General features: G+C 45.9%; 1 protein-coding gene across 2 annotated transcripts; it reads left to right on the forward strand.

The window, feature by feature from the left end:
* Positions 1–7,080: 7,080 nt before the first annotated feature.
* On the forward strand, positions 7,081–33,985 carry DCTD (dCMP deaminase). 2 transcript variants are annotated; one of them, XM_070598965.1, is made up of 6 exons: positions 7,081–7,228; positions 8,879–8,993; positions 9,397–9,532; positions 29,450–29,566; positions 31,187–31,283; positions 32,592–33,985. In XM_070598965.1, the coding sequence occupies exons 2-6, from the start codon at positions 8,886–8,888 to the stop codon at positions 32,668–32,670; spliced, it is 537 nt and encodes a 178-aa protein (XP_070455066.1). In that variant the 5' UTR covers positions 7,081–7,228; positions 8,879–8,885; the 3' UTR covers positions 32,671–33,985. The 2 variants fall into 2 exon arrangements, with proteins under 2 accessions (XP_070455066.1, XP_008542635.2); XM_008544413.2 differs by having other exon boundaries at positions 7,194–7,478.
* Positions 33,986–71,371: the final 37,386 nt, after the last annotated feature.

Consider the following 71,371-nt stretch of genomic DNA (forward strand, 5'->3'; position numbering starts at 1 on the left):
AAGCTTTGATGTTTTCTGGCCTATTTCTTACTGTGCTCTTAAAAATGTTTAGCTTCTGCTGAGCCAAATGTGTACCTCTAAAGGCAGATGCAGTGAAAAACTCTTCAAGCATCTCGGTTACTGCTGCAGTATCTGTACATACAGCAGGAGGATGAGATCTTGTAGTGTGCATTGTGAATGAAAAATACCAACCGTCAGCTGGGCTTCGGTCCATCAGCGCCGGAGTCCAGCTGGGGACATAGAAGGAGAATCAGGTTTCCTGACCACTGCTTACGAGCATTTCCCAGAGCCGTTCCACTCTGGTCTCATTGTTTGCATCAAACAGAAACCAAAGGCATCAGTTCTAGTCCTGATCCCTAACGCGATGGAGGCATTTGTAAGAGTAGGTTTGAAGTGGATTTCTCTGATGTTTAAAAAAATCCTAAATAATTTCTCCCTCTTTTAAATGACACTTGACTTTCAAGTAAAGAATATTTCTGCATATGAAATGTCAGTTCTGTCTAATAATAACCTTGTTTAATGTGTCCCCAAAATCACTAATAGAAATTGCCACCATTTTTATCAAATGAAGTTCTTTCCTCAAGCCGGGTGCCTGGCTCGTAGAATCTGGGTGGAAAACAGTTAGAGACCGTTACAAACAAACGGATTGCTTCATAATGAAATTACACTCTAAAATGTGAACTTACTATCTCGCCTTTTGCCAACACACACCACCGGGGATGTGACACGAGAATGGCAAGGGAGGGAATACGTTATTAACAAAGACTGCCAAGAAATAGACTCCTCTGGGTTTCACAGGGAGCCTTGATATGAAATTACAAAGGAGTGGAAGGCAAAGATAAGGAGTTGACATGGAACTGTGTGCATCATTGTGGAGAGATGGTTGGTTTTCAGCAGCCAGACTTACTTTTTAGCTATCAGTCTCTAAGCCAGATCCAGGGACCTTCTTCTCCAATCCTAGAGGGGGTACGCCTTGCATGCTTTTATTTATTTAATTCATGTGATGCTTTTTGTGCGTATGAAAAGAGACTAGAACTCTATCTAAAAGGTAATGTTTATCCCAGGGACTTTAACTAGGATTGAATTAAGTAGTACAAAGCAGAAAGATCACGTACGCCTGTGTATGTGTGTATGTTCATTTGCCTGAAACTCCATGGTTCTCGGGGGCTATGGTTATGTAAGGGACAGATTAACATTTAGCATTTAGTGAATGCAAAGACATGGCACTCACTCTTCCTTGTCAGGGCTTAACCACAGCTCTGGAAACAAATTCAGATTTCTCCAGATGGGATCTTTTCCCTGTGTTGCGTAGAACTACCATTAGGGCAACTTCTAAGTCCAGGTTGAGACGGGAATAATTCTGTATGTCCGTGCAGGCTTTCATCCTTTGCATCTTGGCTATCTGGCATTTCTTTCAAAAAAGGAACTAGGAGCAAGACCTGATGGCCTAGTGGTTAAAGTCTGGCACTCTCACTGCTTCCACCATCCCGTCATGGAACCACACAACCTATCTCTCAGGGGCCATGCTGTGGTAGCGGCTCACGTAGAAGAACTAGAACGACTTACAACTAGGAGATACAACCATGCACTGGGGCTTTGGGGGAAAAAAAAGAGGAAGATTGACAACAGATGTTAGCTCAGGGCGAATCTTTCCCTGCAAACAAAAAAAAAGAACATTAAAAAAAAGAAACTGGGTTATAAACAGAATATTGTACTAAATAGAAGTAATAATGAAGGGGGTAGGGGTACCAGAAAGGGCTTTTTTTTAGGTAGAAGATACGTGCAACAAATCACAGTCTACTTTGGGACAGCTCTTTTATTGTCTTACACGGCTACTTACCCATCGAATGTTAGTTAACCTGTTATGTAGACAGAGCTTCTCTCTGGCAAAGAATCCGAAAAAGCAGATTTTTTAAAATGCTTTTTTAATGCTCCTTGAAGGCTTAGCAGAGTGCCTTCCATACAGGCTCTCAATAAACTGCTGTGATTTGATTCATAGACTCTAAGAATGGAGATGAGCAGTGTGGCATGGAAGGAATCTTACCAGATCAGCTGTGTGAACAAGAGCAAGCCAAGTAATCTTTCTGGGCCACTATTTGCTCACCCGTAAAACGAAGGGGTGGACTCGGTGATTGCTAAGGTCAGCTCTGTAAATTCTATGCTTTTAAAAAACACTCGGATCCTGAAAGTAGAACATCTTCTTGGGTTTCCGGACAAAAGAGCCCAGGGTGTATTTGTGCTTGACCTCCTACCACATCCTGACTTCCTACTCTAATGAACCCGGGTGTATTCTTCAGCGAAATGGCTCAGCTCCGGGAGCCCTTGGTGTGATTCTAACACTGTGTAGCTATTGATTTTTTCTTGCAGGATAGTGGTTACTGTAACCACCAAACTATTAAATCTCTCTCATTCTCAGAAGGATGATTTCACGAGCGTCATTCTACTCCCATTGGTTGATATGTAACTGAATCCAGGGCTAATTTGAAGATAGCATTACTGTCAAAGTATCTCGAAATGCTTCGTGGCTGACAGCTCTCTACCTTTCATCATCTCTGGGTTGTCTATCAAACACTGAGCAGACAGAGATTGGTCAACAATGGGACCTTCGGATGACTCTGACCTTGTTGCTGCCATGTTGTTCTCCATCACTCCCTGCATCAAAGCTTAGAATTTCTTCCTGTGAACAGCATCAAAAGTTATTCTAATAGGTTAGGCTTCCTTCCTTATTTCGTTTGTTCATGCCTGTAGAAGATGACTTTTCACCTCATGGCATTGATGTCATTGTCATGGCAGGATCACAGTTGATACACTTAACACACACATACATAGTGAACTGCAATACTAAAATATTAATTTGATTCTTGCTTTCTCATTTTAGAGTTCACCCCCAGTGAGCTCTCCAGTTAGCTGAGGGAAGGCACAGCATGTCAGGCAAGTTATGATAGCCATTAAACACCAAATACAATTTAACAGGGGTTTTCATTTGCAATGATTCTTGGGCACTTGACTTGTTACATCAGTTAAATACACACCATGAAGTGAGTAGTGACTTTGATGTCAACAAAGAATTCTATTTCCAGAACCATAATGCCTTGTTGACTACCTTTCAGTAGATTCCATGGTGACTCCAGAGAAGAGGGAAAATTTATTGAGATCGTTAATATTTCTATAAAACCAGCAATCTGACAAATTCTCTTTTGGCAGGTACTTTTGCAGAACGAGCATAAGTGACTGTTCCACATGAAGCATTATCTTTTCTTGTACAACACAAAGCTTACAGGCTGCTTGACAAATTTGAATTTTAAAAAGTAAGAGTGATTGGCACCTGGTAACTTACACAGAAATATAAAGTGGCACAAGAAAATTGCCCATTTCTTTTAGATTTACATTTTATGTATTTTGTTCTTTTCTGAAGTGATGAGACATGTAATTTCCATCCACTTCAACGGGTTATGTATGAAAGAGGCGACAAGTTCAGCTCTGTAGAGGAAAAGGAAGTTGTGGGAGAATCGACACCACAAAAAAGCACACCGCCTTCCCCGCTGCCTTCCATTCTGGTTCTAGAGATGGTTATTTGCCAGGCAAGACTCAAAGCCTAAGACTGAGATGCTACACCTCTTGAAAACAACTCTGCTTAAGCCCTTGGTTCCTGACCCATTGGCCCCAAGACCTCACTGAACAAATGTCTTTCCAAGTTCTTTAAACCCCAGGAGACGAAGGAAGCCAATAGAGAGGTAAAACTAGAGTTTAGAGACAAAGACTTTTTAGGCATTGGAGGCTCCAAAAAATTTGGCATAAAGCTATTATTGTCCATTAATTCACTCTTTAGCTGACAAACATTTATTGATATACGATAGCAAAGCACCCAGCTCTGTGCAGATGCCAAGTTAACATTTCCTCATTGACCTTCATGAAGATTTGGAAGATGTGGAATGATAAAGAAACTTGAGGGCATCAACTCATAACACAAATCCTATTTAGGAATCTTGAATTTTTTGCACGGGAATATTCTGTCATATCAGTTTGAAGTCTGTATGTGTTTCATCGAACACAAACAACTGACCTCATGCTCTAACTCACATATAAAAATTTATATATAGACAAGACCACGTACTTAATTTTTTTTCTAGAATTTTCATTGACTTTTCTTCTGGTTTCGTAGAATTCCATCCATCTACTTACTTAAGGTTTAAATAGTTTGGACCACTGCATGGAAATATAAACAATTATTCCTTCGAAAAACAGTAAAAATGGTACTTTGCTTCTAAATGCTCTTGTTGAGCTATGAAAAGAAGGTTTTGGTGCTGACGGCCACTGGATTAAGAACAAAGATATTCCAGTGGGTGACTTATCTTATACTAACATTTACTTTGTTAACAGAGCCAGCAATGAGGATAATGTATTCAGCATTTGAGAGAAGGGGGAGTAAACCCTGTGAGAGCAAAAACTGGTTATATTTCTCACTGTTGGTAATCAAAGCACCTACCACATAGAGAATTAATAAAAATGATTGAATGGATGAACGTTGATTTTACAGATGAGGAAACAAAGATTCCCAGAATGTACGTAACTTCTGAAGGTCACTTGGGTAGTAAAAGTGGAATTAGAGTTCAAAGTCTGGTTTGACTCGAAGCCTTGTGCCTTTTCTCCCACAACAAACTCGATGCACATATTAGCCACTGTCCAGACTCCGTGCCTCTGTTCTAGGTTGGAAGTCACATCGTTTCCTGGGCAAGCAGAGGCAGTGGGAGAAGGGTAAGGAGTATTTTGGTAGAGCAGACATCCAGGAACGCCATCAATCCACATGTGGGGTAGCCCCAGAAGCATCTTACCTTGACTTCTGTCCTTTCAGTCCGGATCCCCCACATTCGAGGTACTAAAGTATATTCCAGGTCAGACATATAAATGGAGGAGCCAGACCAAAGCCTGTGACAACAGTCCTTACAAACACCTGATTGAGTTCATCCTTTGTGAAGCTCCCTCTCCTTGCTCTTCAGATGGCTGAAAACGTAGCCAGCCTCTGTGTCTGTGGGATCTGGAGAAAGATCCTCAATTATAAACCAAAATACAAGGTATTAACAAGAGAGATTTAACACCTACTGTCACACTTGGAGTTAGAAGGTGTTAATGAGCAAGGTAAACCAAGGAATGCATTTTTTTCCTCCTTGGCTGCCCGGGTTTGCTGTTGGTGCAGAATCATTGAAACCTCAAGTTGTGAAACTACGAATCAGGAGGGTTTCCTGGATTATGAATGATGTCATCTTATAAGATGAGAGACTTTCAGTGAAATGCAGGAACATTCAGGGTAATGTGTTTGCAGCGAGTAGCATCCTGAATTTATTGCAGTGAGGACTGTGTGCGTTGACCAAAATGGAGAATGATGAGAAGTAGCTAAATTATGTATGACAGTCTTTACAGAGCAGAGGAAGGAAGAAAGCTTAATGATGTTGTGGTTGAAGGACCAGCGGCAATTGGTGATGTATAGGTTGGAGGTTGGTAAGAAGAGAAATGGATCTATGAAGACTCAAGGACTATAGATGAGTGTCACAAAGACCAAGCAGTGGATCTGGGAGGGGGAAGGGAAACAGGAGCTCAGCATATAATAAATTTTAGTGGCAACAAGACAGCCAAGTAAAGTTAACTTGACATTAAAAATCATCATCTTAATCTATGTAGTGCTTTCAAGCCTGAGTCTTATCAAGGAAAAAAAAATCTATAGTTAATGATGAAGTATTTTTCCCCTTTGCTTTCCCGGCATCCACCAAATGCAGTACATAATTTAATTATTGAATCTACAGGCAGGACCATAGAGATGAAGAATGATGTGTCTGCTGTAGTGAGAAATTAGATAGAACCAACTGTTTATTCTCATCATTCTTCCTCCGTTAGGCTAAATTAATATAGTTAACAAGCTTTTGTTTGGATTAGAGGCTCAGATCTGGGATGTGCCGATCAGAACTCATGATTGTTACAGTAGCTATTATTTATGGAGTGCTGACAGTATCCTCAAGCCCATGTGTAAAACAGAAAGAGGTTCTTTTGTCATTCTCTGGGCTGGAACCAATGTTCCATCAGACTTAGGAGCTAGATGTCTGAATAGAATAATGCAGTTCAAGAAAATCAGATTTGTTCCTTGGGGCATATGACTTCAGAAAATCACTGATGGTCTTTCCTATCAGAAAATCACTGATGGTCTTTCCTAGTGGCCTGTGCCATGTTTTCCTGATCTTTTAAACAATGGTAACATAATAGGCACACTTTTATAGCCGGCAGACGTTATGGGGAAATACCAAGAGGGGTGGGCACACAATGGTGGGGGTTAGGAAGGGGCAGCAGGCTTTAGCACACATCTAAGACCCTTCCACACAATTCGAGTAGAAACTGTAAGGCAGCCATGCAAAGCGCAAATGCAAATACAGCTTCGAGGCATCTGTGCTTCGAGGCACAGCCGACCCAGTTCGCTGCTCCAAACCCCTCCTGTACGAAACTGTGAAACTGCAAGGGGTCATTATTCCCCAGGGAATATTGCGACACAGCGACACAGCTGGAGCATTCCAGAGGCCAAACCCAGGTCTCCTTACTGCATTCCCCTTTCAGTTACACGGCACTAGACTCTTTCAGATCGTCTTTTATTCACGTTTAATATGTATTTACAGCGAGAGCTTGCAGTGGTTGAGGGCAGATCCAGGTGGGGAAAAAAACAAACATCATCAAGAACCCAAATGACCCAGCCTCAGATTTAGAGATCTGAAAAATGCAACGGTTATGAGGTCAGAGCCCTGGCAGCGGCCGCGCGCAGTCCCTCCAGGCGCCCAACCTGGGGACCACGAACGCGAGCGGCGGCGCGGGGAGCCGGGGACCCAGGGCGGCGGGGCCACCGCCAACAGCACACAGTCAGGGGCAAACCCCAAACCGCCCACCACAGCAAAGGGGACAGCCAGCCCCGGCAGGAGTCTTTGGTGCGCTGGCCCTGAAGGTCGCCGGCCCGATCGCGGGCTGAGCGAGCTCCCTGCGCGACCGGAACAAGGAACCGGAGGCGACCTCGCCCGGGAACCCCCGCCGGGAGCGCGCCCTCCCGCCCCCTTCCCAGCGCGCGCCGCCGCCGCCGCCCGGGACGCGCCACCTTCCGGCCCCCGGCGGCCCCGCCTCCTCTCCCGACTTCCTTCCCCTGGGCGCGGCGGGGACGGCGGCGGCGGCGGCGGCGGCGGGGACGAGCGCCGGCCTGCAGGTCGGGGACCGGGCCCGAGGATGGGCGGGGACGGCCGTGCGAGGTCGCCGCCCGCGTGCCACGTGGCGCGGCCCGAGCGCTGGGCGCGGCGGTGCGGGGCGCCCGGCTCGCGGCCCGGGACTTGGGAGCGGCGAGCCCCGAGGATGCTCCCCTCCCGGTTAAAGCTGCTGCTGGGCAGACTGTGCGGGGCCGGGAGTGCTCGGGAAACTCGGCGGCGGACCCCGCGGCCTCCAGGAGGCTTCCTCCCCCGGTAAAGCCGAGGGAGGTGGTTCTGGGCGTCTGAAAAGAGCAGTCACTTCGGAGGCCCACGTGTGGGGTGGGGATGCGCGGTTTCCTCCCGGGATCGGAATCGACGGGTGTGGGCGGCGCCTGGGTTCTCTCCGGGTCGGTGACTAGATGCATCTCCCTGGACTAGTCCCTTTTCTGTTTCTGCAGCTGGGTTTGGGGGCTCCAGTGCCCGTTAAACCAAACCTACGGTGGAGTCATAAGTTCCTTTACCTCCTCGCCTTCCCCTCCCCACCTTCTGTGGAGTAGCCACTTATCTGGCGCCCTGAGCGATTATGAATGCTGACCCTTAAGCTCGGTGGTAAACAGTCCCATCCCACATCGCTTCGTCTTCAGAGAGCTAACAGCCTCTCAGAATTTGGGCAACAGAATCAGTGGGGAGTCGCGGTTCGCAGTGCGGACTCGGTCACCACATCCCAGCCCTCGGCCCTGCAGCCCTGCAGCCCTGTACAATAGCTTCAGCTTCAGGTTTAGAGCCTGAAGCCGGCGTTTTGGGAAATCCTCACTTCCTTTGCCCAGTTACCTACGTCTTCTCAGGACTTCTCGGTGATCTCCGCCCTGTTCTTGTGTAGTCTTCCTTCTTTGCCCTTTGTCCGCTTCTTGAGAGGACCCCCTGAGTGGAAGCTTCAGGCCGCATCATGGGCTCTCCCTGTTGTAGAGACAGCTTGCATCTACCAGAGAGTGAAGCCCATGTTACTCAGACCTCATCTGAGCAATAGCACTTGACACTTTTCATACTTTGTCCTCATTTGATTCAGTGCTCAGAGTTCGTAACTTCCATCCCTCTGGGGAAGCTAAGGGGAAATCAGTTATTTGGTTGATGTCAGAGCTGGGACAGCTCCAAGTGGAATCCCACTGGCATGGATAATCTGTGTGGTTTAGCGGGAGTTACCTAAGTTTTCCGTCTCTAAGGTGGGATGTGACTGCCTACCTCAGGCAGAGCATGTAGGTCACCTGCAGCAGTGTCTGAAATGTTTTAGGGGATCCGTAAGTGTTCTCTTTCCCCCTCCCGCTTGTGCTGGCCCCATTTTATCAGGGTGAGAGGTCAAGGACTGAGAACAAATTGTATGGCAGGCATTTGTGGTAACTTTAAAAAAATCCTATGAGAAAGCAGTACGTAGATATAGTATTTGGGAATGTGAAGCTATACATGCCGAATCCAGACTTCAGAAATAGGAACTGAATTTTTAAATGTTTTTCTTAAGGCCAGAGCCTGGCTAGGGGCCATGTTCTATGATTTCGGATTGATAGATGTTCCTGGAATTGTCTGAGTTTGAGATCCATGGTTTCATGTGGTTGGGTTGAATTGGAAAGCAGATTTACCAAAATGCTTGTCTCAACTGCTGTTGGTTCTTTTCCTTCTAGACCCAACATGAGTGAAGTGTCCTGGAGAAAACGTGATGACTATTTGCAGTGGCCTGAGTATTTCATGGCGGTGGCCTTCCTATCGGCACAGAGAAGCAAAGATCCAAATTCGCAGGTAAGTGAGTTTTATGGGAGTGTTTAGACACTCACAGACACAGAGATACCTGCAAATGAGCCAGTTACAAAGGGAGAGACTCAGTGTATACCCGTCCACTTACATAGGCTACTCAATCTGCTGTGTTTTGTGCGCCTTCGTACATGCTTTCATTTTCCTGTGTGAGAGAGTCAATTGTCACAAGCCATTGTTCACCACCTCTTGTACCCGCTCAGGGGCCACGGGTGCACTTTCTTCGGCTTGTGGGAGCTGCCACAGAAAGAGGGGAGGGAGACAGCTCTTCGCACTTGCAGAAGCCGCACGCCTGTTTAGGCGGTCTGCAGGCCTCTCATTTCATTTCCTGCCCCCTCACTGGCAGACCAGCCACTTGCAGTCACCAGGCCTTGGGCGTATTTCCCTGTAGGTTGGAGCCTGCATCGTGAATGCAGAAAACAAGATTGTCGGGATTGGGTACAATGGAATGCCAAATGGGTGCAGCGATGACCTGTTGCCTTGGAGGAGGACAGCGGAGAATAAGCTGGATACTAAATACCCTTACGGTAGGGCGTGTTTTCTGTTCCTTTCTGCTTTAGTGGCATAGCCTCTGTGAGTGCTTGAATAAGATAGTTGGTCAGAAAGTGTCATCTCCCTTTTCAGTCATCAACAGCTGAAAAGAAAAAAAAAATCCTATTCAACGACCCCAGTTTCCACCCCCATCCCTTAAGTTCCAAGGAGAGCCAATGGATGGAAACATGGTGGTGGTCACGCTGCCTGGCCCTGAGGTCCTGGGCTCTGTGGCCTGCAGTGGGGCTGATGTGTTTCACTGGTGGCCTGCCAGGCTGTCCAATGCCAGAGAGTTGATGGCAGGCTTCCTGCAAAGGGCCACAGCCCTGGCGGAGGTAGCTGAGGAATGTGCATGGTGACTCTGCAGCTTGTTTCTTGGCTGCATGGAAGCGGAACCGGCTAAGCAAGTACTGGCCAGGGCTTTCTCTGATGAGAAGCAGGGTTCCTTCAGCCCCTCCTCCCACTGAGGGAATCTGGCTTAAGCTCGTCTCTGGGAAGCAGGGGACACTGTGAGCTGGACATCGGGAGGATGATGCGGTAGGCTCATTCTGTTCCAGGGGCCTCTGCAGTCCCAGCGTGGACCCAGGTCAGACCACAAACCAGAAGTGTGGAACTGAAAGTCCTGGCCATCTCCGGTTTTCATCTTTAAATTAGGGGAGGGTGCTTATAATTTCTTGCCTATCTGAGCCCCAATGAGAATCACTTCAGAGATCAAATGGGAGGGACAAGCCACAGCTTCCCTTTTTCTTTTATTCCCTGGAGAACACGCAGCTGATGCCATAAAAGAGGCAAATTGGGCTGCCTATGCTGGTTGCTGATTTTTCATAAAGTTGGGACCTGTATTTACATCTGGAAATGAACAGACCGGCTCTGCTGGAAGTAAAGTAGATTAAGGCCGTCCAAATGGGAAAGGCTGTGCCTTCAGGAAACCGGGTTCAAGGCGGGATGTAAGACCTTTCTGCTTGTTGCCTCTTCCCTGGTGGGTTTTCCTTATGAAGACTTCCAAGTCTGCATTTAGCCTAATTTATATATTTTTACTAATGTTCCTGGACCTTAATCACGTTAAATAAGCCCCATAAATTTCTTTTTCAACTGCTTCAGGCCATCTGCTCCATTTTTGAAAGAAAAAAAAAAACGGTGCCTGGAGGTGGAGAAGGAATTGAGGAAGGAGAGCGGGAGACTTCAAAGCACTCGGGGTTTTCAGAGAATAAAACACAGTTTAGTGATTAAGGGGGTTTAGTAGGCAGATTAGTCCCTCTGACCTCACCCCTCGGAGGAGGAGGAAGAGCGGGATGCTGGTTGGCAGAGGGCAGAACCGACTGCTCAGCCTCAGCTGTGCAGCTGCGTGGAGCAAGTGAAACGAAACTTGTGCTAACGTGTTTTGGAAACTTTTTGTCATCCTGATTTTGACTCTTAAGCTTTCAGTGGTACGAAAGGAGGGAAATGATGAGTTGTTTGTAGGTGCATGCGACAGAAATTTTTCACAGTCCAGTTCACTGTCCCATCTCAGAATCGCAGAAGTGAGCAGGTTGGTTGGTGATGGTCTGTGTTGAAGTGTCTGACTGCCACCATGCTTATTTCACTGCGTCAAGACAGCAAAATATTGGTCCTTGGGGGAAACTCCGTGTGGAGCGTTTCTTAGGAGGGGTGGGTCTGTCCCACTGAGGCTGGTTGCAGAAAGATGCCAGTGGTTGGACCGGCGTAGACGGGTCCTCATTGGTCCCTGAGCTGCTCTCCCCACGGGATCTGTGCCTTCTTCCATCATTGTGAGCCGCAGGCAGATTAGTGGCAGTGACCTAGAAGCCAAAGGCTTGGCAGCAATTTGCAATCCCCCGGCTTCCCAGTGTTCTGGAAGCTCTCAAGGAGCTGGTTTTGTTTGTTCTGAGACCCTGCCTTTTGTCCAAGTTGGAGAGAGTAGCTTTCAGAGCTCCTTTCCAGAAAGAATAAAAACAAAAAAAAACCCCACGCAGGCGTTCGTCCAACTTCACTGATTGTTTCTTATTGAATGCTTGCTGAGTTTCAGGGCGCTGGTTGTCTGTCTGTGTTATTTTTCACTATCCATATGATACCTCTAGGTTTTCAAAGCTCTTTGCCCTGACTTATCAATTATTCATTTTACATGTAGCTATGTTAGAATGTAGACAATTTTCTTTCACGCGAGTTAACTTGTAATTTGATGTACCATAAAAGTCGCAGAAGGTATTAAATGGTTTTTAAAAGGCAGTTAGTATTACTACCGTCATAATACACATAAAGATGGGCTTTACGTCCGAATAACAGTGACTGGCTATAAACCGTACACTCCACCTTGTCTTTTCAAGGGATTTCGGGCTACAGAGAAATAAATATTTGGGTAGTCTTGGATGGAAGAGAAATGTTTAGTGATAATTGACTAAAATGCAGATTCTTTTTTTACTTCTGTTTTAAGACTTAAATGAATTTTAAAAAATAAGTGATAATGTCTTGAATTGGGTAGACTTAACCCTTTCTTTCCTCGCTGACATCAGTCGTGACATGAGACGTGACATGGCTGAGCTGCTTTCCCAGGCAGGATAGATTATGTATTAATCCCTGCAAAGGAGCTTTAGAGATTATCTAGAATTCTAGACCAATAATTTTCTAATTCTTTTGAGTATAGAGGGACCCTCTTAAACGTCACAAAAAACTTCCAGAACTCCTATAGAATGCTAGTTGAACTATTACTGTCTTTTTTTTTAAATTGAGGTATAATTGACATGTGACATGTTAGTTTTCGGTATACAACATAATGATTTGATATTTATATATATTATGAAATGATCGCCACAATAATTCCAGTTGACATCCGTTGTCGTACATAGTTACAAAAATACTTTTTTCTTTCTTTCTTTTTTTTTTTTTGTGGTTAGAATTTTTTTTTAATTTATTTTTTTATTAAGGTTATAAAAGTTAACATCTTTGTGAAATTACAGTTGTACATTATTATTAGTCATGTTGTAGTTACACCACTTCTCCCCTAGTGCCCTCCCCCCACCCACCTTTCCCCTGGCAACCACCAATCAGTTCTCTTTGTCCATACGTTAACTACCACCTATAAGTGGAGTCATACCAAGTTCGTCTTTCTCTGTCTGGCTTATTTCGCTCAACATAATACCCTCAAGGTCTATCCATGTTGTTGTGAATGGGATGACTTTGTCCTTTTTTATAGCTGAGTAATATTCCATTGTACATATATACCATATCTTCTTTATCCAATCATCAGTTGCTGGGCACTTAGTTTGGTTCCATGACTTGGCTATTGTGAATAATGCTGCAATGAAGATAGGGGTGCATAGAGCTTCTGAAATTGCTGATTTCAGCTTCTTAGGATAGATACCCAGTAGTGGGATGACTGGGTCATAAGGTATTTCTATTCTTAACTTTTTGAGGAATCTCCATACTGTTTTCCATAGTGGCTGCACCAGTTTGCATTCCCACCAACAGTGTATGAGGGTTCCCTTTTCTCCACAGCCTCTCCAACATTTGTCACTCTTGGTTTTGGATATTTTTGCCATTCTAACAGGTGTAAGGTGATATCTTAGTGTAGTTTTGATTTGCATTTCCCTGATGATTAGTGATGATGAGCACCTTTTCATGTGTCTATTGGCCATCCGTATATCTTCTTTGGAGAAATGTCTGTTCATGTCCCCTGCCCATTTTGTAATTGGGTTATTTGATTCAAAAATACTTTTTTCTTGTGATGAGAACTTTCCAGATCTTCTCTCTTAGCAACTTTCAAATATGCAATACAGTATTAATTAACTATAGTCAGGATACTGTAGATTACATCCCCATGACTTATTCATTTATAACTGGAAGTTTTACCTTTTGACCACCTTCACCCATTTCACCCACCTGCCACCTTCTGCCCCACCTCTGGCAACCATCAGTCTGTTGTCTGTATCTGTGAGCTTTGCATTAATCTAAACTTTATTAAACGGCATTCGTGTGTGCTTGGAAAGAGTGTACGCATGTGCTAGAGATGATATCTGCCCGGTCTGTGGCCCATGCTTGGACCCCTTGTAGAACTTCAGTGGTGCCTTGGGGTTCCCCACAGGGTCTAAGCCTACCTATTTCTTTCATAGATGAGGAAATGAAGGCCCGGAAATGGTAAGTAACTTGTATAACGCCACTTAGGCAGGGTGACGTCCCCTAATTCCAAGGTCAGTGCTCTTTGCTACCCCACTCTCTCTCTGGTGTAGGACACAGGAATTCAGCTTTTCTGAAATGTTTCTTAGATCGTAGCTCAGTGGCCCATCCTCTTCTCACTTTGCACTTGTGCACACGAAGGCTTAGAGGAAGTGACTCCCAGGTGGCTCGGCGTTGGTGCCTGCACTTGGCATTGGGCACAAAGCCATTTGCACATGGTTCCCTTTAACATTTCTCCGAAGGGGAGCCTGGGAATTGTGTAAGTTTGAGTTTACCAATAACATATACAGTTTAATTCTCCTTATTAAGTCTGTGAGTTTGGAAGTCATTAGTCCTGATTGACACTTTGTGCAAAGGAGGGAAACACAGAATACTTGTAACATAATAGGAAGCTGGAGCGTTTTCCGGGCTGTGTCTCTGGAGAGGCATCTTTAAAGGGTGTTTTTGTTCTTTCAGCCTTAGGATCAAAACTTCATGAAACTATTTGATTATAATGTAGTATTAATATGGAAAATGAGAATTCACCCTGCCAAAGAAACTGCTTTTTATCTCATCCTTTTCCTGAAAAATCTAAAAGAGAGTGTAATGTCAGTAACATTAAGTGGCAGGAAGAAGTCAGCATTATTATAGTGACACTTTTCACAGGAATGACAATTAAAAAACCAGGAAGCGGCAGATTTATCTAATTTACCATATAACAAAGCTTTGGAAGATTTTTATTTTTATGAGGGGGTGGTTGCTAAACCTCGGATGAAGTATTCAGCTGACATTTTTGGCTCCTTTCTTTCCGTGAAATTCATTAGAGTGAAGCACATTTAATCAAAATACCAATTTTATAAAATGGAGGTACAATACGCGTGGTAATTCAGATATCACTCTTTCCTTGGGTTTTTGTAACCAATTTTGATGGCTTGGTTTACAGATCAGAGAGTTGGAGTAGAATCAACTTAGTCATCCTTGAGAGCCATTGTTAAACTTCACATTTTAATGGTGCTCCCCAAGTTCATCAAACTTGCATGAGTTTTCCCGCCATGCTGTTTCCTGTTGGCCAAGGGATTTGTGGGTAAGCGTGCCTCTTTGCTTGGCCTCCTCTTCCATCCCCATCAGTCAAGAAGCCAGGATGACTTGGCCTGTTGCATCATACCTGCTCATCGTGGAAGGGACCATAGTCTTGATGTCCCAAGAATGAGTGGCAGCCAAACTCTAGATGCCTGGGGCAGAAATGGAGACGTGGGGCTCTTTCCAGAGTCGGTTCATATTTCTGCAGGAAAACTCTAAAAAGGATATAACGCTGAAGGGGAAATGCTGGACTTGATTAAGGCGAGAGTTCCGTGTGGCAACTTTAAATAGTTTTGCCAGTGTGTGGCACTGCCTCTTTAAATTTTATATTTAAATGTAATCTTTACTTTTCAGATTTAGCATATCGTTAAGCATGCATTGATGTCATTTTAGTGATTACTGAGCCATTTACCTTACCCCCTTGAACACTGACATTTTCCTGACTGCCATGCCTGTGATATATTTCTTTGGCATCCAAAAGGTTAGTCTTGAGAAGCTAATTTATCAAGAAGTTAGGAGACTGATCCTTCTTAAGCTGTGACTCCCACACAACTTGTAAGAGCTTCTTAGTAATTAAGATCAAATTTGTTCCTTCAGCCAGTTGAAATTGAATGCCCTCTGGTTTTGCTAGGCAGATCTGTGGATCTGATGATTTGCTGTTTCTCTTCCTGCAGAATTCTAATTTCACGTACAGCTTCCTGCCATCCCTCCCCTGCCTGGCCGTCTGGTAGTTGTGGCCTGACAGTGGGTCTCATTAAGGACTTTTGTACAAAAGAACTAATATAATCAGTGGAAAACCTTTGCACAAGTTTGCAGGAAAGAAATTAAGATAGATTGTTTTTATGAATCAAGGGGCAAACTCAGGTTCATTGTGTGGTGTTTTAAATAAATAAGGAGACCCAGTAGCTTATGTATGAAGCTCCCTTGAAAATTAACCAGCTTGATATAAGTGAGTTTCACTTTCAGGTATAATTGTTTATAAACAGTCTTCAGAAAAGAATAAATCATGATTTTTTTGGTTAACTTATTTGATTATTACTATATATATCTTAATGTATAGATTTTGCCTTAATTATTTTTGAAGAGCTAGAGATTACTATTTCACTATGAATATCTACAAAGGATGTATGATAACAAATAACTTCATGTTCTGAAGAGCAAATCTAGAAAAAGCTAAAATGCTCATCTATGGGATCACATCTATGCATGAAAATACACATTTTGTGTATTTTATAAAAAGTCAGTTTGCCTCATGGAAGTTTGTAATAAAGTTATAAAATAATTCAAGGTTAATGATTCCCAGGTTGATGACTAGACATGGGCTGAAATTTTTTTTTTTTTGTATTCTTCTCAAAAGAAAAGATTTATTGAGAAATTAATAGCCTCAATAACATTTCAGGGCCTCATTCAACCTACTTTAGATTGTGGTAAGTGTGTAAGCACATTAATTATCTGAATGCGAATGGACATTCCTAATGAGAAGTGTAACTTCTTTCATTCTTTAAGGTTGATGAGTCTTTGCTCGGACACTGGGTTACCATGCAGGGTGGTTACAGGGAGCAGCTGAAAATGAGGGACCTCATGGTCTTTGTTCTATTGATCTATTCTGTGTCATTTATGCTGATTTTGACTGATCTTCTCTGAAATTGGCCTGAATGACTAAGGTTTCATTTTATTTTATTTTGAGGAAGATTAGCCATGAGCTAACATCTGCCACCAATCCTTCTCTTTTTGCTGAGGAAGATTGGCCATGAGCTAACATCCCTGCCCATCTTCCTCTATTTCATATGTGGGACACCTGCCATAGCATGGCTTGATAAGCAGTGCATAGGTCCACACCTGGGATCCGAACTGGCAAACCCCAGGCCGCCAAAGCAGAGCATGCAAACTTAACTGCTATGCCACCAGGCTGGCCACTAAGGTTTTATTTTTTTTATTTTTTCTTCTGCTCCCAAAGCTCCCTGGTGCGTAGTTGTATATTCTAGTTGCAGGTCCTTCTAGTTCTGCTATGTGGGATGCTGCCTCAGCATGGCTTGATGAGTGGTGCTAGGTCCGTGCCCAGGATCCTGACTGGTGAAACCCTGGGCCATGGAAGCTGAGCACATGAACTTAACCGCTCAGCCACGGGGTCGGCCCGTAAGGTTTTATTTTATTTTGAGTTTCTTTTGTCAAGAATAGCTCTTTCATAAGCTTTGTTAATACTGTTATTAAAGTAGAATTTGTGTATATTGTTTGCTTCCAGAAATATTCAATAAACCTGGTTCCTAGAGATTTTGCATATATATATATTGCTTTTTACTTTTACTTCTTAGGACTTTTGTTTTATGCTTGGGTGGGACTGTACATTCCTTTAATATGCATATTGGCTAAGAAAAACCCCACAGTGCTTAAAACAACAATGATCAGATTCAAGTGACAGAATCCTGGACTGGCCAGCCACAGCCTGGTTCCAGGTGTGGGGTGTTTATACCAGTGATTGTAGGGTTGTTTGATATCTGACTTGACATTTATTTCTCCGTGTCTTTATGAAATAAATGATCACTGAGGACTCCTCCAGTTCTGTAATTCTAAGGAAAAATTAAACATTGTGGCTTTGATGGCCTTAGATTAGGGTGCTGATTCTAAAAGCATCCTGGGTGAAAGCTACAGAGCTGTCAAAAGCTGTTGGTGGCCGTGACACAGAGAGAATACGCATCTGTGCGTGTGGACAAATCAATCGAGAGAAACGGGCTTCATTCCCGCCCTCCTTCCAGCCCTTCAGATCTGCTCCAGTTCTAAGGTGAATGTGAACTGGATAGAGACGGTACGCACAAACAGGGGCAGTTGAAGAGTGCAAGTTAACCCACCAGTATGGGGATCAGAAGACATTGGATGACAAGAGATTGGAGGACAGCAATGAAGAAAAAGCTCCATGTCTAAGTACAAGAAAATATCTCAATAGGGGAGGCACACTTAGAACTCTTCAGAGACAAGAGGTTATTCTAAGACCAAATAGAAAGAAAGGACTTTAGACATCTTTTGGTGAAGTTCTCAATGTGACAATGTCCATTGAAGCGTGGATCCTTGCCTGGCATCGGGAAATCCCGTGATAAATGGAGAATATTGGGAAAACGAGGGAGTTAGGCTGTGAGAATGGCCCATGTTCCCTCTGCTCGCATTGTCGGGAGGGTAGGGACTAGCCAATTAGTGGAGGTATAAATTTTATCTCTGTGCTTCTTTCAAATGATAGATGCCATAGTAAATTTAAAATATTGAATATGATAACTGAGCATGAATTTTTTAATTCTGCAATTAAAAGACTTTGTTCAAAATGCCATTAATTTTGAGTTTAGGTGAAAAAGGGAAGCAGAATTCCTCATTGTCGTTTTCCCTTCTGCAAAGTGAGTTATAATTTTTTAGGAATTGGAATAAATACTAGTGAGTCATCTCTTCCTTTATCAGTTTGAGTTGTCTGTTGGTGATGGTGGAGTTCTCGAGTCATCTTACTTCCTTTTTAAAAATTACAACTAATTTTATAAAACATCACGTTTTTCAGAGTACGTTCACACGGAGTTGTTCATTTACTCAGCAAATACTTACAGGACGTCTATAATACGTGTTCTCTGCCAGGCAGTCTGCAGTGCTAAATAAAATATACATGGTCTCTATTTTCAAGGAGTTTGCAGACTAATAGTGTAGGAGGCAGACATCAGTGAAATAAACATATCATTGAATGTTCCTTTCTGAGGAAGTGACTTTGAAGCTGAGATCTGAAGGATTAGATGGGTCCCCACAGGTGGAGATGGGGTAGTCGGTGTCTGGGGGTGGGAAGAGCATCCCACTCGCTAGGGTGAAGGCCCTCAGGCTGGAAGGCACTTGGAGCATTGTGTGCAAAGGAAAGGATTTGGCCCAAGCTTAGTGGTGAAGGCTGGAGTAGTAAGGCGAGGTGGAGGGCCTCTGGGTAGGGAGTTTGGATTTAAAAGATTACATTGGTGTGTGGATTGGATTGTTCAGTTGCAAGAGTGGAAACAGGATACCAGCCATGAGGTAACTGCAGTAGACCGGGCTGAGGGGGCCGTAGAGGAGACGGGAGTGCGGGGGGTGGAGAGGACTGGGTGAATAGAGGGTACATTTTGGAGGCAGCATCAAGAGGCTGGGTGATATGAGGTGAGGGAGGGAGATCGACTCCTCCCAAACAGGTCCAGCCTGAGCACCCAGGTTTGGGGGAAGCTCGAGGACCATTTGGACCCCTGAAGTTGAATTGTCTGTAAGAGCTCCAGTGAAGGTGTCAGGTTGGGTATATGAGTGGGGGGAGAGGTCTAGGTTGGAGATGTCGCTATCGGCATGTTTGGCTTTTGGGTGACATCAGTGCCCTCAGAAGGGGTGAGGTGATGTAGGGAGAGTGTGCAAAGGCTGGACCCCGGCCTGATCCCCGAGAACTGCAACGTGTAGAGGTTGAGTGGAGGCCAAAAGGCCTGCAAAGAAGGCGCATGACATCAGGGAACACACACAGCGGGGTTTGAAGGAGGAGGGCGTGGTCAGCCACATCAAAGGCTGCTGGGAGATCTAAGAAGATTGAACAAGCTCCATGGGGTTTGGCAACATGGCGGTTGTTGTTGACGGTGGAGCCAGTTGAAGGAAGAACAGAAGGTGAGGAAGTGGGGACAGTATATAGATATGGTTTGGAGATGTTTGTGAAGAGAGCAGAACGATAGGGTGGTGGCTTGGAGGGGAGATGGGGCCAAGAGAAAGGCTTATATTGTTTGTACGAGGGGAGAATCTGTTTTTGCAGCAGACATTTGTTTGCTGATGCAAATAATCCAGTAGAGGGAGAGACTGATGAACCAGAAAGGGGGAAGAGGCGAGGTCTGTGAGGATGTGAGAGGGGATGGCCTCCCAAGCACATTGATTAGGAGCAAGAGGAGGGACTCTGAGTGGGGGTGCAGGGCGGGCGGGTGACAGCTGGCACAAAGGTTTGTGGAGTTGCAGGTGGGGATGTGTACAACTGCAGCATCTCAGTAAAGCATGAGGCAAGGTTGTCAGCTGAAAGAGGGTGGCGAGGAGCGTGAGCAGGCTTCGACACTGGGGAGGAAGGAAGAACAGATCGAGTGGCATGGGAATGGCCAACTGGAGAAATGGCTAGGAATCTAGGGCAGTGTCAGGGGCTCGTGGCTCATCTCAGAATCCTGCTTTGGGTCAGTTGAGCCCCGTTTTCTGTACACTGAAACAGGATCAGTGAGTTGCCTGGAGCGTGCCTGGTAGAGCCGGAATTAATTAGAACACACATCCGACTCCTGTTTCAGTGCTCAGTGCTCAGTCCCAGTTTACCCTTTAAAATCAGCTATTGACGCAAGAGGGAAGCTTTGAAGTTTTATAGTGTCTTATTTGCATGACAAAGCTGTCAAACCGTGATTCATGTTCTGTTTCTATTTGTGTTTTTTTGGTGCCTTTTAGGCATCAAACATGTATTTCACATGAACAGTAGGAATAGAGCTGGCCATGGCTCACCCATCGATGAAATGCAGGATTTCCACATCCTCCTCCTTCTGACCTGATTGTGTGCCCTGAGCACACAGGGAAGCAGTGTAATTAGAGTTCTGGGGGCTTTATTATCAATAATGGAAACACCACAGTCAGAAATCTCTTTAGCCCTAAGCACTACCATTGGGGCTAAGTGGCTCCCCTGGGTGCGCGAGCTGCTGCCAGCAGCCTTAGCAAGAGGCAGCCAGGAAGGGGGCAGGGGACAGGGACCAGACTAGCAGAGAGAGAGAAAGAAGTGTCTGTTCTCCCAGTCCAGCTGAGCTGCACCTCCCAGGACTGCCTGGTCTCGGGTGGACGACCCCCGCAGGAGAGGTTAGGGAGCACAGTCATTTATCAGGGCCGTCTGTGCTGGCCTCGTCACAGATTTTAGTCTTTGAGACGGTTCTGGGAGGTAGGGATTTTTCTCTCCATTTCGCAGGCCAGGAGGCTGAGGCTTCATAGGTGTGGAAGGTCATAGAACCAGCAGGTGGGGGAGGCAGGAACAGGGAAAGGCAGAGCTGTGGGATGGCTCCAAGAAGCAGGTGCATCCGACAAGCCCAAAGGCATTGTCCCAGGAGTGGAGATGGGAAGTGAATGCTGCCTTGCTCCCTGGGGCCTGGGCCCTCGGCAGGTGGGGTGCCCTGGGAATCGGGGCTTCACCCAGAGCCTCGGGGATCTGACTTCCTTTTAAGTGAGCCAGGCTCGTCTCCTTCTTCCAGACCTGGCCGGAATGCCTTTCTGCTGTCTTGTTCTTCTGGAAGAGACTCCTCTCTGGGCGCAGGGTGGTAACAGCACAGGCGCCAGACATTTTCCAGGACAGGGCTGGGTTCCTCCACATTACCACTATGACCTGTTTTTAGTTCACGTGCAAACTTACACTGTAATGACAAACGTCTCTCCGCTGGAATTGGGTGTCCCTCGATACCAGAAGGTGGTGGGGCCCAGTTACTTTGTCTTCGGGATAGAAAGGCCACTAACTGTGCATGGGGTGGGCCGGGGGCAGTGGTGTTTGAATCTCAGCACATGGAGTGGAGTGGTTGGGGTGTGGTCAGGGGAGACAGAAGTGCTGTCATCTGTCCCCTGTCCTGGCTCCCGACTCCCCCAGGTCTTCATCACAGCGAGGACCAGCAAGGGCTGAGGCTGTCTGTTCTCAGAAAACAAGCCCAGTTCTGACTGTTGGTGACAATGGCTTCATTTGCAGAGTTCTTTCTAGTTCACAGTGCTTTTTCCTACCGTTTTCCTCGCGCGCTCTTCATTGTAACCCTGTGAGATAGGGAGAGAGCTATTATTATTCCTGTCTGTAGGGGAGAGAGGCTGGGACGGGAACCTTTGTGTTGGCAGATCCCAGGGTGTAGACCCCCTTTGTTCTGAAAAGCCGTTTGGAATCCAAATACGTTTTTCTCCAGAAATAATATTGCCTGCAGGTCCCGTTCCCCATCTCCCTGCAAACGGTGCGTAACCTCTCGTTTCCTGGTTTTGGGCAACCCTTCCCTTCTCCCGTGGCCCTGCTCCTGCAGTGCTGGTAGCCTGTGCTCGGGGCTCTGGTTGTTTCTGTGTGTGGGGGTCTCCTGCCAGGCAGGGCGTGAGCTCCGAGGGGACTGGACTTCCGCTCCTGCGCCCCATATCACCCTCTGTGAGCCCTCTGCCTGGGCCCGACAGGGTTGGGAGCCAGAACTTCCCTCTGTACATCCATGGGAAACGTCTACAGTTTAGCATCATCTTCTCTCCCCGCTCCAGCCCCAGACAAAGTGATGCTTCTCTGGCCAGGATCACAGCTCTGTGTGAGGAGCCATGAGAGTGCAGTAGGCTTTGGAGGACTCCAGCAATTGTCCTGGAGGAGGACCATGGGCAGGAGCTCTGGGGCAGAGCAGCTGGGAGCAGAGGCTGCGAAGGGCGGGCATGGTTGGCCGGGCCTGTCGGGTGGGGACTGTCTTAGAGAATGATGCACCTGTTTGTTTCTAGGTTGGTTCTCCCTCTCCCCTCCCCCACCTTTATCTCACATCCTTTGACAACTCTCATAATGAGTCGAGTTGCTACTTTATAGATAGATGAGCTAGAGGAGTAAGGTTGTTTGGGGCTAAATTCTAGCAATGTTTGCTTTGGATTTGGGGGAAAGCCATAAGAATGAGCATTTTATAACCTTTGGGGGGTGCTGGGGGTGGCGGTAGGTTGGGGGCGGCTTGGATTTAGAGGCAACTCTGTTGTTAAATTATTGACTTGAAGGACAGGTACTTTGGAGGCTGGCAGTGATATATGAGGCCCTGTCAGGGTATCTTTCAGTAATTAAGAAATAAGTCGTTGAAATTCCGTTTTAGCTCCAGAAGCAGTGAACAGTTCTCTAAAGGGATCTGTTAGGACTGTGTATGTGCCCCACCCCTCAGTGGAAGTGGCCACCAGGCGTCTGTGGGGCATCGAGCACAGGGGAGGGGGTGCCTGGTGCTCCGAGAGAGAGATGTGCCCAGATTGAGTGACTGATACCTATAGGATCCCAGGGGCAAAAAATGCTTAGACCCTAATTTGAAGAAGTAATGACAAAAAGCTTTGTCATCAGAATAGAAGTGGAATAGCTTGTAAAAATTAATGCTGAGTTATTTTTTAAAAAGCACAGATTGGGGGCCAGCTCCATGGCCTAGTGGTTTAAGTTTGGCGCACTCCTCTCTGGCAGCCTGGGTTCGGTTCCCGGGCACGGACCTGTACCGCTTGTCGGCAGCCATGCTGTGGCAGCAACCCATGTACAAAATAGAAGAAGACTGGCACAGACGTTAGCTCAGGGTGAATCTTCCAAGGCAGGGGAGAAAAAAAAGAAAGCACAGGTCAACCTTGGACTCCGGTACCCCCTTTCATGTCAATTATTAATTGCAGGGCAAAGCTTCCCACCTTTTCATTCCAGAAAGCCATGAGCAGACACTTCTTGGCTCTTGAGTCATGAGCAGACGCTTCTTGGCTCTTGAGTCCTGACCCTCTGTCTTGTCAGTGAGCCGAACTGACTGTGTGTGGCCACACAGCCCAAGAACCTTCTCAGTCATCAATCGGGGGTAGAGAAGCGTTGGCAGTGTTGGCAGCCTGGACAGTGTTGGCAGGAGTTGGTGCAGGTCTGGGCTAAGCGGCAACAGGTGGTTTGCATCGGCCCTCTAACTCGACCCTGACAGAGCGGCCACACCAGGCTGCCCACTGTTCGGGTCAGCCTTGGCAGAATCTCGCTCAGGCAGGAGGAAGTCATTTTCTTCAAATAAAATCTTACACTGCTAAAAATGAGGAATTTCAAACAATCTGGGGAGTTCTTTTAACTGGAATAGAAACTTAGTTTTCCTGACTCCACATTTTATCATCATGTCCTCCTGATAGCACGTGAGGATCAGCTGAGGGTAGAGTCACCCTATTTCTGCTAAATTATTTCTGCAGCCATTAGATTTTGTGTAGCGTTATTCAGACCTATTTAAGTAACCTTAATACTACTGCCGTCTAAAATAGACATGGTATTGGTCTTACATCAAATGAGGTGAGAGTCTATAAAATGTTGAATGTCTTAAACCTAACCGAGGATGGAGTATATCCTGTTAATTTGTCAAACTTCTAGAGAACCGCCTACCTGAGACAGTGGGGATTAATCAAGCCCTTGTGAGGGGGAATTTGAAAAATACAGTTTTCTAATTAGACAATCTCTTCTCAGTGGTCCAAGGTTAATGCAGTTCTGAATTCTGACAGTTCGTAATAGAAAGGGAAAAAAAAAAAAACACCCACAGCATATGAATTGTCTTATAATTACCTGAAGCAGAGGTTCTCCTTCTGGCGATCAAGAACTTTATAAGCATTAATCTGGTATTTTCAGCATTTGATTCTTTTCCTTTTAAACAATGTCGAGAATAATTGAAGGGTTTTGTGTTGCTCTTTATGCTTATCAGATATACTTGTAGTATTTGGAGATTTCTTTTGCTTATTGCTTAGCCATAGATGAGTAATTCTAGGTAGATAGTTGGAAAATTTGTCTTTTTTTTTTTGATAAGTTAGCTATCTTGTGAATACTTCCTAGACACGGTGTATCTTTGGAATACGTGGTCTTTATTCCTACTATGACTATAAAAACTCTGCTCATCTCAGTGGTGTAGTGGTTAAGTTCATGCGCTCCGCTTTGGCAGCCCAGGGTTCGCAGGTTCGGATCCCAGGTGCGGACCTAGCACCACTTGTCAAGCCATGCTGTGGTGGCAACCCACACACAATAGAGAAGATTGGCACAGATGTTGTTAGCTCAGCGACAATCTTCCTCAAGCAAAAAGAGGAAGATTGGCAACAGATATTAGCTCAGGGCCAATCTTCCTCACACACACAAGAAACAAAACTGCTCATCTGGATCACTCACAGAACCACCCCTCCTTGGTTGGTTTTAGCACTTGTATGTTTGTAGCTCTTGCTATGGGTATTCCTAGGCAACAGAATAAAAATGCTACCACTAGAAAAAGAGAAATTCATTCTTTAATTTATTGCTGTCACATATCTGTGGAATGTTTATCATAGTGAGAAGAGTTACAGAGAAGCCTCAGACCACCCAAAGAAAAGATATGAGGAACAGATGGGACATTTGGGTTAGAAATGTGGATTTCAGGGTTTTACAAACAGATCCGCTGAGAATGTATGAATTCTTAAAGTCAGTGACTACAGGAGACAAAGAGTAGGATTGAACCTTGGGAAATGCCCAGAAAGGCGATAAAAAGACCCACAGAAAACTAGAAGGAGACCCCAAAGAGTCTGTGATCCTGATGGGGTTTAGAGCGGAGAGTAGTCACTAGTCAAGGGCCGGGAGAGCAGCGAATCCAGAGACAGCGACCAGAGAGAGACTTTGCGTTTAGGGGAGATGAGGCCATCCAGCATGTGTGGCAGCTGGCTCTGAGCAGCTCACCAGAGCAAATTGTGCATCTCTTCCCAACCCCGTGTTGTGTTGGGAGCTTGAAATTGGCCATATGGTGCGTATTTACACCATAGAAATTGGCAGATGCTGCAAATCAGGGCTTTTTTTTTTTTTTTTTTAAATAGTTGGTTGTAAACATTTACTATCATTTTACAGAGGCCAACAGGTTTGCATAGAGTAGTGTTTCTCAAACTTTTTACATAGTGACCCAGCAAACATAGTTTACACCTGAAAGAGTTTTTAGGAACAGTACTTAATCTTGCCATGTGGGAGGCATTCTGAGCTCTTCCCTTCTCTTTTCATCCATTTCATTAAAAAGGAAAAAAATGCTGCTTGTAACTCACTAAACTGATTTCAAGACCCACAGTTTGAAAAGTGTTGTTTTAGAGAAAACTAGAGGTTATATATGCATTACAAAGTCAAGAGATGATTATTTAAAAAAATGAATTCGAGTAGCAGTTCTAGACAGGACAATTTCATCTTGAAAGGAAGAAGAAAAGAGACCAAAAAGCTGAAAAGTTGGCCTCTTCAGAATGGGGAATAAGTATGCATGTGTAAAGGAGAAGAGAAATGGGGGCCAGCTCAGTGGCATCGTGGTTAAGTTCATGCACTCCGCTTTGGCGGCCAGGGGTTCATGTGTCTGAATCCTGGGCGGGGACCTACACACCACTCATCAAGCCATGCTGTGGTGTTGTCCCACAAACAAAATAAAGGAAGATTGACACAGATGTTAGCTCAGGGCCAATCTTCCTCACAAAAAAAAAAAAAAAAAGGAGAAGAGAAATGGAGTAGAGGGAAGCCAGCGAGTGCTATCAGAGAGTGAGAGCCGGGGCTGAGAGATGGACCTTGTCTTTGGAGATAGAGAAGACTCCTGGTCTGTTGTGGAGAGCCTGTCTTAATGAAGATCAGCCTTTCTAGAGGATGGAGGAACGAAACTGGACACATGAGGAAAAAGCTAAAAATCTTGGTATTTTAAAAATTGCTTTTATTTAGTTCGTTGGAAATGCATTTTCAGAGCCAGTGTTACTCCTGCAGCCAGAAAGAGCACGTATGCATGCGCTTGTCAAGGGCCACACAGCTTTAGGTGGCAAAACTGGGCCTTGAACTGTGGTGCTGATTCTTGTTAGAAAGCTTTCTCCACACTTGCCCACCAGGTGGGGAACACAAGGGGAAGACACTCGGCCTTGTGGTTGGGCTCGCCGGGCCCCGGAGCAAGCCCGTCACCGGCCAGGCCTGCTCGCCCCTGAGTGCTCTTGGTGGCCTGAAGCAGATTCCGCAGGTCCCTGTGATTTGATCAGTGTAGACGGCCAGTCCAGGTGAAGAAGCCCCCAGACTCCGCTCTGAGTGACCGATGTTAAACACAGCGAGTGGACGGTCGTCACGGTAGTCTGCCCAGTTTCCTCTTTGAGGACAGTGTAGGGGTCTAGGCCTGAGGGGAAGCAGAGGGTCAGAGCCACAGAGGCTGGAGATCGTGCGTCTCAGAGACCAGTGCCAGGCCAGAAACGTGAAGCCTTGCGGACTTTGGGATCTGCACAGACAGCGCGTGGGGAGTTACAGGTGGGAGGGCCCGGGCTGAGGTGTCAGGTGCGTCCCTGGGGTGGGGTTTCTCCCCTGAACCCCCTGGGTGCAGGCTCAGGAAGCCAGTCTTAATCAGACCATGTTTGGTGGCCAAGGGGGCTCTGGGCGAGGCTGGAGAAGGTGTTTGTGGTGTCTGAAGTTGAAGGGGTGCAGGGGGAGCAGGAGAGGTCGAGTGAAGATGGAACACTTGAGTTTTGTTTCTGTCGCTGTCTGGTTTTGAATTGGTGGGATCGGGGACCGTGAACTGCTCCTTCTAAATAGTCTCGTGTGCCTGGCACTCGCCCTTCTTACTGCCCAGTACCTCTCATCTTTCTCTAACAAGCTTTGTATTTTTCATCTTGCGATTTTGTACTTAAGAAAAAGGAAGTCTCTTTACAATCCTGTGTGTTATTTCTATAAACCACTCTTTATACGGGGATGTCAGATGCTGCCCAAGAGAATCTGTTTCATATGGTAATTTTCATTAATGAGCCCAGACATGTAAGGTTAAATTTTGCCCCAAACTGCCTTGGATGAATTAGAGGAAGATAGTTACAGTCAATGTGACAATGTTTAGAGATTCGAAAGAGGACAATATAATAGGCGTTCCTAACAGATTCAGAAACTCTGTAGTTCTGAATATTAATACCAACACCAGCAAAAAATATTTATTAGATGGGAAAGCATATTTTTGGTATTTGAATTTGAGAGGACTTTCTGTATGTCCCAACGTCGCCATCAATAATTGGAGTCTGCATTTCCTCCTTTATTCGTTCGATAAATATTTAACACGCATCGTGTTCATGGCATCGCATTAGACTCTGAGGGAGTTACAAAGAACCTAGGAGACTGGCCTCTGCCCTCAAGAGGAAAATAAAAGAAACAATTACATCTAATTGTTTTTAACACCGAGCAGTGTTAATCCCAGCTTGGGAACGTCCTGGTCACCAGGGAAGGTGACTACTTGCCACTAAGCGTGAGTGAGTAAGCAAGAGCCTTTCTCTTCTCTTCCCTCATCCTCCCACCCCCTCGGGGTTTATGGGCCAGTGGCTCAGGTCCCTCTGTGGCCAGTGGGGATTATTCTCTGATGGCTGTGATCTGGTTATAAACGCAGCTTTTTTTAGTCTTCAGATTTTCTTACAATGGCAGACTGTTCATTCCACACACAAGTGAGACCTCCTACGTCATGGTATTCCTAAACTGAAGTGAGCACTCCCAGCGTTTCCTGGGAGGGCCTGAGGTCAACTGTCTGCCTGCAGCATTGCAGAGCTGCTGTGGGACACAGGCGCACATAGACAGCTGCAATTCCCCCTGAAAACTGGAGGCCTGGGCACGAAGCGGGACCAGGGTCTGTATCCTGTCTGAGCTAGAGCATGCACTCAGTAAAGGGTCATTGGCTGAGTACGTCACAGCTAAAACGTGCGAGAGCCATGAGTCCAGGCCTCTTTTCAATTAAGGCCCAACACTCCTGGAAGAAGATGTTAAGTGTGGAAGGTTGGTGGGTGGGAAAGGGTAGGGGAGACCCTTGAAAGCCCCCAGATTTATAATTCCAGGAGTTTTGTATGATTTGGACCACTGCCAGATAGTCATTCATTAATCCGTTCAACAAACATTTATTTTAGCACTTGTGTGCATAGCATGTGTTAAGCCCCCTTGGGATGCCAGAGGATTCTGTAAGGCATAGTTCCCTAAAGCTGTCTGCTCGGTACAATCAGGCGGGAATTTCTTTAAAAGTCCAAAACCCAGGCCACGCCCCAGACCATCACAGTCTCCAGATGTGGTGGTTTGGAAGCTCCCCGGGGGATCCCAACATGCAGACAAGTTTCTGAATCACTGCCACAAGGAGATTATGATGCACTTTTAGAGAATGCCCCCAGAAAATTAAACAGCGATATAAGATGGTGGTGCAGCGACCTCACAAGGCAGGTAGGGAATTCCAAACTCAGAGCTGTGAGGACTACCCGCTTTCTGGAGAGGAGGTGCGCCCTGTGGCTTAGGTGGGGGGACACCTAGCTAAACGGCCTGGGAAGATGGGCGGGCTCTGACAGGTGCAGGAGAGGAGAGAGGATGCTCCCTTTAATCTTGAATTCAGGCGAGTCTGGGGCTGACCTTGGACCCCGTTTGGGGATCGTTGGTGTAGAGTAAGAACTTGACTTTCTCATTGCCATCCACCGGCTGAATATTTTTCTAATAAAAGACAAGCTGCTGATTCCCCGCTGGCGTTTTTCGAGTGGATGCCGGCTGAGAACCATGCGGTGCGGCAGATCCCTCGGGACAGAAATGCTCGGCTTCGCTTCTTGATTCTCTTGCTCTTAAAATTGCTCCCTGCCCTCATAACGGCCACAGCAAATATTCCTGCGTGTGCATATCAACGCACAAATGAGCCATTTTATGTGGGCAGTTCCTTCCCCCAGGGTCTTGTGGAGCCGTGAGCTATGGCTCCGCTCAGGGTGGGTGACGGCACTTGACCTCGGCCCCTCCTGGTGGCTCTGGGTGCTTACAGATCGAGGGCTGCTGCCATGAACGGTTTTGCGGCTAATTGCCAACCTGTCATACGCCGTGGCCCTCATTTGATATTCTCTGTATTTTCCATTTCTAATCAACCTTCTTTTAATTGAGTCTATGATATGTTATTTCAGAGGGGCGAATGGCATGCTTCAACACTGTTAGTAAATTCCTCATGAGCTGCAATCTAAATTTTTCTTTTCTTTCTCTTTCCAACCCACAGTGTGCCATGCCGAGCTCAATGCCATTATGAACAAAAACTCGGCCGACGTGAAGGGCTGTACCATGTACGTCGCCTTGTTCCCGTGCAATGAGTGTGCTAAGCTCATCATCCAGGCAGGTAGGAACCCGCCGCTTCCATTTGTCACATTTGCGTTGCTGCCTGTTGTCAGGAGCTCGTTGCCGTCGCGTTTGATCTTCACGTGCCTTGTTTAGATCTAACTTAATTGCACCATCAACTTTGCAAGATAGTCCCCGTGTTTTGTTTTTGAATGGTGCCAGGTATTCTCTGACTAATTGCATCCTCTGTGATTCTTAGCATGTTTTTAATTTAGTTTGCAACTTCTTAAACTGCAAGCTGCCAAAAAAAACACCACCGGCATTGCATATAATTACTGTCAATTGACTATTCTCTGACATATTGTGCATAGATTAGGGGGGAGGGAGAGAAATGAACTTCTGTCAGAAACAAGGTCAGCTGGGAGTCTGTATATGAAATTTTAATTTGTCTCTAATATATGGTAGATATCTGAGGACCTAAACGTATCTTTGCATATAAATTGTCGTGAGACTCAAACGGTAGTACTCTAAGTTTTTCTTACATGACGGTTCGTATATAAATCTACACCATTGTATTCTGAATATTTCACCTTTTTCAAACTGTCACGTCTAAGATTCAGCTACATTTTAACGCCATAAAACTCCCGGCTTGAGATTTCAAGATTTATCGTGTTAGCCAGATGTGTGGTGTAAAGCAGCTGCCCCTGGATCTCTGAGCAGAAGGGGTCTGGTGGTATTGAATCAAAGGCCTCTGTCAGGGAATGTCGTGGGCTCCCTCACTGCTGGTGCCCAATCCTTCAGGAGTTTTCCTGTGCATAGAGGTGGCAGCAGGCATGTGGGAAGAGCAGTGTGTCCTGCGAGGCCAGCTTCCTGTGGTCCCTTCAGAGGCTGGTGGAGGGGCAGAGTGGGGCGTCGAGGGCCCTCCAGATTCTTGGCTCTCAGGCTAGTACTGCCTGGTGAGGCAGGAGAAGAAAACAGATCTGCTCTCCGTGGAGCTGGCTTGAATTGGTCTGCAGAGCCGTTCTTGGAAGCACGGGGTGGACTGATCTCTGATGGGTTTTTTTGAGGAAGATTAGCCTGAGCTAACATCTGCCGCCAATCTTCCTCTTTTTGCTGAGGAAGACTGGCCCTGAGCTAACATCCACGCCCATCTGCCTCTACTTTATATGTGGGATGCCTGCCACAGCGTGGCTTGATGAGCGGTGCCGTGTCCCGACCCGGGATCTGAACCAGTGAACCCTGATCCACCGAAGCGGAACATGCGAACTTAACTGCTGCGCCACCGGCCAGCCCCCTGATCTCTGATTTTGCCAGCACTCTCCATGCCCCCCATTAGCCTTTTGAGTTAAGAGTCGTTGCCTAGTGAATCAAGAATATTTGATTCCCTGCAGTAAAGAAAATTTGCTAATCGGATCAAGGCTTGACTGCTTGACGTATTTCCACTTTGCATTTGTTAAAAAAAAAAGATCCCTGAAGACTGGAGGGCAGATTAAATAGAACCCCTCCTTGTTGTATTCGAAAGCAGCGGATATGTATTTCCGTAACTGGACACTGTGTGCACGCACACTGGGAAAAGGTGATTAATCATGAACAGTACCAGGGCCCCGTCTGCTTCTGTGTGTCTGTGGCAGTACTCTGTGCTCATGTAGTAATGGGGCTTCTTCTGTTGTTGCCTTTTAAGGTATCAAAGAAGTTATTTTCATGTCTGATAAATACCATGATAGCGATGAGGCAACCGCTGCCAGGCTCTTGTTTGATATGGCTGGGGTTACCTTCAGGTAAGTCGGAAGAACTGGGAAGGGGAAGGCGGTATGAAGGGCTGATGAAGAAACATCCTCGACCTTGTCTGATGTTTCATTTCTCCTTGTGATGCCTGACTTCCACACTTGGAAGCATCTTTTTAAATGTGATGGGCTAACGATCTGAAGATTATTTTAGGGGTAGATTTTTAAGAGCAGTGACAGAAGCATCTGAAGACAGTCTGTCTAATGATTGCACTTTAATGTTAGTAGCTTTCCACGGCTTGGACTAATTATTCTAGTAGCAAGAAATTTTTAAAATTCACACGTTTTATAATGTTAACATTGAACCTTTGTAAATTTTGCAAATGTAACCACTCTGGCATAGATAATTTAGGATGAAAGTAACCTGCCAGGTTGAAACACCAGGAATGCTTTCTACAGCAATGTTTTAAATTGAGATTTGAAGTCACTTAGATTTTTATGATTATCTTTGATAGGCAAAGATTGGGAGGTGTGTTTTCCTTGCAAGTGAGTTCACCCAGCTTTGATTCATGGTGGAAACTTCTTTTGAGACTGAAAGCTTTGAAAGCAGGTCCTTCGTGATATTTGTGGTCAGCAGCGAGGTTCTTATAAGCAGTAACATACCTATCTCCTATTCATCATTAGGCATGTAGGTTGTATGTAATGAATCTCTCAAACTTTTGTACCTTATGAGACTTTAAACCCAAATTACCTACATCATAATAATTAGATATTTACTATTTACTGATTTTTAAAGAATATGTTTAGTCCTCAAATATTTTCTTTTTAACTGTTTTAGAAGGCAGCTTAATAAGTAAAAAAATATATAGTGGGTTTATTGTACTTCTGTGTTTTTAGAAGACAATTTTAAAAATTACTCCTCGCTAAAGCTAGCTGTTTTTTTGCTACGTAATGTACAAGAGGCAAGAGAAAATTTACTCTTCTTTGCTTTAGAGCGATTTCCAAGTTGGCTGCAGAAATTTCCTAGAAAAGAAGATCAGTCTGGTGGGAAAACTAGTAATCGGATGTGGTGTTGTGCAGCTAACTTGTTAGAAACCCTCTGACTCCCCGATAATTCATGAACTCAGCCAGCTGGAGAACGTACGAACAAGCCACCCCACACATCTGTTTTCGTCTTAGTCTTTTCTGGCCCATGTGTCTCTCGGTATGGTGCCCTCTAATTGACTTTTATGGAGATAAAATACAAGTGAATACTGGGAAATTTTTTCCTCCCCCTGGAAAATGTAGGTTAAGCCAAAGTAAACAAATTGCTTTCACTACTCCTTGGATAATATCTTTATATGTTTTGTTTCTTATGTTTAGGAAATTCACACCAAAGTGCAGCAAGATTGTCATTGACTTTGATTCAATTAACAGCAGACCGACTCAGAAGCCTCAGTGAGTTACATCTCATTAAATCTCCAGAAGATTGGGATTATCCTGTGCTAAAAAGCTGCTAAAGCCTTTCGTCTCGCAGTTACACATAACTTTTTAATAGCCCGTGCCGCAGAGCTAGACATCTGAAGAGTATAAAATAGCCTCCGAATCTTCCTGACTGTCTCCCCTGTCACATGGAATCTGCGTCTGTTTAAAACTGTTGATTTAGAGTTTAAAATAAACGAGCCTGCCGATGGCCTGTCGCAGGGGGCTGGAGTGGGGTCCTCCTGCTCCATCCCCTGGTTTGCTGGGATTCTCGTGGCTCTGCAGAAGGGCGCAGATATCTGTTGTCCGCTGCATCTCAGAGCTGCTCTTCACTGTTACATGTGTTGGCAGGACAAATTAATAATTGTTGTCTTCCTAGCGAGAGGAACAGACACACTGATGTGAACATCTGGCCCAAATGAAGCATAGTAGTAGTGCCCTTGGGGGGAAAAAAAAGGACCCACAGGACAATAGCGTGAAACTATTTGCTTTAAAGAGTTGAGGGAAACCCTCACCCGCCCACCCAAAAAACCAGATAGGATGGCTCATCTGTCTGGACAGATGATGAGCATAACTGAATCCCAGATGCTTTCTCTGCTTCTGCTGTCCTGCTGCCCACAGGTGGTTGTCCCTCTGGGGGTGGGGAACCCCTCTTGTTTTTGCTTCTTGTTTTGGGTTTGCTGGTCACACAGAGCTCTTAGATTAGTTTATCTGAATAATGAGTTGTTCCCAGAGGAGACAGCCTGTCTCCCCTTGTCTCCCCCAAGACCATGCCCTGCTGTGGCTGCAACGGGGGTAGTCTGGCTGGGAGGGGCGGGGCATCACCTGCCTCCACCACGTGAAAGTGTGGAAGTGTGTTGCCATGCTCCTCCACACGCCAACACGGTTCATTTCCAAGGCTGCTCCACAACCACAGACTAAATGAATTCCTGTCTATAAATGAAATGAGAGGAAATTCAGCCCACCTCGAGGTGGGTTATTCCAGATCTGTCCATGATGGGAGCTCACTCGTGCTCCTGGCCATGCCTTCATTGACGCATGTCACCTCCCTAATCACTGTGATTTGGGGAATGTGTGGCTGTGCACCTTGCCTTTATTCTCATTGAATTTTTATTAAACATGCTCAGTACCTTTGTTGAGAAAATGGTTTCTTTACCCTAAAGATTATTACCGTTTTAAAGTGCTCTTATATTTTCATGAGTTTTTATTTTGTCTCTGAGGTTTTGTACTCCATATTCTAAGACATTTTGTAATTTGGCTCCTTACCAGTATTATTAAAATCTTATTAAAATCCACCACGCTGAAGCATGTTCATTTTTATAAGGTAATTATATACTGAACTCTCCATTTCTGTCGTTTCTGTGTTGTCTTTGAAGCACGTTACATGTGTTTTAATGCTCAGAGGACAGTGTGAGATCCTGGTGCTGTGTGCTTTCCCCAGGTGGACGGTGGAGCATCTTCATGGACCAGATTGAAGGTGTGAAGAAAGGCTATCTTACCCATCTCTCCTGTGTGCCCTGCTGCTTGTCTCACGTGCGGCCGCCTCATAGGTCCCAGGCCGCCTCCCCCCCATCACACTTCAGGCTCCCATTCTGCCTTCTCCTGCTGCGTTCTCACCTGATTCTCTTTCTAAATCTCTCTTCTTTTCTCTCCTCAATTTTTTTCTCTCTTATCTCTTCCGAACCCTTGCCTTCTATTTGCTCCAAAATGCATAAAAGGTATATAGAAGAAAGAAATCAACAAAGAAACTTAAAGATAGAAAATACAGTAGATTTTTATGTTGCTGCAAATTATGCCTTGTGTGCCCGGTTGGTAAGAAGTGTGTTATTTTTATGTCACATTTCTAAATAGGTCTAGGGCCTACTAAGCCAGTAGTGCATCTAATTTATTTAATTTTGATACTATCTTATATTTGGTCTCATTTTGTTACATTGGGTTTTGGTGAAAATTTTTTATTTCCTTTTCTCTGTTGGGAGGAGATTAACAGGGAAGGATTCTTGTTAAGAAGGAAGTACGTCCATCGACAGTGGTTGGATGGTTTATGTGGGGTGATCCTCTCGATGTGGGTACATAAGGCTTCCGCATATAGACCATGTTGCTGAACGTGACTTCCTGGTGACAGCAGTGTGAGTAATTATGTCTTGGTTTCTGCTGTCGCTGGAGGAGTAGTGAAGTCTTCCTATGCAGAGAATTCTGCAGATGTCAGAGTTCCAGTTAATAGAGGTTTGTGTTGAACTGGTGCCTTTGGGAAAAGCATTCCAGAAGGAATGATTTTTCTGGAAAAGCATTCCAGAAAGGAAGGGGGTTTTCTGGAAAAGCATTCCAGAAGGAAAGAGCCATCTTTTGCCTTGCAGGCATTACTAGATGATTGTGGCAAAGGGAGGCTGTATCTGAGACGATTGTTGCTGCCTGTCATGGCTAATAAATGACAATAAGGAAACCGTCTTTCACTGAACTGTTGTTAGAACAACATTTAAAAAGCAAAATTGTGAGTGAAATAGAAATTCCATTTCCCTGACACATTTTATGCTTTTCTTCTTTTTTAAAAGTCTGCCCTTAAAGCCGCCTGAAGCCCAATAAGACCCGGCAGTGAAAGTGATCTCATATATTAACCATTTTTTCCTCAATTAAAAATGAAGCAAAATAAGGGAACATGCATAAAAAGAAAAATTGAGAAAAGCTCAAATAAAAATTCAAGCTTGGATGAACAACGATCTAAACTTCCTGTGTGCCAGGCATAGTTTTTGATCTTCCAATGTCCAGTCCGTATCCACCTGAAGATTAAAAATATTTGTGTCAAAGAATCGATTGTTGCAGAAGGGCCCGAGAATTCAGGGGAGGTAGGTTTCCTATTGGTGACATTGGTGAGAAGTTTTAATATTTATAGTTAACTTGTTTTTGTTTTTTAAAAAAAGGCTGCTCAAAAAAATGATCATGTCAGCAAGTCATTAACCAGGAGGCCTGCCTAAGGTCAGTGGGAGGACCAGAACTCGGGGGCCAGGGCTCTGCCAACTTACCTGCAACTTACCTGCTGTCAGGTAGGTTTCCTGATGACCAGAGTTGCAGATTACCATTGGCAGAGGCAGGCAAAGCCCAGGACTTTCTGGAGTCAGGATCACATTTAGAGGAAAAGGCTTATGTTTAGAATTGAGGGGTGCCCAGGAATTCTGAAAAGACCTTCAACGAGCCTGATTTTTCCTCCAGAACTGCTGGAGGGTCTAAAGCCATTTCATCATGAATCTATTTGAATCTCCAAATAGTTATTAAGTGTCTGCCGTGCGTCAGGTCTGTGCTCCGATGATTCCCCGTTCAGAGCTAGGGAAGATGTAGATGCCTGGATAACAGAATTGTTAGATGAAGCCCAACTTTGCCAATCTCTACTGAGCTAAGTAACGGTCTCCACCTGCCTGGGCCACGCATGCGCAACCTGCACTTGATTTTCTCTGGGATTGAGCTGTGTCCTTTCAGTATCCTCATCCCTCTGAGTAAGGCCAGTGGGGAGAGGGCGGGCGTCAGGGGTGTCTGCAGGAGCCTGACTCTTAGTGTATTTCCAAGGTCACATATTTTAAAACATTTTAGGGATCCTTCATTAAATTAAATTGAGTTCAGTATTTCCAAAGAAAATTCGGGGAGGCGTTCTGTCTACCACCTGCTCACCACTCAGTGGTAGAATTACTATGTGGAGCCCGCCGGTCTCACAGGCCTGGAGCCTGAAGATGTTGCCCATATTTTTGCGGCCAACTGCAAAATTTTTCTCCAGTCCTGGGCTCCCTCTTGAACCCCAGTCCATATTTTCACTTGCCTGCTGCTATTCTCTTTCTGTTTTTAAACGTATTTTTTTTCTTAGTGTGGTAAAATATATATAACATAAAATGTACCATCTTAACCATTTTTAAGTGTACAGTTCAGTGTATTAAGTAGAATCACATTGTTGTATAACCATTCCCGCCATCCATCTCCAGAACTCTTTTCATCTTGCAAAACTGAAACTCTGTGCCCATTAACCAGTAACTCCGCATTTCCCCTGCCACCTCAGCCCCTAGCAGCCACCATTCTACTTTCCATCTCTGTGAATTTGACTACTTTAGGTATCTCATATAAGTGGAATCATACAGGATTTTCTTTTTGTGACTGGCTTATTTCCCCTAGCATCATGTCTTTAAGGTTTATCCATATTGTAGCATGTGTCACAATTTTGTTCCCTTTGAAGGCTGAATAATATTCCACTGTATACCACATTTTGTTTATCTGTTCATTCATTGATGGCCTCTTGGATCGTTTCCACCTTTTGGCTGCCATTTTCTTTGGAATAGTCAATCCAGCTTTACAACCTGGCATCATCCCCATGGGCCCTGACTGCGTCCCTCCCTAAACCAGTCACTAGAACATCCTGAAGGGTTTCTCACGTTTTTTTTTTTTTTAAACAACCAGCCTTTCTTCGAGGCTCTTAATGTGCTTTCTTTGCCCATTCACAGTTTCTCTGCATCCTTCAAGCCTGAGCTGGGGTCCTGCCTTCTCTGTAAAGTCTCCCCAACCCTTCCTCAACTTGAAATGATCTTTTTCTTCTCTGAAATCCTGCGCCAGCTAGCATCAGCAACAATCTTTTTTGGCAATGAATCGTACACGGTTTTATGATAGCTCTTCTACTGTCTAGAACTGTTATTGAAACATTTCATTTAACTTTTCACATTGATCTCTTCCTGCTCTAATGAGATGGTTAACTCCCCAAGAGCACGTGTGGCTTTGGAGTATCTTCATACCCAGTTGCCTTCCATCCCACCCACAGGTTTCCACAGCACCTTATGTAGCGGTATTTACTACACATGTTTAATATTTCCATTTAAAAATTATGAACCCGATTGCACTTTAATTCAGTGAAGTAGCTGATCAGGAGCCAACTTCCTAAATTGTTTTTTCTGTGCTGATTTCCTCGTGAATGACTTAGGGAAGAAAAGGTCAGATAGAATGTAAGAGAAAGAAATCTGTTAGCATCCTGGGTTAATGGGCACATTTATCTTTGAGAGAGAAGGGAGATTACTATTTAAATGTTTTATTTTTAGCTTGTGTGTTTCAGTTAAAGCATTCTTATATATGGTTTTAAATTAGGAAGTTGGCAACAATATACGCTCTTGGCAGGACACCCGAGATGGTTTCCATTTAAAGCCAGCTGATTAGAGGATGTTTTTGACCTTTTCAGCTCTCAAATCATTGTAGAATGCTTACTGTTGCAGCGCTTCTTTATTTTAACTTTTGTTAATGAAAATTGTTACATTCTTGCTACTGTTAAAAATGCCATTTGGTCCAGGTTTTAAATGGGCATTTTGTTTTGGGATTGCTTCCTCTGCACAGCAGTGCATGGCATGCAGCCTTTTGCATTTGTTCTCCTGCCTTCTCCCCATTTTTCCTGCATAAGCAGGCATCAGTAAAGATGCAACTGTAAGTAACAGATGCCTGACTTTCAGTGGTTTAAACAAATAGCATCTTTTTCTCACATAAGTACAGAGGTAAGCATTTGCTGAAGTTGGTTCAGCTACCCAATGATGTCAGTAAAGATCTAGGCTTTTTTCTTTATTTTCACTTGCCTCTCTTTACCGTTATGACTTCAAGCTTGTTTTGTCAAGCTCCAGGCATCCCCATTAAATGCAAGAAGGAGGTGGGACGTGGAGTGGCCATGAGGCGTCTCCCTTCTTGCTTTCCCTTTTGTCGGGAAAGCAGAAACTTTCCCAGAAGCTCCCAGCAAATATTCTCTTAGGTTTCATTGGCCACAGGTGGATCACATGGCCACCCTTAGCTGCAAGGGAGGCTGTCAGGGTACTTGGCATTTGAAATTCTATAGCACAAGCTGCAAGGGTGAAGGGGGTTAGTAATGACTGTTACTAATGATATTGGCTGCAATATATACCTTGCTCAGGAATTTGTGTAACAGCCTAATTATGTAATTTCTACTCAGCTGCTTTTCACACACTATGTATTAAAGTGTTTGTTGGGTTGAAAAGTGATATCTGCTTCACAGGAATTTTGTGGACCTTTGCATTGACTTTCAAACTGCTGTGTAGAAAATCTTATTTTCTTTGCTGGGCAGAGCTATAAAAGAGAAATATACACACACATACACACTCCATTTAAAAGTAGGAGCCTTTGGCCCCTAAATACTGTATTTCCCAAGAATAGGGATATTTTCTTATATAACCATAGTGTATTTATTGACTTCAGTAAATTTAACATTGTTACAATCCTTTAGTCATATTTCAATTTTGTCAGTTGACCCCATAATTTTCTTTGTAGCATTTTCAGTGCAGGATCCAGTCTAGGGTTTGGTGTGACATTTAGTTATCATGTCTCTTTAGCCTGTTCAATCTGGAACATTTCCACAATAGCACTGCTTCTTAAGAGAGCCCCTTTCTCCTGCTGCCTAATGCTAAGATTCCTTGGAAGCATCAGTTTTCAAACTTTTTGGTCTCAGAGCCCCTTTACACTAAAAAATTATTGGGCACCCCAAAGCACTTTAGTTTATGTGGATTATCACTTGATATCTACCACATTAGAAATTAAAATAGAAATTTAAAAAATATTTTAATTCATTTAAAGTAACAATAATAAACCCTTTACATAGTAACATAACATACGTTTATGAAAAATAACTATTTTCCAGAACAATAAAAAACATTTAGTGAAAAGAGTAGCATTGTCTTTACATTTTTGCAACTCTTTTTAATGTCCGGCTTAATAAAAAACAGTTGGTTCTCATTTCTGCAAGTGCTTTCTGTCTGTTACTGTATGATAATTTGGTTAAAGACTATGAAGAAAATCCAGCTATACACAGATCCGTAGTTGGAGAAGAGAGGAGTATTTTCATAGACTTTTCAGAAAACTGTAAATGTTCTTCTTTGATCCCATACCACAACTTGATAATTGGTAGTTTCTTTAAGATTAGTTGCTATGTGAAATCTGAAACCATATCACTGAACGTGTCCTGTTATCTGACATTAAAACCCATTGGTCTATCTTGTACTTTGAGTTGACGTTTTACTCATGCACAATATTATAACATGCATCGGTCATTTGGAAAACACTGGTTCACTGAGTTATGTAGATCTTCCAAATGTTGACGCATTTCATTACCCAATAGCCCAAAATCGCTTTTGGAAATATCACAACTGATCTCATTAGAAAAATCTTTTAAGTATTGGGAACCTGTTGAGCCCACAGTGCTAGATAACAAGTTTTCCAAAACTGTAATTTTATCTTGAAAGCTTGAGTTTCATCATTTCGTTTTCCTCGCAGTGATAGGCTTACAGTGTTTATTTTCAAGAATGTTTGTTATATGCCCAAATCGGAATAACCATAGTTTGTCACTCATTCTTTCAAGTAAAAATGGTGTTCCAGAAACCAAGAGGCTAGTTCAGCTTGCAACTCAAGCAACTGAGCAAGCACTTGTCTTGAAGACCCTGTTGTGCTTTGGCGCACAGCACAGGGGTCTTATGCATACCTCCCGTCTCATCCCAGGGAATGTCAAAGATTCAAGGGTCAGGATTTAGTACAATAATACTTTTTTCAGGCTTTGTCAAGGACATTCTTAAGTGAAACTGATCTTTTTCTTCTTTCTTTACTTTCTTTCTTCCTTGAGCGTGTGGTGGTGCAGATGCATGATGGTGCCACTGCCTTGATTCGTTTGCCAGCCCTTTACCCACCGCATCAGTGCAAATACAAACACAGTGAAAGGACCAAGAACAACTTTGGTGTATCATGAAAATAGCATTGACCACATGGACCCCCTGAAAGAGTCCGCAGGACCCAGCTTTGAGAACTGCTGCCTTAGACGATAGTGTGGCACCAGCCTGACAGGCACCTGGAACCAGCCATTCACTGTCGGTTTTGCTCCCTTCTACTTATGCATTTCTTGGCCTGGGTGACATTACCTGAGAAAAAAAAAGGATTTTTTTTAAAGAGTTGATCCTTTCCACCTCTCCTGTAACGTTCGCTCATAATATCATAGTGAGTAGGCAAGATATAATTAATATCACGTTAAGAGAAGAAAAAATAGACCAACTCTTGATATATACCAGGCTAGCTTGGTTTGCTGCCATTGAGCAAATGGAACCGTCTGTTAAGATTTTTGCAAATTAGACTATCACAGACTCTCTTCTTACTTGATGCCCCTTGGTTAAAATGTTAATAAGAGACAGCGAATTGAGTCAAGTCACAGCAGTATATTTCAAGAGGATGGAATGTTCCGCCCTAGTCTATCAGCCTCCCAGGCAAGCCGCTAGAAAGGTGTTCTGAGCTCCAATGAAAACTGTCCACACACGGGGCCCTTCTGTCTTCCTGCTTCCTTTTCGTTGAGTGGAGACAATAGTTTTTCCTTCTGCCTCTAGATGAGGAAGTTGGAGGCCGTGGTAGAGGCAGAGATTTTAATTATCTGCAGCAGCCCTAAAAGAGGCAATAAGCAACAGAGCCATCAACGCTTGAACAACACATGTCGAGGCTAATCAGCGTGGCTGGCTAGAGCGGGGACTAATGAGGCCAAGGTCACAGACTTGGCCTCGCAGCCCAGGTAGCCCGGCCACCCTCCAAACTGCCGCCCCTGCCTGGTCAGCTGCCTGGCAGATGCTCATGCCTTCTGGAAGGGGGCCAGGGAGGCATGAGCCAGCCATCGGCATGGGCTCCTTTTGTTTAAAACCAAACAAGATAAAAACAGGTTCTCTAATGTACCACCTCCTGTGATCCCTCTCTAGGAATATCAGACTTAATTATTTAAATTTAATTTGTTAGCCATTGGGTGGTTAATTTTTTATAAAACCTAATGATTTATTAGCATTCTTATAATAAGCAACATTTAATATCTATTAATGAGAGTTCAAATGGACCAGCTATTTAATTTCTTAATAAAATGAATCAGAAGAGGATTACTTAGGAGACACTCCATACTGTGAACATGTTCTCTGCATGCTTTGTGACCCTGATTCTTGCCTGTTATGAGAGGAGTCAGAAATGGAGGGGAGAATGGAGCTGATTTCAGGCTTCCCACCAGCAGCTCTGACTTCTAAGAGGGAAGCGCCAGCTTGGCGAAGGGGCAGAACGGAGTTTTCATTTAGCCCACAAAGATCACAAACTAATGACAAAGTCCCCTGTGTCCCCTCACCTCTCTTTTCCAGTATATCCCCAGGGACGCTGTCTGAGGCAGGCCAGCCCCAGCTCACACCCAGGGCTAGTGGGAGGAAGGCTCAAACTGGCTTAAGAAAATGCCTGACTAAAATGCACAGAGCCAGCCCTGATATGGGTTAGAATCCTGCAGCCCTCCAATGGAGGGGCCTGAGTTCTGATCCCGGGTGCAGAACCACACCACTTGTCTGTCAGCAGCCATGCTCTGGCGGCAGCTCACACAGAAGAACTAGAAGGACCTACAACCATACACAACTATGTACTGGGGCTTGGGGTGGGGGGAGAGGAAGATAAAAGGAGGAAGACTGACAACAGATGTTAGGACGAATCTTCCCCTGCAAATAAATAAATAAACAAACAAATAAATAAATAATGTGTAGATAGATAAATCCAGCCCTTCCCCACCCAAGATGAACGTTTGTCTTCACTGGCACATTTCCATTAAAGCAGCTACTAATATGTTTAAAACGGGAGGAGGCAGGGAGTCAGTTCCGAAATGCAGTTGCAGCTTGTGAAATTCAGAGGAAAGAGGTCCTGAGCAGCACTGTGACACGGGCCTCCCCTGCCCATGGCCCAAACAGGGGTCTTCAGCAAACAGCAGCAGCACCCTGATTTAAAAGCCGCACAGCACGTGCTCACGGAGTATCGGTGCGTGAGTACCGAAAGGATTCCACGTGGGGTGTGCGTCTCCCATCACAAAACCCTCCGCTTAAGTGCCGTCTGCTGGGGTGGAAGTGGAAGGACCAAAGTGCCCACGGGCGCGAAGCCCCCGCAGCGCCGATGGAGACCCCGGCGCGGGGTTTGCATCCTGGAGATGCGTCTCAAAGTCGGGACAGGTCCGAGCCCGTACGTCCAGCCCTCCGGGGAGGGGCAGCCTGCTGCCATGGAGACGCAGTTTGAGTGAAGGATTCGTTGTTTCAGCCCCCGGTGGCGGTGCCAGTGAACTCGGGGCTTCCCAATACTCAGTTCCTTTGGCCCAATTAGGAAGTCAGCTGGAGCCTCGGGCGCAGGCAGCCGTGGTACCTGCTGTCTGATGTTGTGCCAACTTGCTTTAGTGCAATCACTCCGCTGAACCGGGATGATGTTTCAATTTAGACTCCCGCTCAGTCAGGACTTTTCAGAGCCTCATTGTTTGGGAGTGGGCTTCCTGCCTGTTACCGCTCGCTCCTCCTGCCTGTCCTCTTTTGGACACGACCGTGACATTGCTCACCGGCCAAGTGAGTTGTTAGTGTCCCCGGGCTGCAGTTGGCAGGTTTCCACTCTCGCAGGAGCGACGGCGGGTTTGCAGGGGAAGATCCCAGACTCTGGCAGTGCGAGCTTGGCGCCTTGGCGCTTGGAGTTCCAGACTCCTTGTGAGTCTGCGTCCGGGGGGTACCAGCATCACTGGAGGATGTTAGCTCTGGTCTGGCATCCCGGCTTTGTGCATAAGGGGCGTGCAGTGAAGGACTTAGCTGGGCTTCCGCAGCGTTAGAGGTCGAATGGGGATGAGAAAGCAGGCCTCCCAACTCTGAGGCCAGTGCTCTGGCCAGGATCCTGGGCTGAGTAACATGGGGCAAAGGGGACAGGGGCTCAAGCTGGGTCTGGAGCTAAAGCAGGCACGTGACCACCATATTCTGCAGCCTTCCGCCTAAGGCTAGATTTCCAGCCTTCCCTCTACCCTCCCATTCCTGACGCTCTGGCCTTGCTGGCCTCTTTCTTTTTTTTTAAATTTGTTTGTTTGCTGAGGAAGATTGGCCCTGAGCTATGTCTGTTGCTAATCTTCCTCTTTTTGCTTGAGGAAGATTGTTGCTTGGCTAACATCTGTGCCAGTCTCCCTCTGTTTTTGCATGTGGGATGAGGCCACAGCGTGGGGCTTGATGAGCGGTGTGTAGGTCTGTGCCTGGGATCTGAACCTGCAAACCCCTGCCTAGAAGCAGAACGTGCGAACTTAATGCCACCAGGCTGGCCCCTCTGTTTTGTTTCTTGAACATTCCTTCCCAGGTCAAGGCTGCTGCACTTGGTATTTCTCCTTCCTGGGTGGAACCTTCCTCCCTCAGCTCTTCCCATCTGTCACTCAGCTCAAGTCTTACTCCTCAGAGAGGCCCCCACCCCTGACCACCTGCCCTCCCGGGACCCCCATCCCCCAGTTTCTATTGTAGCACCCGATTTCTTTCCATCTTTCATTATATTGTCTGTTTGCGTTTATTGTTTTCTATTTGTCTCCCCACAAGACAGCAGGGGCCAAGTCTCTCTTATTCCCAGTAGACTCCCTCGTGCCTAGAACAGGCCTTGGCTCAGGAGTGGTTCTGAATAAATAGTTGTTAAATGACTAATCGAGTGAAGAGATATACTTGGTCTATGGAAGTCTTGGTCAGAAAAGCTCTCTATGGTTCAGTCAGACCCCCTTTCCTGTCTCTAAGGGCCAAGGGGAAATGTTGCAGATCGAGGAGTGTTGTAAGATTCTGCTTGTCACACACAGTGTGCTTCCTGGAGGGGGCAGCTTGGTGTCTGCCTGGCAGGGGCCACGTTGTACAGCTCCCAGGAGCACCATACTGTGGTTTCCCTGTGAAGGATGCCCCTAAAGTTGTGCCACAGAGTGGTCCTCAGAGGCTTTCTTATCATAGAGTAGGGCTGATGGTGGTCAGGCCAGTTGCAACGGAGGCAGACTATAAAGTTCTGGACGCTGGACTCAGATGCTCTCCTGGGATGGGACAGGTGCCAGGGGGACAGGTCAGCTACAGCTTTGGAGACAGGGCCAGCCCCAGAGTCAGAATCAAGTTGTGAGTGTGGACTCACAGTCGTACAGTGGTGATGGAAGGGAGGGAGGGCCACTGGTTTTCCAAGAGACAGTGCAGTGCACAAGCAAGGGGACCAGCCCGTAGTAAGGGTGACTGGAGCTCAGAGGAGCCAGTGAGGGGCGCCCAGGAGCGAGAGATCTAAGCGGCCAGCAGGGGAGGTGTGTCAGCAGGTGACAGAGCCCCAGCCACCAGGGAACTGCCAGAGCGAAGCAGGTCACCTGTCCTCAGGGGCTGGATTGTCAGGCAGCTAACGTGATCACCAGAATTGGAAATCTAGTCACCAGAACTTGTCTGGGGCTCAGAGCTCCTCAATCCCCCTTTTAATGATCTGTCCTTAAGGGGAGAAGCCTGCCAGTGTGTCATGAAGCTTCTGCTCAGGGGAGGGAAGCCAGAAGGGCATGGACTCAGGACGCAGTCCCAGGAAGGCACGGGGGAGAGCTCATCACAACTGAGAAGCGTGTGGAGAAAAAAATCTGATCATCTAACAAACTAAATACAGTCATTCTTCACTGGAACGTTGACTTGCGTTGCATTGCAGCCTTTGGAGTGGTGTGTCAAGAATGCATATCCCTCCATTTTGGTTTTTTTTTTTTTTTTTTGCAGCTAACAGTTTTTTCACAATGACACAGAAGAAAGGATTCCTAAGTTAGCTCGTTGCTCTGATCTCCTGGTGTGTGGCCTCTCATGCGGTAACCTCAGCAGGAAAATCAGAGTTCACTCTGTCCTCTGAACACCCCCTCTTCCCTTTGGATTTAAGCAAGGACACGTGAGATATCAGAGACCATCAGTAGGAAGTCTCATGAAAATTGGTCCAAAGTGTGATTTTAAATATGACTGATGCCAAGGGTTAGGGGCAGGGAGCGGGGAAGGATGGAGCACAGGGGATTTTTAGGGCAGCGAAACTATTCTGTATGATACTACAATGTGGGTTACGCATCATCATACATTTGTCGAAACCTGTAGAATGTACAACACCAAGAGTGAACCCTAACATAAACTATCGACTTTAGCTCATAACAATGTATCAATATTGGATCATCAGTTGTAACATGTGCCACACTAATGGAAGATGTTAATAATAGAAGAGTGTGTGTGTGTGTGTGTGTGTGTGTGTTGGGGAGGAATGAGGAGATAATGTGGGAAATTTCTGTACTCTCCTCTCCATTTTTCTGTAAACCTAAAACTACTCCAAGAAGTAGTCTATTAATTAAAAAAAAAATTGTGGCTGGTGCCACAATAAACATTTTGAGTGAGAAGCCGCTCAGAAAAGTGCAAAGGGGTCAGAGAGAAAGAGTGCGGACACTTCATTTTCTTTGCAACTTTTCTTTTATAGGAGAGAACACACTGTTAGGGTGGACTCTGCTCAGGTGACAAACCCTTCACATTTTTACATGAAGGCAATAGCAATGAATTATGAGTTTCCCAGCGGGGAGAGGTTTACAGAGATCTGAACAAAGGCACGGAAATCACCAAAGTGAACATCAGGGTCACTTACAAATTCTATCATCTTTTTGTCTTCGGGATCTGTTTATCCCTGGATGTGACACAGCGATAAGTTAGACAGGTCTACCTTTCTAGTATATTTAAAAGAGGATCTTGGAGTCAAGAAAATGTGAAGAAAAATCTGGAAGAGGAAAGGATAGTCCTTGGTAAAATTCAGCAAAAGGACTCGACAGTGAAACAAACTAAGGGTGATAAGTAGTTTTAAGGTTGAGGAAGAAATGGAAAGAAGACAGTTATTCTTGAAGATCTGAAACAGGCCAGAACAGAGACATTTAAGGGATCAGAGCCTTGGGAAGAAAGAAGTCAAGAACAGTGCCGATCAGGATATAAGGAACTTGGTGCTGAGGGCAGGAAATCTTAGGAGAAAAAAGAGTGGTCACTCCCTCCGGGAGGACCCAATGGGCAGATGGACAATCTGATAGCTGCTGTAATGCCTGACACGCCTCCTTTACATAACAGCTGCCCCAGGCCCATGTGCATGGCAGCACGAGTCACAATGGCCACCACATGGAAGCAACCCAAGTGTCCGTTTCATAAAGATGGAAAGTAGACAGTGGTTACCAGGGGCTGAGGGTGAAGGAGAATGAGGAGTTGTTTAACGGATATAGAGTTTCAGTTTTGCAGGATGAGAAAGTTCTGGAGAATATGAATTTACTTAACACTACTGAACACTTAGAAATGATGAAGATGGTAAATTTTATGTGTGTTTGACTACAATAAAAAACAAAACCAAAAACCAAAACAGCTGCGCCACCTGAGAGTGGTCACCGGGGGCCAGGTGGACAGTGAATTTTCTCGTCAGTTTGGGTGAAGTGTTGAACTGCCCCACTTGACTTAAATGCGCCCCCTTGCTCTGTCTCTCTGCAATCATTCAGTCCCTGGTAACTAACGGTTTTTTCTTTGCCCCCAACTCCAGAATTCAAAGAAGCACACATTCAGTGTCCTGCTTTGTGCCTCGGTTCCTCCTGTGCCACTTCTCTGCCTGAGCATCCTGTTTTGTCTCGGGAGCACCTTTCCTGTTTGAGCCAGCTCCCACGGAGTGCAGTGCAGACACCCACTGTGAACACCCACTCAGCTCCCCTGGGCCTTTCACCCACGACTTGCCCAGAGGTCTTGCTCTCACGGTGCAAATATGATTGCAATGTGGCTGTGCACGCAACCCGCGCCTCTCTGGATCCCGTGCTCCAGAGAATTCGAGGCAGAGCAGCGTTTCTATTATCACTTAGTAATTGGAGTTTTGCGGGCCTGGGATTACTGCTAATGGAAAGCAAATGGACTCAGAATCAAGAAATCAGCCCTTGAACAGCCAGCACCACCCAGTAACGCGAAGAGGCTGTTATGCCACTTTATGTGGGTAGTGAGCATCATTTGCAGAAAGATTTGCAAAAACCTTACCAGCCCATAGAAATGATGCCCCGCTAGGCTTTCAAGTGGCCCTGCCCTCCTGGCCCAGAGCAGCTAAGTGGCTGCCCAGGTAGGAAGCCTTACCTAGAGTGTGGGTGGCTGCCCGAGGCCCAGGTGCTCCTCCTTGGCGGCAGAGAGATTTAGTTTTGTCTTTGCTTTCTCTCTGGTACCCAAACCTCAGACAAGCTCTCTGAAGCCAGAGTATTTCTGTATGCTCTTCCTTAGACTTCCTCAGCCTCGTCGCCAACCACGGCCCAGAGAACAGGCGGTGACAGGACTGGGATGGGGCTGCTGTGGGCCAGGAGCCCAGAACAGCGGCTCTTGACTCAAGGAGAGAGAAGTGGCTGTAAAGAGTGACGTTTCTCAGGGTTTGCTGACCCCTGGGCTCCAGGCTAATCTTGCCCTTTCTCCTCAGTGGGGTAGTGTCAGCAATCATACATTTACATGAGGGGCCTTTTCTCCACAGATCACACCACCCCCTTCCTGGTTGCTAAAAGGCCATTTAATATGCAGAAGCTGTGCTAGAACAGCGTTAGGTTGTGACATGAGGAAATGGAAAAAAAAAAAATCTGAGCCCGAACTCTGTCCTTCAGTTGTCCTCCTCTGAGAGTACCGCTGATGGCCAAGGACAGAACGGGTGTGTTGTGCCTCTTGGGCTCAGCAAACAGGAGGAACACGGAGGCCGCTGAGGCTGTTTGCAAAAGACTGTCAAGGCTCACACAAGTTCTCATGTTCAAGTTGGTCCGAGGGCTGGAGGGCCTTGAGTTTTCCCTCCCTCCAGCTGGCCGACTCTGGGATGCTTCCAGACAGCCTCTCGGAGGTGAGAGAGGAAGGAACATTAACTCTGCAACTTAGCCCCTCGGAAAAGTGCGTCCACTCACTGGTGACTACCTCGCTTAGCCATTAAATGTCATGGCAACCCATGCGCACAGGAAAGAGAATCTACATCTGGCAGTAAAAAAAGGTGATGAAATGAAAGAAGTTGTGAAGTGACATTTTTTTCCAGCAGGTTTGTCATATCTCCTGCATGGAGGAAAATTGCTTTCTGTAAATCTTGGTCCAACAGAACAAAACCCCTATTTCTTTCCAGTTGGGGAGACAGCCATTCTCATCGGCATAATGAAGGTATTGTAAGCTGTGACTTTTACAAAGTCTGAGGGAAAGCAATCTGCAATCTTGGCAGATATGATCTTTCCAGGATGCACCGTGCATTTACGGCGGCGAGGGACCGCAATTAATTTATGAACGAGGACAGCGGGATGTGACCCCTTGTGTGTAGTCTGGGTGGAGCTGTCCCTGTCTGAATTTATGTTCTGGTAATTTAAAAAGATTTATATTAAGCTTTTCTTTCATTTTGAGAGTAGATTAAAATTCTAATGGAAACCATTTGTATGCATTTGTTGAACTGAATAGTATTTATGGCTATGGAAAAAAAATGCTGCAAAATTCTGCCGATAATAAAGTCAGTGAAGCAAGCATAAGTGTAAAAACAGGAAGGAAAGACTCAATAGCAACCGTACTGTATATACAAGTATAATGAGGGAGCGAAGCAGAGCAGAACAGGGCTCGGATTAGACCCCCGAATGGGATAGTTTTCCTTATTTAGCGTAAGGTTTTTATAGCCGTTTTAGGACCTCAAACCAAATTTAAATTTTGAAATAGGCCAGATCGGTCCTCGCAGACCCTATGGCCATGTCACCCTTTCTCATCATTCTTGAACTCCCACCAGTGTCCAGACTCACGGGAAGGAAAAGATCTAAGCAGCGTCTCAGAGAAAAGATGCTTATCTCAGGAAAAGAAGACGCGTCCTCCAAGAGTCCAGGGGGCAGTGAGTAAGGCACAAATCTGAGCTCAGGAGTGTCATGCGGGTGGAGGAGAGGCAGCCCTGGCACATTCTGGGCAAGACCAGCGGTGTCATAGTGCTTGGATCTGTTGATGTGCTCTAGGTACCCACATTCATTGCCATGGCCACTTGACTGGTGCGTGGACTGGAGCCACAGCAGTCACTTCCACGGTGAAGGGCGAGGCGGGTATGCCACAGCCCTGTCAGTGGCCCTTCACCTGCCAGGCAAGGAGTTTCAATGACATGATGATCTTCGAACACAGCTATCCAAGAGGACAGCATCCCAGCAAAGGCAGTCAGAGCAGGCTCTCTTGCTGTCACTTTCCCCAAGGGAGAGAAGCAGGAAGCATCCTCGAGCCCCTTACCTTGCTGGAAGGGCAGAGAAATTTGGCATTCTGTCAACATCCACCTCGGAGCTGAGAGTCACCAGGAAACTCACATCTCAGAAACGGCAGCTGCGATAGCCTCTTGGAGTCAGGGAACAAAGTGTGATAGTTAACAGCCCTAAGTGAGGAGGAACGGAGATTTCCTGAGAGCCCACCTTGCTCTCTTCCTGCCTCGTTGTTTTTTCTCCCAGTTGTAAGCATGTTCTTTATCGGAGCTGCGTGGATGTCATAAAATGCCTTATGATGCATTAGAGCAGAATTGTGCATTAGCAAATTTCACAGATGCCGTGGTATTGCTGTCAACAGAAGCCTGCATGGAAAATCAGAAATATCTGAAGAAAGCATTGTCTTCTTTTAAAATTACACCAAGCCGGAAGTGCAGGAGTTCTGGCTTAGGTGTTTTCTGAGGCAAATAACATCCCTATGTGCCCAAAGCACAGGCCTCAGAGTTGGGCCACTTCTACTCTATTTAGTTCACGTCGTGTCTGGGAGGCCAGAAAATGGGTCTCTCCGGGCAGCCATGTGCCCCCGGTATCTAGCACAGTTCCTGGCACACAGTAGGTCCTCGATACCTATCTATTGAGCTAAACAAATATGTTCTAGGCCCCACAGGAGATATAACATGAGTGAGACAAGGTTCCTGACGGTAACAGGGTTGGTAGTGTCTGCACTGAGTGGGCACTCAGTTCAGGTCCTCAGCTTAAGTTTAAGTGACAAGTTTTCAAAATTTACTTTCCAAATAATTGCTCTTCACCCCCAATATTAGAACAGAACTTTCTATAATTGAATGTTATTCCCGTGAACCAATTGCTAGAAGTTTTACACACTTTTGTCCTCATCGGATTCCCAAATTAATCCTAGAAAGCAGGTGACCTTATTATTATTATCACCTCATTCACAGTTGAGAGATCTAATAGCTTGCCTATTGTCATGCAGCTCTAAGCGGGAGAAGTAGGATTGAAGTTCACGTTTGACCCAAGCCCGGCTCTCACTCATTCATTCCTCAGCTTGGCAACAGTTCACTGGACGTCTGTGCCTGTGCTGGGTGGGGTTGGAGGTGTCACAATACATTGTCCCTGCCCTCAAAAAACTCATAAACTGTTAGGGAAAGCCACCTGTAAACAAAGAATTGTCACACAGGGTGCCGAGCATTATGATAGTGGGATCTATGCAAACGCTCATGACCACAGTAACTCAACAGGAGACGTGGTAGATAAAGCAAGGTTTTCCAGAGGGGGGGACTTGAACTAGTTTTGGGAAATTGAATATTTTTGTCAGGACAACACAGGAATGCTCAGGGTGGTAAAGTCTGTGCTCGAATGTCACCTCATTAGTGAGGCTGTCCCTGATTCCCCCATATAAAGAGCAGAGTCACACCCCCTTGTCCACAGCTCTCTCAATCCATTTTATTATTTTTTTCCCACAGCACTCAACACGTACAACATACCTCATGTGGTAGGATGAAGAGTGGTCCCCTAAAACGTCCACGTTCTAATCCTCAGAAACTATGTCTATATGAGCTTTTATGGCAAGATGGACTTTGTAGATATGATGAAGTTAAGGGTCTTGAGATGGGAAGATTATCCTGGATCATCTGGGTGGGCCTGATAGAATCACAAGAGTCCTTATAAGAGGGAGGTGGGAGTTCAAAGAGGACAGAAGAGCTCCACAGCTGGCTTTGAAGGTGGAGGAAGCCACGAGAATATGGGAAGCCATGAGTTGCCACTAGAAGCTGTAAAAGGCAAAGAAATGGATTCTCCCCTGGAGACTCCAGAAGGACCCAGTTCGGCTGACACTACTATTTTAGTCCTATCGGACTTGTTTTGGACTTCTGACCTTCAGAACCCTAAGAGAATAAATTTGTGTTGTTTTAAGCCCCTAAGTTTGCGGTAATTTGTTACAGCAGCAATAGGAAACCAGTGCACCACATACCGACTCGTGGATGTGCTCATTACTTGTCTTCCCCCACTGGACTATGAGCTCCACGAGGCCTTGGTCTATTGTCTTGACCATTGTATCCCCTGGTACAGAGGCTGGCACAGGAATGGCACCCCATTCCTGTTGAATGAACGAAGACACAGAGAGGCGGTGCACGAAGAGGGACTTCTGTGTGGCTGACTGCCCTGGGTATGAACTGAAATGGCTGGTGGGCGTGGCTGCTTCATGAGCTGAAATGGGGAAGTGGTGGAGGGCTGGAGACGTTGGCGGGAGCTGATGCTGGAGCATTTATTCTGCCAGGGAGGAAGACATGTTGATGGGTTTTATGTAGAATGGAGACATGATCGTATTTGCTTATTGCTTTTTAAGTCATTCTTAAAGCAAATTTTCCCTGTTTGTCATTAAAAATTGGGAATATAGAGAAACATGGACAAAAAAATAAAAAACACTCATAATCTCATTTCCTAGAGATAGCCACTGTTAACATTTTGGTTTAGTGCATAGGTGTGTCTTTCTCCCTTCAAAATTGGAATTATACTTTTCACACTACTTTGAAACTGACTTTTTCCCTTTAATGTGAATGTACCCATGTCATTGACTATTCTTCTAAAAACGTGGTATTTAATGACAACATAGTATTCTATCATACAACCTTAACTAAATTTATTTAACCAATTCCCTCTAATTGGAGAGTTCTTTCAATCCCTCAATATTAAATTATTATAAATAATAATAGTAGCATATAGTAGGCAGTCAATATTTGTTGAATGAATAAATGAATGAATGAATGAATCAGAGAATATTCTCATATGTAAATCTTTCTATATCTCTGTTTCTATAGGAAAAAAAAATTCTTGCAAGTGAAAGTGTTGGGTCGAAGGCTGTATTTTTTTTTAATGGGCTTCAATACATATGGCCAAATTGCCTTTCAAAAAGGTTGTAAAAATTATAACCCCACCAGTAATATATGAGTGCATAATTTCACTGCATCAATGGAGGTATTATAATTTTTTAAATCCTTATTTGCATTTTAGAAAAGTTTCCATGGGGACAGGGAGGTAGTAGTTAAGTGGTCTTGTGAAGTTCAGGCAAACTGATGAGAACCTGAACTGTAGCCATGCAGGTTCTATGAGAAAGAGGACAGATCTGAGAGCTATGCAGGACGTAGATCAATAGGACTTGAATGCAAAGACTGAAAGATGTTAGAATGATCCTCAGGTTTCTGCCTTGGGTAGAGTATTGGTTAGGATTCTTTGTTGCAAGTGACAAGAAATATCTCTGACTTAATTAAGCAGGGCTTTATTGTAAGGATGAGCAGCAAGTCACAGAGTCAAAGCTAAGGCACCAGGCACTAGAAGCACTGGGATCCCAGCGCCATTCAGGGATCCAAGAGGCAGAAAGGAATGGACAATCCTTCCTCAAGACCCTTCCCTCAGGGTGTGTTGGTTTTTGTGTCACATTACTTAAGGTTCATCTTCCATGGAGATGGGTTAATCTGGTCTACTTTGGGTCAACTGTCCATCTTGTGGCCAGAAGCAGGGGCTCCACTTCATGAATAGTCCTACCAAGAAGAGAGAGGGGTCGATGCTGTTACCGGCAGACCATTTGAATAAATGCCAGGCACGTAAAAATCCATGACCGAACTACTCATATGGGGGTGCATTCATGACATCGGGAAATATGGAGGTGGAATATTCGAGACAAGTGGAGTGGTCCAGAGCTAACCAGACCATTTCTTCCTATGTTCAACAATTCCTGCTGGTGTTTCAAACTCTCTGTGAACACAGGGATAACTCCTTTTTCAGAAGAGGAGATGGGAAGGAAAGAGATAGAAAGCCCCTTTCTTGACCTTGTTGGGATCCTGGCTCAAATCGCCTTTTTCCCTTTGCCCTCTAGCTGCCAACAAACAGCCTTTACTGAACCCCAGTGTGGCAGGCAGCCATATTTTATGCCCCCTCTATCATGCCACAAAGTTGTTCTGAGAGGCGGCTGCCCACCCAGAGACATTTCTTCCAGCCCCAGCTGCATTGGGATGGAGCCGTATGACTTGCTTTCACCAATGGAAAAACCTGAAACAGAGACTTTTAGAAGAAGATGAGCCTTTTGCACTTTCTTTTCCCCTTTTCCTTCAATAGAAGCAGAGGGGATGTTTGAGCCACAAGATGCAAGGAGGCTGGGACCCTAAATTACCACGAGGAGAAAGCTGCATGCCGGCCAGGAAGCCCCACACTGGATTGTTATGTGAGTGAGAATCAAACTTGGAGTGTGTTACACCACTCAAATGTTGAGATTAGTTTGTTATTGTCACTAATTAGTAACCTCATAAACACCTCTGGATACTCGTTTAATAAAGAGCTGAGCAGAATTAAATGAACAATGGGTGAAAAGGACCCCATAGGATTCCAGAGAAACATAACTCTTAAAAACATGGGAAATAATTCACGCCTAGGTGTGTACCCAGGAGAACCGAAACATACATCCACCCAAAAACTTGTACATGAATGTTCATAGCAGCATTATACATATTAGCCCCAAAGTGGAGACAACCCAAATGTCTATCAACTGATGGATAGATAAATAAAATGTGGTATATCCATATAATATTATTCGGCAATAAAGAGAAATTAAGTATGGATACATGTTATAATATGCATAAATCTTGAAAACAGTATACTAAGTGAAAGAAGTCAGTTACAAAGAACCACATATTGTAGAATTCCACTTATGTGCGATGTTCAAAATAGGCAAATCTATAGAGACAGAAATAGTGGTTGCCTGGGGCACGGAGGTGGGGGTAGGTTGGGAGGAAATGGGGAGTGACTGCTAAGGGGTATAGAGTTCTTTTTGGAGAGATGAAAATGTTCAAAGATTGACGATGGTAGTGTTTGCACAACTCTGTGAATATATTGAAAAGCACTGAATTGTACACTTTAAATAGATGAGTTGTATGGTGTGTGAACTCTATCTCAATAAAGCTATTATTTTTTTAAAAGAGAGAAACATCGGGAATGACAACACAATGAGATCATGATAAAAGGAAGCAACTAAACCTGACAGGTCACCTCCTCCTCTCGTTCTAGCAACCCAGCCTCTCATAAGAACAAGGAAGAGCAAAGTGACAGCTTCCAGAGCAAAGGGGAGACATCTCGCAGCTCTGAGTAGATAAGCTTAGTGCTGGCTTCACACGGAGGGGCAAGATTCCGGACTCCGTAGGATAACAAAGCTTTGTTTCCAAATCAACTGTGAATATGAAGACCGAAGGAGAGCTGACCCAGGGCCCATCGCAAAAGGGTTCAGAGAGACCACAGATCTTTGCTGGCCAAAGTATTAAAAATAAAACAACAAAACCAAAGACCCTTCACAAGAAACTGAAATCACAAGAAACTGAAATGTAGAGGAGAATGACTTGAGTTTGTCAGTATCGCGAGAACTGAAAGGAGATCCGCGTTGGCTCCTGGAAGTGTATAACCAGGTTAGGAACAGTGGAGCTGAGATTAACTCAGATGCCCTTCAGAGGCTCCGAATGGAAAACCATGTTGAAAAGCATAAAGTGCTCTCTGATGTGAGGCATTCTTGGGATGTGTGGAAATTATTTTCATTTGAAGGGAAAGAGAAAAACTAAGAAACAAAAGAAGCCAAAGAGCCTTTCAAATATTTTACCAGGAATTCGTACTTTGAAAGGAAAATAATAAAAGTGGATTCATAATGACTGATTAAAAACATAGCCTTGTTTACTAGGGGAGATCAAAAGCTGGCAAAATTGTGGTGCCTTAATTTGGGGGGAACTTGCTTGCCCCCAGTCAACAAATGTGGGACCTCTTACCCCTTCCACTGTGAAGCATGTGGGAGCTCTGAGCCTCCCCATCCCTCTTGTGCAGGGCTGTGCACCCAGGTTTCTGAAGCCCAGGGTGGACCCCTACTGAAGACAGGCGTGTGGAACAAACTTTCTGCTTTGTGGTGTCAGCAAGTCTTAAGGAGCTCACCAAGGTCTGACTGATTCTAGAAAGGAAACCTGGAAGCTTTCTGGCAGAAGAGAAGGGCATGCAGCATTGACAGGGAATTTTAAGTTTGATGAAAGAAAGAGAAGGAGAAAGACTGGCCTTGCTCCTAATGAGCGTACGATTTTATTAGTTCTGTAGTCTTTTCTCTTGAGATGGCACCTCTTGCTGTCTTTCTTGGGGAAGCATTCCTCTGTTTTATTATGAAGGAAGGAAAGAGTACGAGGCTGGTGGGCTTTTCCATCCTCTGGCAATCTGGCAGGTCAGCATTATTTTATAAATGAGGAGACCGGGACTCGGAAATATTTATTAATTCTCCCTGGGCCTGAATTCAAACCCAGCTCTGACCTCCAAGTTCATTGTTTTTGCATCGCTCCCTGCAGCCTCCCAAGAAAAATAGCTTCCTCTTGTCCTGCTTATCCAAGAAAAATGAGTTTCCCTTGTTTCCTCTGGACGGGGAAATGGTGGGAATAAATTTACTATGTTTTAGTAGGTAATTCATGCTGCTGGCCACTGAGTTATTTTGGTAGGTCCGAGCATTCTGACTTCCAGAGACTTTTATTTATGGCTTATTTTCTGGTGCAAATTAAGAGTAAAGTTGGTGTCCATCCTCTCTGGTGAGCTCAGATGCTGAAACTGGCAAAAGCTGAAGGGGGACTGAGGGATGGGATTCAAACTCACTTTTGCCCTCCTGCGTCCTTGCTGGGATAGGATGCTATGCGGTCCTTGAGATTTTTGTTGGGAACCTGGGCCTTGGGGATTACATTTCTCCAGTGGCTTTTCCAGGACTTTCGTCTGTGTTAAAAGAACATAGGGTGCTGTGAGCTTGGTCACCTGGTGCTTACTCAACACAGGAAAGCCTGCTCGCTCACTAAGCCCGAGAGTGTGACCGGCAAGTCTCTTGAGTGTTTGTTCACTGTCCTCAGCTTCATCTCATGCCCTCTCTCCAGTGTGCCTGCTAATTTTTTTCTCCCCTCAGCCACTGCAACCTGCTGTCACCATAAACACATACAAAGTTTTTTTAGGGTGTGTTTTTAAGGCATGGATTCTTAAACTTTTTTTTTTGCCCCAGCAACCATGTGGCAGTCTATGGACCCCTTTTCAGAACTATATTTTTAAACACGGGAAATAAAACACATGGGATTACAATGGAAACCAATTACATTGATATACAGTTATCAAACTGTCTTCCAAAACTCATTGTGCTAGAGTAAATACACGCTTTTTTATTGAGTTAAATAGCAAGAGCTAGCCCAAGTTTAATAACCACCGTGATTTTAAGGTGGTGATGAGGATAAATAATGTTTCAAGATATTTGTAGCAACTGGCGATGGGATATGAACAGATCTGTGATTTCTACCCAGAACAAACCACAGGAACTGCTGAAACTACCGTGGTTCAGGGCCCACGTTTATAACAAAGGGAAATGCTAAGTTTCAGCTGGAGGGTAGTGAAAATAAAGATGTAATTGTTTTCCTTCCCAAGCTGAGGGTCCCTGGAATTTACAGGCCTCCCGAATTCCTGTATAAAGCGGAAGCCTGGCTTTCTTCCTTCAAGATTTTTTAGAGGAAGAATGAATTTATTATTGTTGTTCTTGTTGTTTTCTTACTTTTCAAAGTTCTTTCAATTTCCCAATTACTTGGTTTCTCTTGCTCATCTTCTCTGCAGTCTCAGAATTCCTGCCTCAGTCTTTTGAACACCTTTCCTCTCCTTTTTAAAGTGACTTTCACTTCCCTCAGTTGTGTAAACTCAGCAGGAAATCCAAAGAAACACCTGGAAAATATGCAAGCGGCAGAAGACGAGAGGGAGGAGGAGCTGATGTGTGTGTTAGGGAACCTCTCTGTAAGAGGGGGTCACGTGGTACCCGGGCACCTCCCGCTAATTCATCCTCGGCTCTGTGGAGTTCCTCATCCTTGCTGACGCCTGGAGACGGGGGTCCTCCCTCCTCTGGAGTCTGGGATCTTCCCTCCTCTGGAGTCTGGGATCCTCCCTCCTCTGGAGTCTGGGGTCCTCCCTCCTCTGGAGTCTGGGGTCTTCCTTCCTCTGGAGTCTGGGGTCGTCCCTCCTCTGGAGACCGGAGTCCTCCCTCCTCTGGAGACTGAGGTCCTCCCTCCTCTGGAGTCTGCAGTCTTCCCTCCTCTGGAGTCTGGGGTCCTCCCTCCTCTGGAGTCTGCAGTCTTCCCTCCTCTGGAGTCTGGGGTCCTCCCTCCTCTGGAGTCTGGGGTCTTCCTTCCTCTGGAGTCTGGGGTCTTCCTTCCTCTGGAGTCTGGGGTCCTCCCTCCCCTGGAGTCTGGGGTCTTCCCTCCTCTGGAGTCTGCAGTCTTCCCTCCTCTGGAGTCTGGGGTCGTCCCTCCTCTGGAGTCTGGGGTCGTCCCTCCTCTGGAGTCTGGGGTCGTCCCTCCTCTGGAGTCTGGGATCCTCCCTCCTCTGGAGACTGAGGTCTTCCCTCCTCTGGAGTCTGGGGTCTTCCCTCCTCTGGAGACCGGGGTCCTCCCTCCTCTGGAGTCTGGGGTCCTCCCTCCTCTGGAGTCTGGGGTCCTCCCTCCTCTGGAGTCTGGGGTCCTCCCTCCTCTGGAGTCTGGGGTCCTCCCTCCTCTGGAGTCTGGGGTCCTCCCTCCTCTGGAGTCTGGGGTCTTCCCTCCTCTGGAGACCGGAGTCCTCCCTTCTCTGGAGTCTGGGATCCTCCCTCCTCTGGAGTCTGGGGTCCTCCTGGCCTCTTGTGCCCCTCACCTGTGAAATCAGCAGTGGCCCCAATGTTTGCCTGTGTAGACCTTTAAATAATTTTGGAACATTATGTATCTCTTCATACATTTTTAGGTAAACCGATCAAATTTTTAATTGTAAGTTTAAATCATTTAAAATGATTTATTTTCCTGCCTATTGTACATTGTCTGCCTGCTTTAAATACATATTTTATTAAAACCTTGGAGCTCTAGATTTTAGCTCATCCTATTCACGTAACCAAATGACAAAGCCACTCTTTGCAGTCACACCAATCAGCTAAATCAGACTTATTGTTCGGCAGAAGAAGTCTGAGTTCCCACAGGGACCATCGCAGTTCTGAATTTGAATCCTGACATGGCCAGGACATGGCCTCAGATGGAAAGAGAGGTGGCTGCAGGCATGTAGAGAGAGAGGTAGAGAGACGGATGGTGGGTGGAAGGGTGAGGCCGGGCCTGAAGGGTGAGGCTGGGCCTGGATTCCCTGCCTTGCCCTCAGGGCGTCCTCAGGAGCAGTGCATTCTGGAATTGTCCCTTCTTGGTGTCCTAGAGGTGTTTACACTTCAGTGTGATTCAGGATGGGTGAGAGAAAGGCCTTATTTTTGTTCACTGAGAAGACAGCTGCGCAAGGGGATGGAGTGGGGGCAAATCCCGCATAATGTTGGCATATTCCCGGACCGATCAATTTTAGGAAGCTGAGAACCTGGAAATGGATTCCCTTAAGGCAGCCCATGTCCCCTAAAAAACCTTTGTGGGCTTCGGTTTCATTGAAGATTCAGTGACATAAAGGAAGGGGCTTAGTCCCGCCTTAATTAAGCTCTTCAGGTCAGTCATGATGCAAGCTCTTTGCCCTTCCCCAATCACCAGATAGTCATTGACAACCGACTATTGGCCAACACCGTGCTGGCTGTTGAGGGAAACCAAGTCACAGTTTCTGCCCTGTAGGCAGAGCCTGGGAAAGGAGACAGGCAAATGCAATAGCAAGGGTGGTGTGGTGGCAGGGACACGGAGCAAGGAGGAGACAAGCTCAGCTTAGGCTGGTGGCCCGGTATGCATGGGGGGCAGGCAGGGCTTCCCGGGGAGATGGTGTCCAGTCTGAGGGCTGAAGGCCAGGCATGGGCAAACCAGAAGAGAGAGGGAGAGGATGGGGCTATGAGAGCAGGGAATGGCTCTGCAGGCAGAGTGACCAGCCTGGACAAAGCCTGGGTGGCTGGAGCATGAACACTGAGTAACATGATGTGCCAGCATCGGCCGGTCCAGACAAAGAGCAGGAAATCCTAAGGCAGACTGAGTCAACTGTCTGCATGGCAGAGAAACAGGCATATCGAGGCCACACAGTAAAATGAGCAGCTAGTCTTGAATTATGATCCAGACATCTTTGCTGGAAGGCCAGAGGCGTGCCCTCTCTCCATGAGAGGTGCTATTTATTCTAGCAGTTTTTGATTTCAAGGCATTTAATTACTGTCAACTAATTACACCTCTAAAGATGCTTGAGTGCAGGTAGAGTTATCTCTGGTTCAGAGAGGAGGAATGTCAGGATCCCACAAAACAACACCGTCTGTCTCAGATGAACTCCAACTCGGGGTGTCAGGGAGCTCGGGATTTCTGCCTGTTGGTGGGGGACAATGGCCATACCTTTTCGCTCCTCTCTCAGGTCCTGCCTGATAGACACACCAGGTGCAGCCACCTTTGTGAAGAGGATGGCCTGGCCGTGGCACAACCCTGCCGCCCCTGAGAGCCGGCAGCCAGCCACCTGCCCATCAGCTGGGCGGCTGCGGCCCAGCACTTTCTTCTTTCCCTGGCTTTTCTTTTCTGAACTTGGCACAGCCAAGCCCGTCCCGGGAGGAAACCGGTCTCCCCAGAGGAGGTTAAGCTTTTTGGCTTTAGTTTTAAATACCACTTGCTTTACTTTTTTTTTCGCTTCACAGAGATAAGTGACAATCCCACAGGTGGGATCAGCTCTTGCCAAAAGGACCAGTGTGCTCAGGCCTTGTGGAGAAGGCAGGCAGAGGGCTGACCAAGGGACGGGTCACAGGATGGGAGGCCGCCTGAGCCGCTGGTCAAGGACGCAGCCTCCCGGGGAAAGCTGGGGGTCAGCGGGAAACGCTGGGGGGACACTTGGAAAGTCGTGTGCTTGCACGCAGGTCTCCAGAGCACGAGCAGCAGCAGTGGCTCTTGCCATTTTGTCTTGTAAAGGCTGTCAGCTGGCGCGCAGCATGCATCTACTTTAGTTTCGGGTTTGCTGGAGCAGCTGCCTCTTGGACGAGGGTAAGACTGAGAACTGCCCAACTCCTGGTGGCTGTGCTCACCCGAGTGTGACAGTTAGAGCCACGCTCGGCCAGAACTCAGTAGTTGGCACAGGGGGCCTGGTGAGGAGGCGTCCTTTTAGCCAGAAAGATGCATTTTTCTCCATTTGGCTCTGCGGTCTCAGGAGCACGCGCACCTGCAGGCTCCTAATGTGGCTGCAGCGACACGCCTGCGGCAGGTATGAACAAGGGGTGGGGAAGAGAGATGGATGGCGGGCTCTCCCTCCTCTTGCGTGCCCTTGGCTAGTCTCTGTGATGTGCTCTCAAATGGCCCTTTACCCGGTGCCTCCCAGGAGACAGGCAGGTCCTGAAATAAAATATGTCAAGCTCCCTTGTATGCCATCCTCTTTGCTAATCTTCAAGGCTTTGACAAAACATCTCGCCACACATAATGCAGAGTAGATATTCCGTAATTCCTTGGATGAGTTAGCAGATTAAAATCAGTGGTGTCGTAGGATCAACATGCTGGCCTTGGACTCAATGTCCCAGAAAATAGGGCCACAAGAATAGGAATTTTCAATATTTTTGATGACGATGATGATTAATGCCATACCTGTGTTCTCTGAAATAAAGGATAACAGAATAGCGGAGTTTGAAAAGGAAGAATTATGTGTATTCATAAGGAAAATTGGGATGGAAAATTTGAAATCACAGCATCCTGGAAAATATACTAGCCCAGTACGATAGACTCCTCAACCTTGAAGGCCCCCAGAGGACACATGCAATTTCTTTGTCTGTCCCAATTTGTCCCTTTGTAGCAAAAAAGTGAGTGGGAATATATATGCGTTTCCTAGGCTGCCATAAGAAAATACAACAGAGCAGCGGCTCAATCAACAGAAATGTATTGTCTCGTGGGTGTCGGCAGGGTTGGTTCCTTCGGAGGGCTGTGGGGAAGAAACTGGTCTGTACTCTCCTCTGGCTTCTGGTGAATTGTGGGCCATCTTTGGTGTTCCTTGGCTTGTAGACACAGCACCCTAGTCTCTGCCTTCATCTTTACATGTCATTCTCCCTGTGTGTCTGTCTGTGTCCAAACTTTCCCCTTTTATGAGGACACCAGTCATATTGCATTAGGGGCCCACCCTTCTCCGCTATGACCTTAGCTTAAATAATTATGTCCGTCATGACTCTATTTCCAAAAAAGGTCACATTCTGAGGTACTGGGGGTGAGGACTTCAAGATATGAATTTGGGGGGGACACAATTCAGCCCCCAACACAGCATTTCCATAGCTTCAAGACGGGAAAAGTGAGAGAAACCCCTAATGGGAAACTGCGTGTGAAGGGCAATGAGGGAAAGGAGGGAGATGGGGAATGAAGGAAGAGAGCAAGGGGCAGCCGTGGTGGCCGGAAAAAGGAGAGCAGAGACAGCAGCATCAGAGAAGGGGGTTTGTTGCAGGCCTGCTCCCCCATGTAGTCATTCATTCATTCATTCATTCATTCCTGAGCCCCTGATGTTTGCCGGACAGTATATTAGATGGGGAGCATGAGGACCGTTTCCTCCATGAGCTTCTAATTTAGCTCATTCATGTGGCTATTTAAGTTAATTGAAATTAAATAAAATCAAAAGTTCAGTTCCTCAGTCTCACTAGCCATACTTCAAGTGTGGTTTGTGGCTACTGTTTTTGTTTTGTTTTTTTCTCTTATTAGTTGTTTTTCTTTTTAATCGAGATAACATTGATTTATAAAATCCAATTTTATACATCATTGTATTTTGATTTCTGTGTAGACTACATCACATTCGCCACCCAAAGACTAATGACCATCCATCACTGTACACATGTGCCCTGTCACCTCTTTCGCCCTCCTCCCTCCCCCTTCCCCTCTGGTAACCACCAATCTAATCTCTGTATCTGTGTGTTTGTTTGTTGTTGTTGTCTTGGTGAGGAATATTTGCTCTGAGCTAACATCTGTGCCAGTCTTCCTCTATTTCCTATGTGGGTCACTGCCACAGCACGCCTGGTGAGTGGTGTGTGTCTGTACCCGGGATCCCAACTCATGAACCCAGGCCACTGAAGTGGAGCACATGGTACTTAACTCTATGCCACTGGGCTGGCCCCTTGTTGTTGTTGTTGTTGTTGTTGTTTTTATTTTCTACTTATGAGTGAGATCATACAGTATTTGACTTTCTCCATCTGACTTATTTCACTTAGCATAATACCCTCAAGGTTGTATTCCATGTTGTTGTAAATGGCACGATTTTATCTTTTTTATGGCTGAGTAGTATTCCATTTTGTACATATACCACATCTTCTGTATCCATTCATCCACTGATGGGCCCTTAGGTTGTTTCCAAGTCTTGGCTATTGTGAGTAACTCTGCAATGAACATGGGGTGCATGTATCTTTATGCTTTCTTGTTTTTGTGTTCTTTGGGTAACCATTTTGGACAGCACAGATATAGGTCATTTCCAGCATCACAGAAAGTTCTACTGGACAGAGGATTTCCCAGGGGGACCTGGGGGACCAGGCCTGGAAGAGGCTCACGTCACTTCTCCAGCCTCCATCTTCAGGGCATGTGGAGAGAGGTAGGAATATGAAGAAGAAATGTGACTGAAAGAAAGATGGAAATGGGTTGAAAAGAGGAAGGGTGTTCTAGGCGGGGCCACAGCTGGCCTCGAGTTCCAGCTGCAGGACGGAGCTCGTAGGGCTTAGAGATCAGCAAGGACACCCACGGAACCTGAGAATGCTGGAGGTGGTGAGTCATGGGCTAAAAGGCTGACGACAGATCAGGTGACCTTGGAGTTGGCCTTTATCTTAGAGCCCATACTGAGAAGCATTTACTCTATCATCATTATTGGTGATGCTCTGGAGATGTCCCCAGAACCTCCAGTTTGGGAAACACTGGCCCAAAGTAGAGCAGAGCAGGGGTAGTGGGCACTGTTGGCTGGTTGCTTCCCTGGGGCTATGAGATCTGCAGTCTAGGGCTCTCCATCAGGCTGGAGGAGACACTGAGGCCCCTTCCTTGCTCCTGCAAATGCTTCCAAATTGGCCAGGTTCCGAAGACAGGAATAGAAGCCAACACCACTTAAGTAAGTTAGACAGACGTTTGATGAATAATAAGGTGTCTTTCAGTAATAACATGGGTAACACGCTTTTAAGGATGGCATACAGCTATTTTGTGCATATCCAGGTGGGAGACGTCACAACAGACAAAACCTCGGGGATTATTGGGTCTCAGAAGCAGAAGTTGATGGTCAACACGGCGCAGGTATTGGCAGAAGGAGCGTCTGTGTGCCCTGGATGAACAGGGGGTGACACGGGATCACCAGGGAGCCATCCGGGGGCCGTGCAGACACAGCGGAGGTCAGGCTCGGTGACAGGACGTCATGCCGTGCTTTGCTCTCTGAATTTTAAGAGCAATAAAGTAAAACTGGAGCAAATCAAAAGCAGAAATGAACAAAGGTTACAAAGGAGTTGGAAGTTGTTTAACTCGTAAAAGAGAAATGTGAGACTTGCATATTACAGAGTCTTCTTCTCATGTATGTGAGAAGCCCTGACAAGGAGACTCCACAGCTCCCACCCCACAAAGGACAGAAGAGGTTGAGACGAGCTTCAGCTTCTACTTGAGGAAGTACGTGAGGGGAAGAACTCTGAAGGTTGTTAACATTTTAATTAATACCCATCTCCTAGGGGCAGTTGAAGCCACAGGCTACCCAGGGGCAGGGGCTAGCCAGCACAATGTGTGGCAATAAATATTTTTCAGTCCATAAATTGTCAGATGTTCCTTGAGATGCTCTCGTAAACCAAAAACTAAAGAGCCAAAATGAGAGGCAGTGAGGCATTTATTTGGGGATCAAAGAATTGCAGTCTGGGGAACACAGACTCAGGGCGAAACCCAAATAGCGTGCTGATTACAGGAGAGGAGCTCAGGGTTTTTATTGGAAAAAGGGAGGATGAGGTGAGAGATATTAAAGAAGAGTTCGTTGGCGCTGGACGAGGGAAGGCTAGGTTTGTACTTCAGAGTTGGCTTGAGATTCAGTCGTCAGGCAAAAGGCTAGACTTGTACTTCACTGACTGGTTAGCAATTCTGTCATCAGTGAAGTCTGCTTTCATCTGTCCTTACAAACAGGATATTCTTGTTCTTACTGACTTCTTGGAATGTTGATGGTTTGGTCCAGTTTGGGAGCTTAAAAAAACAAGATGTACAAGGCAATTCCTCTGAAATGGCTGCTCCGGCTCTGTTTTAATACGGCTCCACTCGTGTCGTCTTTCACACTTTCCGTCTGCATGACCAGCACCTCACACTAGCGCGCCATCACCTCTCCCCTGGGTTGCACAGCACACCTCTCCTCCACACCCTGTGGTTCCTCCCACGTGGAGGAAGCTCAGGCGGTGTCCCTCCTGCCTCCCTCAGCTGCAGCACTGGCCGACTGTAAATTTGGGAAGCATGGACTGCATATGCTCAGCTCATCTTCACCCTTCTTCCTCTTGGGAGGGCTCCCTGCTGACCCTCCAAGGACCGTCCAGCTCTTGCCTTCCATGGGGGCAGAGGACTGACCAATTGTGGCGGTCAATATTAAGAAGCTCTTTGGCTCATTTGCCTAGCCTTGTCGACAACAAGGATGATAGCTTAGCTTCCATCTGCCACTCTACTCTTTAGTCTCAAATGATTCAGAAGTCAGTCAAGAAAGAGACATTTTTGGCGGTAGCCCATTCAAGACTCCAGCAGCCTGGCAGCAGCAGTATCACAATGACCTCTCCACTTTTGCTTCACTGGAATCCATTTTCACTGCCTATGGGAGCTTTCCAAAATATCAAGCCCGTCATATTGCTTCTTGCCCAGAATCTGACACTGGTTTCCCATCCCAACTGGAATAAAGCTAACTGGATCTGGCCTCCTGCTGGCCTGCTCTGACGCAGGTTGCACCCCCCTTGCACTCAGGCTCCTGCTGCATGAATATCAAGCTTGATAGGGCCTTAGGGATTTGGCAGTGCCCTTCCCACTGTCTGGAATGTTCGTCATCATGCGTTCCTCTGCTTACCTCCCCAGAGGGCCTTCTCTCACCCCCTGCTCCAAACTACCACTGCCCCCACTCTTTCACAGGATCATTTTGTTCTCCTGATGGCACACATCACTAATGACATTATCCCGTGTCCTCATTGACTTCCTCATTTATTGTCTGTCTCCCTCGCTAAGATGGATAGCCTGCCGTGAGAGCACAGATCTGGTCCCTCTCTATTCCCTTTGCATCCTCAGTGCCTGGCGCAGAGTCGTCACTTAATAAATAGCTGTGCAAGGAAGGAGGGAGGGAAGTGTCAAGGAGAATCAGCACCATGTCTAGGACAAACCCCAGGAGAAGTGGGGCTTCAGACCCTGCTCACCCCCGACAACCGATCATCTCTAAAACAAGGAGTTTTCACTCTGCGTTGGGAGAGTCTTGGAAAGGCTGAAGATCCTCTTTGAGGAGGCTCTTGCTTCTTAGGAAATGCGTGTTTTCCCGGCCCGGGGCTGGAGATATCTTTCCCCTGCCTACTCCTCGCCAGTATTTAATGCGGCAGATGAATTATTTAACCGTGCGAGCGTCCAGGGACCAAGTTTGAAGGGCAAATAAGATAACAAATGAAGCAGCGCTGTTGCATCCTTCTTTCGGCTGCTGGGGATTCTGGAGCTTTTATTTTTCTTGGGCATCTTCACTTTACCAACAGAAAGAGTAAAACAAATCACATACACAAATCACACCCAGAGTCCTGCCGGAGCCACTGCAGCCTGAACGGGAGCGATTTTAAATGAGAAGATTAGAGCCGCAGCTAATGAAGCAGGAGCAAGAAACACTTGCACTAGGCTGGCAGCACCAAATGCCCCTTATCACCCTCAAAGAGCGTATTATTTTAATGTTAAACACAGTAAATTGCAAACTAGTAAAGTCTCATTCAGACTCGCCTCCCCTCTGGTTGTCTGGTGACAGGCGCGTGCATTAATAAGTTTCTCCTCATTGTGAGTTTCTCAGAGCGGAGTCCCGTTTCTGCAGCCTTTATCTCCTCTGGTACCTTTCGTTGAACCATGCAATAAAGTCTCCTTTTTAAAGTACAATACATTCCCCCCAACCCTATTCTTCTGGGGCTTTTATGACTCACAATTGACAAAGGCCTCACTAATGGAAATGCAAATTTCCTACCTGTCAAAGACTGAGAATGCTTCCTGAAAACACTGGCTGGCGGGGCAGAAAGTACATTAGCATCTGCATATTTGGGAGACAAGCTGCTTCCAATGAATTTGTGGGTAATAACACTTATTTGATGCTGGGATATAAATAAAAGAGCAATGGTTAGATCTCCCACGCAGACAGGACAATTCCTTGGGAATTTCAAACTTTTTTTAATCCCTTTGGTTTCGGCATATGTATTATTCAGCTTCAAATAACCTGATACTGCTTTCATAAAGGCTTTGATTTGGGGACCAGCAAGGTTGGGTCCCTGGATCTCCCCTGCTGCTTTGCAGTGTAGAACTCGGCGAAAGTCCGACTGCTGGGTGGCGACCGTGGGATTCGTCGCTTCTGAAGCAGACGTACATCTTTCTTCCTCTTGCTCATCACTGCTCTTTCTCTTCATCTTCTTCAATTGTTATTATTATTCAATCTTGTGCCGTGTGTGAGAAGAACAGCGAGTGAAACGTTGTCTTTGCCTGACATGTTAGTGGAGCGAGCTGTGGGGATGGGTCCTGAAAAGCAGAGGTGGCTGCCCACATTGGTTTGCTGGGGCTGCTGTAACAGAAACAATGTAACAATGTAACAATCTAACAACAGAAACCCATTGTCTCCCACTCTGGAGGCTGGAAGTGAAAAAATCAAGGTTTCCACAGCGTTGATTCTTCTGAGGGCTGTGAGGGAAGGGTCTGTTCCAAGCTTATCTCTGTGGCTTCTAGATGACCGGCTTCTCCTTGTGTCTCTTCGCATCGTCTCCTCGCTATGCCTGTCTCCGAGTCCAAATTTCTCCTTCTTCAAAGGACGCAGTCGTGTTGGATTAGAGCCAACTCTAATGACCTCATGTTAACATGATGACCCCTGGAAGGACCCTATCTCCAACAAGGTCACATTCTGAGGTTAGGACTTCAACATATGAACTTGGGTCAGGGAAGGAAGCCGCCCTTTAACCCAGGATCACTGCCCATCAGGAAAGGTGCAGGGTGCTCTGATCAGCCGAGATTTCCTTCAAGAGTGGGTAGAGAAGAGAACCCAGGGGCCGTCCCGTCCATGCCCTTGGCCCCCTGCTCCCTGTCACCGCAGCCTGCCATCGAAGTGACTGAAGCTTTCCAAGGACCCAATTACGGGCTTCTCCTCAGTGGCCCAGCAGAAGTCCTAATGTTCAACACGACATTTTAATTACTTTTAAAAGGCACCCTAATCACGAAGACACTGCAGCAGAGAGCGTGACCGAAGTGGCTTTCCCCGCAGAGGGCATTCTCTGTGAGAGAGGGCTGGTTCCAGGGAAGCAAGGAAGGCCAAAGCTCAGGCCTTGGAAGGGCAGTGAGGGCAGAAAGTCCCCCCGCCCTCTGTGGGCAGCAGCACATTCTGGATTTCTTCTCCCTCGCTTGGAGGTGGCAGGGCTGTGGCACACGGCTCAACGTGATGCTGCAAACAGATGGGCTGGCTTTGATGTGTTCTCGGGGCACAGGGCACCCAGGGAGTGTGACCTCAGCCAATGTGGCATCCTTTGAGGCAGAGTGATTTGTCAAAAATTTAGAGCAGTGGGATAACCTGATGGAAGAAATTAACTGTATCTCATTTACTTGGCTGTGGCCTCATAAATGGGAAAGAGAGAGAGATTACCCCCCCTCTTTCAGTTCTGGGGTTTCTCTAAGAATTTACAGGATATTGTTATTATTATTATTGGCTTAAAACAACCGAAATTTATTGTTTCACAGTTCTGCAGTCTGCAAGTCCAAAATCAAGGTGTGGAGAGTGATGCGGGCTTGGCGAGCCAAGGAGTCGAAAGAAAGATTTCTTGGACTCTTAGGTCTGGTAGTAGTGCGCCTTTATTCAGAGAATAGCATGGAGTAGCATGGGGACCAGATGCATGGGCAGTAAGAGCTGCAGCATGGGGACAGGACCCATGGGCAGTAAGAGCTGCAATGGGTTGTGGGTCAGGCTGTATTTATAAAGCATAGGCATGTGAGTTGTTTCTTTGCAAGACAAAGGAAAGATTATGTACAAAAAGTCATTAAAATGGTATCAGTGCAGGTGGCATCTGGTTATCGGATGGTCCTATAACTTTGGATACGAGTAAAGGTTGGATCAGGTCAGGACATCCTATGCTTCTGGAAGGATGATATAGATTGGTGTGTAGGGCAGGACGCCTTGGGCTTCTCTCCTTGGGGCAGCCTTGATCCTCATCAGACAGGGCCATGCTCCCTCTGAAATCTGGAGGGCAGTCCTGTCTCGCCTCTTTCTAGCTTCTGGCGGTTTGATAGCCATCTTTGATGTGACTTGGCTTGTAGATGCATCAGCCCAATCATCCACCTTTACCTGGTGTTCTCCTGTGTTTCTATCTTCACCTGAATGTCTCCTTGTAAGGGCCCAGGAAGTTATTTTAAAAGATCTGAGGCCAGAGTCTAGAAAAGAAATATTAATTTTATTTTTGTGAAGGAAATTAAAATGCTTTGAGGTGGGGTGAGTCTGCTCCAGTTTACCACAGTCTCCACCACTCCCTATTGCCACTCTTTTAGTTACCATCTGGTCCTGGATTTTGAGATTCTAACCTCTAAACTTCTGGGGGTGGGGACTGCTGTTTGGGGTTGGAGAGAGTGAGTGAAGGAGGGTGGTTGACTTATAGCGGGATGATGGCAGCTTATGAGAACAGCAAGCATCTGTGTCCTGCTCCCACCCAAAGCCTGAGGGCAGCAGGACCTCCCTGGGGGAGGTTACAGAGATCCCAGGGGACTGAGTGCCATGAGTGGCCTTGGCAGCCTCTGGGGAGATCTGGTGTTCACTTGGTTACGGGGGAGTGGATACAGGAGCAGAGGAGCCATGTGCTTTGGGCTTATCTGTGACGGTCTGCAAACCCAAGGAGCTAAAGACCAAAAGTCTTCTTCACGTTTTCTCTAATGCACGAATCCCAAAGCAGGGGCATCTGTCTCAGAAAAGGACTGAGATAGGAAGAAAGGGTGGGGGCCCAGCCAGCTCTATTTATATGTAACTTATTGACTTTCATCTTATAATATAGCTTTTATTATATAACACAGAATGTGCTTCTTATAATATAAAATTATATTTCCATAGGTAGAAGCACGTATTACAAAATAAATATATAAATATAGCTAAATAATATATATTTATTTTGATTTTCTAATCCTGTTCCCACAGTGTTTTTACCGTGGGGAATTTTGAACCAGCCCAGAAGTAGACAGAACAGTGTGGTGATGCGTCCTCAGCACATCACGATGGCAGCAAGTCCCTCCTACTCGCTGTCTGCTCGTCTGCCTCCGCTGGACCAAGGCCTCCCAGACTTCCCACATTCACGCCCATGTTAGCTGATGAGTGACGGGTCTCCTCTTCCGGCTTGGAAGAGCCAGACACACACCCCCTTCCTGAGCCCTGGGGTGAGGGCTGTCACAGCGGCCTCTGAGGCTCAAATGGCCTCTGAGGGGCATGAATGCTGAATGGCTACATGATTTCTGCTTGGCTGGCCTTTGGACCTTCGCTGAGGAGGTCTCCAGGCAAAAGGCTAGAGCTTTGGCAAAAAGTGAGCATTTTATTTGGATAACTGTCTCCAGGTGCCCCTGACTCTGAGGCGTGGGATCAAGACGCTGTTCTTCCTTGCTCACCTCTTCAATGGTGAACAGGTAAGAACAGCGCTAAGCCAATTTGTCCGTACTCCTTGGAAAAGATTGCTAGCATCCTACTGTTGTGGGGAATTCCCTGTCTTCCCTCTGCATCCTCCCTACCAGTGTGTGTGTTGTCACAAAAGCAAGTCTCTAGCTGATGGCTGACAAATGAACAGTTATTGGCAGGCGCAAACCAATACACCCCTGTACCTGTGGGCTGGTCAGCGTCCCTGCTCACTGCCCTTCAGGAGAGATTCACTCTGAGACACACATGAGACTCGTCTGGTGGCAGGATCAAGGAACCTTCTGGATGAATCTGGCAACAGATTCTCTGGTGACTGTTTCTGGGGTGGGAGGGAGGCACACCCAGCTCAGTCAGAATTCTGGACATAGGTCTCGCCCCACAAGGGAGTCTGGAGGTTCACAGGCTCCCATACCCCATTCATGCAAGTGCAGAAGACCTGTTTCTAGGCAACTGCATATCCTCAACACCAGCGATTTCACAATGGAAAAATAATTGCTAAGCCCCTAAGGCCGATGAATGAACCCTACGACAACAGATTTTCACATATTGAGGTATATGGGGTAACTATTTGAGTTCAAAACTGATTTGCTTGAACTAAAAAGCCTGATTTATGGCCTATTAACATACATTGTACATCTGCTTATCCATTAAAGTAAAGAATGCACTCTCTTAAGAATGCACTCTTCCCCTCCTATGCCCTGTTGGTAAAGCCTGGATTAGTTCCTTTCCTGACATCAGGGTCATGTTGACCTGCTAATTTGCAACTGAATACCTCTTTGAAGTTTTGATGGAAATGTATCCTGGGTATGTTTAATGTATGTTCTTCTTCTTTTTTTTTTATGAGGAAGATTGGCCCTGAGCT

This window comes from Equus przewalskii, chromosome 28 (assembly GCF_037783145.1).
Source record: "Equus przewalskii isolate Varuska chromosome 28, EquPr2, whole genome shotgun sequence".
Lineage (NCBI taxonomy): Eukaryota > Metazoa > Chordata > Mammalia > Perissodactyla > Equidae > Equus > Equus przewalskii.

Bases quoted from the DNA above. Each gene is read 5' to 3' on its own strand.
- DCTD (XM_008544413.2), top strand. From the start codon at position 7,249: ATGGGCGGGGACGGCCGTGCGAGGTCGCCGCCCGCGTGCCACGTGGCG. The intron at 7,479-8,878 runs GTAAAGCCGAGG...TTTTCCTTCTAG, and splicing joins CCAGGAGGCTTCCTCCCCCG to ACCCAACATGAGTGAAGTGT. The intron at 29,567-31,186 runs GTAGGAACCCGC...TTGCCTTTTAAG, and splicing joins TAAGCTCATCATCCAGGCAG to GTATCAAAGAAGTTATTTTC.